The 60,948-nt window shown below is 46.4% G+C and overlaps 1 long non-coding RNA gene across 3 annotated transcripts; it reads left to right on the top strand.

Annotated features, from left to right (window-relative positions):
- The first annotated feature begins 362 nt into the window (after positions 1 to 362).
- Positions 363 to 45,122, top strand: LOC150047145 (uncharacterized). 3 transcript variants are annotated; one of them, XR_016539510.1, is made up of 4 exons: positions 363 to 477; positions 19,926 to 20,102; positions 42,096 to 42,229; positions 45,019 to 45,122. It is a non-coding gene; the product is annotated as an uncharacterized LOC150047145 (long non-coding RNA). The 3 variants fall into 3 exon arrangements; XR_016539509.1 differs by lacking the exon at positions 45,019 to 45,122 and having other exon boundaries at positions 42,096 to 42,266; XR_016539511.1 differs by lacking the exons at positions 42,096 to 42,229; positions 45,019 to 45,122 and adding an exon at positions 27,823 to 27,947.
- Positions 45,123 to 60,948: the final 15,826 nt, after the last annotated feature.

Raw genomic sequence — 60,948 nt, 5'->3', positions numbered from 1 at the left:
AGAAGTTGATGGCAGGGTTCCGGGGAGATGAAGGTGAGCTAGACAGATGTACTTCCTGCCATGGTGTAGCTGGCAGACTGAGGAGAGCAGATAATCACAAACACAGATGCATGACGATTTCTGGATGCGTTTGTGGGATGCCACACAGTACATTAAACCAGGGTGATTTGAGAGAAAGCGACGAGGTCATGAGAGGACAGCCTGGAGAGGTATCTTGGGGCTGCCACCAGGACAACGAGGCAGAGTTAGCCATGTGGAACTCTTGAGTGGATTTCCAGGAAAAAGGTCTCTCCAGGGCAAAGGCCTCATACCCGCCCTGGGAATGGTTGATTCCAGATCCAAAGAGCAGGACAAAAGGTGCTGGGGTTTGGGAACAGGAGTGGAACTCCTGGCAAGAAATGGGATCAGGGAAGACACCGGGCTGCATAAGGATTCTATCAGTTCACTCAAGGACAAGAAGTTACTGGAAAGTTTACAGTAAGTGCATGACCTACGTTGATTTGCGCGATTTTCTTATTTCATTAAAATTGAGACATGAAATACATTCAGTGGGTGTGTAAGTTCACACCCCTTGTGGTGTCTCAACAGAGTTTTATTTGTGTCCACCTGGGTCAGACTAAGGTCAAAAAGTAGGGCATCTTCAACAGACCTAACAGGCCCCAAACACCCATGAGCTGAGCTGAGGAATCCTACGGTGGCTAAGGGCTGAGCTGGTGAACCAATTAGCTGTTGTGGTAGCTATCCACGCTGGGAGGAGGAAGGATGCAGAGAGAAGAAAAATGGTAGCTTTGAGACACTTTCTGTTAATAAAGCCAGTAAATATCACTGATGGTTAGGCCAGGAGGAGTCGAAGCTAGAAATTAAAGAAGCCATCTTCAAGGTTTGGCTTTCAGGCAGCAGGTTGTACATGGCTTGTAAATGTGGAGGGAATATCCCTTGATGGAGCCATTATTTTAAAAATAAGCAGTATGAAAGTCCTCCCCCCCAATGAAAACTAGAACTAGTAGAGGAGCTAGTAATACTATTCCTGGGTATTTAGCAACAGGAAATGTAATCACTGCTCTCATGATGGTTGTAGCCCTGTTCACAAGAACCAACCTCTGGGAACAATCGCGATGCCCATTAGTAGGTGAATGGATTAAGGAGAATGGTAACATGTACACAATGGGAATACTATTGAGCCTTAAGAGGAAATGAAGGCTTGTCATTTAGGACAGTGCAAATGACCCTGGAAGACCTTATGTTAAATGAAAATAAAAAGACAGGCTCAGAAAGATAAATACTACATGGTCTCTCTATTTATGGAATCTAAAGTAGTTAAACTCAGAGATCCACTAGAGGCTGATTTGGAAGAGTGGTGGGGCCAGGTTGTTTAAAGGCAACAAATTTCAACTAGGAGAGAGAACTAAATGAAAAAGCTCTATTACAGAGCTTCATGTCAACAGTTAATAATAAGATATCGGGTTTGAAAATTGGGAAGAGAGAGAATCTCAGTATTTTCATCACATATGCACCCCCCCAACACCACATGTATACCTCTACACACAGATAATACATATGTTAAATAGCTTGCTTTAGCTCTTCCATAATGTATGTAGATATCAAAACATTATATTTCATGCTGTATTTTACATTATCATTTAAAAAGTACAACTTTTGGGGGCCTGTCTATGAAAACTGCTAATAATACAAATCAAACGGTGCAGCAAACTATAAAAAATAGTTTGGTGATCCTTCAAGAACCAAGTGGCTTGTGGGTTAGTGGGGCACCCTGGGTAGAGAAGTAGGGCCCAAGCAATGGGGTGGATGACACAGTGTGGACCTTTGGGGTGGCTCACACTGGGAAGAGTATGGTGCCCTGTCTCTCCCTGGTTCCAGAGAAGAGCTTCTAGGAGATAAGTAACAGGGTGGTGGAAGGACATAAGGAAACAGTCCCTGGCTGGGGAGATGCTGCTTTCCTCTTGGCTATGTGTCTTGAAAACCTGGGTCACTGGAAGGAGAGGTGGTAAGTAGGAGGTGATGTTCAACCCTCACTCGGGATCCATCTGCTCCATAATACAAACAGCAACAGCTGTCAGGGGAGGCAAGGAAAAATGAGAGGGGCTGCCCCACCATGCAGCCTAGGAGAGGGGCCCCTGGACCTGTGAGGTAACCATCTGGTGATGTATGGCCTGAGAAGAGTTGGGTTAATGGTCTTCAGCTGGACCCAGGAGTAAAACCCAGTAATTTCATAATACAGCATGTGATGGATTAAGGCATGTTAATACCAGGAGTATACATTAAGGGAAATGATCTCGCTGGCATACTAAATGGCAAAATAAAAGCACTTTTAGAAACTTCCATGATTAATTGGTCTGCCCTTTCAGTTCTGTACCATGATAAAGTAAAGCTCACTCCTCACAGCTACCTCCTAAGCAATTCCTCTGCTGTGTTGGACCCTCTGAAGACCCCTGGGGAGGTTGTCTGAGGGCCAGAGCTCAGACCTGCAGCCTAGGAGATGCCCTCACGTCATTGTCCTGGGAGTAGGAGTTGCGGTTGTCACAGGTATCTTCTTCATGAGGGTTTGACAGGCCCTTAGTGCATCGATCCAGATAAAAAGGCTGGTGGGTGTCTGATTTGAGTCCACAATCTGAGAATAAAGCTCCGGGTGGGTCAAATGATGGACAATGCTGTGTGTTTCTGATCTCAGCTCATCTGCCTATGAGCTGCTTAATCTTGGGCAAAACATAGAATTTCTTGGAGCCTCAATTTCCTAGTCCATAAGGGTAGGAAGAATCCTCGCTCTTGTTGCTACAAGGAGGTGGTTTGTGTCACAGCCACAGGATTTCCTGTGTGGTAGGCCCTGTCACTTAGTGAATACACAGGAGGGCTCAGAAAGTCTCAGCTCCTTGTACACCGGCTGGATAGAAACCACTTGGCAGCCCTGAGAGTCAACCTCTGTCAGTCTTCCCATTTTATAGGTAGGCAAGACTGAGATACAGAGAGATAAGTGCAGTGCTAATGCCCTCAATAGGTATAGGCAGGCTGACTTTCAAACCTTTGGCTAAGTGTCTCTCTACCCACCTCCCTCCTTCCCCTCCTTCTCGTCCTCCCACCCTCCCTCCCTCCATCTTGCTCTCCTTCCCCCCCTCAGTCCCAGCCCCATTCCCTTTGGAAAGGAAATGGGTGCTTTGGTTCTGTTCAGAGACCACACAGCTCTAGGACGGGAGGTAGGAAGGGCCTCTAAGCCCCACTCAGAACTTGCCTTGTGAGGTGTTGCTTTTGTTCATAGAAAACATTCTGGGGGATGTAGCTCTTCATCCCAGATCCTCGGCAGTTGTAATGGCATAGCTAAGAGTGCTAGACTAAGGCTGGGAGTCCCAGGTCCCAGGACTAGCCCCTCTCTTCTTCACACTGAGACTCAGGCCAGCCACATGGCTTCCTGTCTCCCAATAACTGTCTGTTATTTTTATTATTCCTACCTCCTGTACTACTCAATAATATTTAGAATGTTTTGATATTGTACCGCAATTTTAAATTTCATAGATGTGTTTTAACCCGTGCTTCCATTTTGATAGATTTTATTAAGTGATCTTATAAAATGTACAATCAGTGGGGGGGGGAAGACTGTGGGTGAGACACTGAAAAGACAAAGCAGAGGAGGCTGTGACCTGCAAAGGACAGAAAAGCTGCTGTGCAGAATCACTCATCTCCATGGTCCAGCCTCCCTCCCTCCTTCTCTCTATTTCAAAGAATAAAGGAAGCTCAACCAGGAGCAATGGTGACTGTGGGAATTCGGCTCTGGCCAGTTCTATCTGGCTCTCCATCTCCGATCAGCATCTATAGGTAACTTCCTCTACTGGTGCCAGGTGGCTCATCTGACTTCTCTACCTCTGTCTCCCCTCTGTCTCCCTGGGCCTCCCTGAATCTTTTTTTTGGGGGGGAGGGGTCAGGGGGCTTGAACTCTGCCTGGGCACTGTCTCTGAGCCCTTCAGCTCAAGGCTACCACCCTACCCTTGAGCCAAGCCTCACTTCCCATTTTCTAGAGGTTAATTGGGGAGATAAGGGTCTCAGGTCCTTTTGTACCCAGGCTGATTTTGAACCTTGATCCTCCGATCTCAGCCTCCTGAATAACTAGGATTACAGATGTGAGCCACTGCACCCAGCTCTGCCTGCATCTTACAGACTCATCCATTCCACTTTCCACTAGGGGGACCAGCTAGAGCTCAGCAAGAGAATAGTATGAACTAGCTGAGGACTTGTGGAGCTTATCTTTGAATAGCAGTGAAAAGAAACTAGCCATTCACTTCAGGGCTTTCCAAGAGAACAGACTTCTGTGTCACGGCAAGGGTGGTGAGCTTCTGCACCCACCAGGGCTGGGCAAGCGTCAGAAAATGACACAGATTAGAAGAACCCAGGGAAGGGAGTGGAGCGGTCTGTAGTGCCCTATGGAACCTACCTCCATTTACGAGAGGAGACTTCTGAGCTCCTCCAGCCAGCAGCTGCCACATGGAAATGTGGGCCTCAAGCTCTTATCTTCCGATTTTCCTATAGAGAATGTTGGAATCTGGATTTTTTTTTTCTTGAAATGACCCATTTAAAATAATATTGGCAAGTTGGGCACTGAAAGTTCACTTCTGTAGTCCTAGCTACTCAGGAGGCTGAGATCTGAGGATTGCAGTTCAAAGCCAGTCCAGACAGGAAAGACTCTCACCTCCAATTAATCACTAGAAAACTAGAAGTGGGGCTGTGGTTCAAAGTGGTATGGAATGATAACCTTGAGTGAAAAAGCTCAGGGACAGCACCCCTTCCCCGCCCCACAACCAGGCTCTGAGTTCAAGCCCTAAGACAGAAAAAAAAAACTAACAAATAATTTAAAAATATTTTAAATCCTACAGGTCAAATGTAATCCATTTATTAGCCAGGTGTGGACTGTTAGCAATTGTTGGTGTAGACATGTCTGTCCATATTGCTAGCTGGGTGATCAGATGTTGTATGTGCATTCGATAGAACAAAAGACCTAATATTTAGGGCTCAGAATAGTCCCAGGAGGAAGGCTACTATTGAAGGTGTCCCATCAATAAACGAGATCTGAGACATAGGCAGAGGTAGAGGTTGTGTTATAGTTTGAGTATTCTTACTTTTGCAAAGCTTCTAGATGATTGATAAATGGAGTAGGGATTGAAAAAAAAACTGAAAGAAGCCTATCTTTCATTCAGCTATAATGTACACCCATCAATGATTCAGTGAAGGAATGAATGAGTCGGTGAAGGAATGGATGAGGGCAGGCAGGTGTGCTGTAGGATGATCTTTGTATTTTCTGAGAGACCATACTCTCCTAAAAACAAATTTGTTCCCTTTTGATCTCAAGTCTGTGGGGTGGAGAAAAAAAACTAAAGCCACCATCCAAATGTACTTCCCTAAAAAAATATGGAAGATGGGCAGATTGTACAATCAGACAAAGATAGCTTTTGAAGTGTATGAAGTTTTGGTCTAAAATTACATTTAATTATTGTTACATTTGAGACTTTGGAGGAAATGACAGTACAGAAGTGTGACTTTCAAATTAGCATTTGCAAGTGTGTGTGAGGTAGGTGAGCATTTTAACAAACCTGGGGTTTTGAGCCTAAAATTATATGACATTTATTTGCAGCCACAAAATTAGGTTGATCAGGTATTGTTTAAACTCATCTTCTTAGAGGGAATGGCTCTTACATTTATCTCCACCACACATGGATTTGCCACCCTCCTCTATTTTTATTTTTACAAAAAGTACCAAAAAGTCTCCTAGGCTTGACCTATTGCCAGTGTTGAGACCCAACCAAAAAAATGCAAAATATAAAGCAAGAATCATTCCACCTCATTATAAGACAACATCGGCGGTACTTTCTCAGCTGCTTAATCCATTTCTTATAGTTTTTCTTGTCACATCCTCTAGCTTTATAGCTTACTAACTTGCAAGTTATAGTTGTAATTTATGGACAGAATTGAGTAGTAGCAAATCAAGGAATATTTCCATTGATTACCCTAAATTGTCTAATCTCCTGTATGTTTTTAGAACTTGATTGGGTGGTATTTACTGATTGCCTTCATCTAATTTAAAAATCAATCAATAGCAACAATGAGTGCTGGGGGATAAATTGAGTCGAACGAGCCTAACTGCAGCAAATATCCATCAGTGGTGTTGCACCATCACATGTGGGGGCGGTTTTAATACATAAGTGCAAACTGCCTGGAGCCAGGCATGAGGGGCAGATGCTCCGAGAATTCCCCACTGGCATCTCATGCCTCTCACATTGTCTATTTAGGGTGATCACCGCCAGCTCAAGCAAACATATTTCACTACAATAAAGCTGTAGCAATGCAGATAAAAAACAGGTTCTGATTGCTCTTCAAGGCTCGCTAGTCCATCTTCTTCCCCCACGCCCTCGGAGGATATTAATGGGAATTAACATAACTTCCAGCCTTTGCTTGTTAACTGTCTACACTATCCCAGAGAGAAGCATGCACACGCTCATGCATGAATCCTTCCTTTTGATGTCAGGCACATCTGGTTTTATTTTCATCCGATGCTTTCTGCATGTTGCTATGGGTCCGTGTTGGATCTGTTTTACCAGGAGAACTTGCATGTACTCTGGGTGGGTGCTGGCTCTATGGCAAAGGTGAAGATCTGAAGCTCTGCTGAATTCACCAGCAGGCTCAGACTCAGTGGCCTGAGGAAAGGGAAAGCTGAGTCTTTGGGCTGTGCATTCCAGCCCTGTCCTAAACACAGGACACCATGGAGAACACAAAGGAAAAGAAGTCCAAGGTCTATGGATGCTTGTGTCTGTATGTGATGGTGAAACCAGCACATAATTTATAATAAGACCAAGCAGGACAAAATGGGGCAGCAGCGAACAGCTGAGTTCTGCCTGTGAACAATAAGGAGACAAAGAAAGTGAATTTCTATGTGGGGACTGAAGAATTGAAAATCTCATACCGTATTAGGATTTATTCTGGACTGTCTATAGAGTTGATGGGACACTAGTTTAAAAACAAAACAAAACAACAAAACTGAACTTAAGCTCTGTGCCATGAGCCAAGCTTGTAAACCTACTTGGGGGTAGAGGGGGAAGATCAAGGGGATTGCAGTTCAAAGCCAGCCTAGGCAAAATACTTGAGGCTCTACCCAACTTGGTTGGATTTGGTGGTACATGCCTCATGCCTGTTTTCCCGGCATCGGGGAAGCTGGGAATAGTTGGGTGCAATGGTGTCTATTTCCACAATGGATATGTAGGAGCCCTGAAACCCAGGCTGGCTGATAAAGGGAGAATCTACCTTGAAAACAGCCAATCTAAAAAGATGTGTGTCACGAGAGGAAGCGCACCTGCCTGGAAAACACAAAGGCTTTGGGTTCGATCACAGTCCTCAGTACAAAAAAGAAATTCAAGCTCCCCAGTAAAAGCAGATGAAGTAAAATCTTCACACGTGTTATTTACAATGCTATGCACATTGGTTGAGCTCCAACCCCTTCTGGAGCCTGGAGCTAGTCGCTGTTCCTCTAGGTGGTTGATATGCTCATCTTTTTCTTTATCTTGGTGAGTACCGTGGCTGGCTCTGAACACTGGAGAAGCTTTATGTTACAATAAATTTAGAGACATAACAATGAGAATTGAGAAAGATTCTAACTTGCCCATCCCGTAACTGAGAAATGGCACATAAATGCAAAGCCCAAACTATGGGTAACACCCTCTCCCCACTACACACATACACACACACACACACACACACACACACACGCACGCACGCACACACGCACACATACACACACATTTCTGGGCTGCAAACCTCAGCAAGGTGATGGAACATTGCAACCTTCTATCCTACTATGCTCAGTCTGTCTTTTGGAATGAATCACGGAGCATTTCCCTGCTACAAGGCTCAGACTGGTGGGCTCAGAGATAAAGTGACCAGCCTTTTTGAGGGATGCTGAGTGATGAGTTGAGGGCCTGCAGTTCACGCTTTCCTTCATTTTCTCCTGTTCTGTATGTTCCTTTAGCTGAAGTTGTTCTTTTCCAACGATGACATTCTAACAAGACACAGAATGAAACCAACATTTACTAGCCTCCATTGCAGGTTAAGTATGGCTAGCTAAGTTTAGCGCAGGAGACAAAGATGAAATTTCTGCCTTTGGTAGGTCATATAAGGATAAACATGTAAATGGTAGCTTCTTTTTTTTTTTATAATTGTCAAAAACTGGGAACAAATAAGAGTTTCTTTCTTTCTGTTTTTCTCTCTCCCCTTTCTTTTTCTCTCTTTCTCTCTGTGCTAATCCTAGGGCCTGCACTCAGGGCCTGCCTAAGCATTGTCCCTGAACTTGTTTTTTGCTCAAGGCTAGCACTCTACCACTAGATCCACAGTGCCACTTCTATTTTTTTTTCCTGAGTAGTTTATTGGGGATAAGAGTTTCATGGACCTGGCTTCAAATTATGATCCTTAAATCTCAGTCTCCTGAGTATTATAGACATAAACCAGGAGCTCCAGCCAAGATATATATATATATATATATATATATATATATATATATATATTTGCCAGATCTAGGGCTTGAAGTCAGGGCCTGGGAATGGTCCTTGGGCTTTCTCAAGGCTAGGGCTCTAGCCTTTTCCGTGTATGTGGCACTGAGGAATCGAACCTAGGACTTTGTTTATGCTAAGCAAGCACTCTACCACTAGGCCATGCCCCTAGCCCCAAGATATTCTTGATAGGATGAGAATGAGTTCTTCTCTGTAATCTTCCTCTTCTCTTCGCATACTCTCAGTCTAATCATAAGAAAAACAGATAGATTCCAGTTGAAGGACATTTCCCCAAATCTACGTAGTACTTTTCAGGATGACCAAAGCCATCTAAACAAAAGAGAAGTCTGAGAAACTTTCCCCAGCCATGTGGAGCCTGAGGAGACATAACATCTGGCATCTGATGAGATTCTGAAATAGAAAAAGGGTTGGTTTGATTCCTCAGTACCACATATATAGAAAAATCCAGAAGTGGTGCTGTGGGTCAAGTGGTAGAGTGCTAGCCTTGAGAAAGCCTAAGGACAGTACTCAGGTCCTGAATTCAAACCCTAGGACTGGAAAAAAAAAAGAAAGAAAGAAAGAAAGAAAGAAAAAAGAAAAAGAAAAGGAGATTATTTAGTTAATAATCACTTATTAGTGTTGGTTCATCAATTCTGAGGAATATATTATACTAGCCTAGAACTTTAATAATAAGAGAAGTTACAGATCTTCTGACATCTACAGCATTTTTTTTTTTTGAGATAAGGTCTCATTAGGTAGCTCCTGCTAAAACTGTGCTATTTTTGTCTCTGTCTCCCTAGTGCTGGGACATCTGAAAACAATGTTAAAACAAAGGATTTATTGAGAAGAAAATGAGTTGGCATGCAGCTCTTGTCCCAAGCTCTTGTCAGCTTCCTAGATGGCTGTGTCCATCAGCTGGCACCTTGAAATATGAAGTGAAGCAGCCCCTCTCCAACTCTGAGGATGGGGGAGCAGTGCGTGGGCAGGCGATGGATTCTGAGACCTCATGGAATAGCGCAGTGTCATCAGGTTCACTTGGCTAACTGCCTAGCTTTTATGGAAAAGAGGGATCTTAAGTCTTGTTATTCTTTTCCTTAAGTCTTTGTTTCTCACAGCCAAAGCCAGTCCTTGGGGTGCATTTCTTCTGGGTGAGACTCAGGCTGCTCTACAGAGGTAGGTCTTTCTGGCCATGGGGCCATTGCACAAGAAGCACCATGTGTGTCCTCCACCACTCTCTGACATTGGTGTCATGGTTATTCAATTTTGTGGGACTCCATAAACCACAATAACCTACTCAACATCGGAGAGCTGATGTCTTAGCTTGGGAAACCTAGGCCTTAGGCGAGTGACAGGCCTAGCATCTTAGAGCTGGGGCCGAAATCCTTATCTCCCTATCATTGTATTCATCAGCCTTCCACTATAATCTAGTTTCCCACTCTGGTTCCACTTAGCCCTAGGGGCTTCACATCCTTGAATATGTCGGTTGGTTGGTACTCCAGACTCACCCACCAAGGGAGAGAGGTTGCATTTGTCTGCATCAATAGATGTACTGAATTTATTTTAGTTTTTATCTTTGTACTGCTAAGAACCACACTCAGGGTCTCACACATGCTAAGCAAGCCCTCCTACCACCGAGTTACGCCCTCAGCCCTGCTGAGATTTCATGTTTCTTGAAGATAAAAATAATAATGATGTGTAAGTAACAATGTGCTTAGCTCTTGCACTTGCTATCTCAAGTGGATGCTAACTGTAACTAAGAAGCATCTGCTATGCCACCAGCTCTGGGCTAGGCCCTGAGCTGTGTTACTTCACTAAATTCTCACCACGAACAGGTAAGGACTGCATTGTCCCATGTCCCAGCTGGAGAAATTAGAGTTCAAGTAGATGAAGGGAGTTTCTAGAAGCAGTGCCCAGAATTGCTTGTCTTCATCACTAAATTGTCCATTCAAGAACTTTTGTCCATAGCAAAAGTAGACTTCTCCAGACTTGACCTGTAAACCAAAAGAGCAGGAGTCCAATGGTCCCTTATGAGTTTCTGTAGCCTTGGGAAGTTTCACTGATCAGGGAGGGACCAGAGGCCCAAGAAGCCAGCTCCTGGAGGAAACCTGAACCCACCCACCAGCAGCCTCAGCTCACCTGGGAAACTGCCCTGGGTATGCTTTCCTGCTCTGTTACAGTAGCATGACCCTCATATGCAGGCACTGTAGGACGGAGGCTTATCCATTACCAGGATATCTGTCTGTCATCGGGGGGCGTGCCCATCCCATACACAAACTCACCCCCAAGATGTCAGGGTGGGAATCGCTTTAAAAAAAAAAATTGAAAGAAGGCTATTACCATCATGAGCCCACCTGCGAGAGCAGTGAGGATGATGGAAGAGATTCTCCGCATCTGGCCTCCTCCGAGGCGGATCATTAGTTAAAAGCAGAGTGGGGGTGGGGAAGAGGTGCAGGGTGGCAGGCCAGGTCCAGACCACAGCACTTGCTTTGGAGAAAGAGCTGGAGACAAATGATTCGAGTCTGAATTCCATATACACCGGAGATTGCTTATCGATCCACATCAGAATATGCGGGCTGGCCCGGGGGACCGGCCGAGTATTTTCCCAGGGACTTAATAACGTGGCAGCTGAGCTGTCTTGTCCAATTCACTGAAGCCAGGCCTCTAATCAGGACTGAGTTTCTTATTTTGAGTATTCTTGCACTTGTGTGCGCTGCCTCCCTTCCACTCTGCTGGGCCTTGGCAGTGATTGAAATGACAGCCCATGGATGGGGAGGCTAATCAAATTGTTTATTATCGACCTAAATCAATATGTATAGATTGTCGAAACATCACTGTCACACCGCCAAAAAGTCATACTAATAATTCCCTGCCTGCAGATGTAATCCAGCCGCGATTTTTCCCAAGTAGAATTGCATCTGATTTTAGGAGAGTGGAAATGGTTACATGTAGGGGGTGAGGGGGGCTACAGGGGAAGACATGGGTGGGACCCCGCTCTGGGGAGCATGTTTACACGACTCAGCAGCTCCGTGTTAGGTACAAATGATGAACTGTCGTGTTGGGCTGCTTAAATATGAGTCCTCAGCTAGAGGGAGTGAAAAAAAATCCCAGCAGGGAAGCTAGAGGAGACCCTCTAGGGAGATGCTTCCTGTGTCAGTGGGGAAGGGTGAGGCATGGATGTCTCAACACTGGGGGAGCACAGGCCAGAGGGGGAGGCTGACGGTGGTAAGGCACAGGCCCAAGCTCTGTGCTACCAAAGGGAGATGCTACAGAAAACTGTGTCTACACAAGGACACACTCCCATTTCCCTCTAGACAAGGCCTTCCACACACAGCCCTTCGGGACATTCAATATCCAATCCTAGTTGTACTCCTCTGGGGAGATGCAGTGGGGAAGGTGCAGATCTGGACAGGTGCGTGGTTACAGGTTCAAGGCCCACCCATGCCTCTGGGAGTGGCCACTCCTCCCCTGGGAATTGGCTCCTTTGTGACTTTACAACACATCAAGGGCACGAGGGAGCCTGTTTTCCTGGGTCCACCAGCTCCCAGAACAACTTGTCTCATGTTCATAGCTTCATGCACTGTGAAGGTGCTAAGATCTGCATTGGATGTTAAACTATGGCTGGTGATTGGATATGCCATTTTCCCTATATAGAAGGGGAAGAATTATTTCCTCAGGCTTCTAGGAGAAGGAACAGAGATGAGATGAAACATGAGTGTTTACAAGCCAGAAACTGCATGACCATTATTATGAGCATCTTAGATGCCTGGCTTCTGCCTTCTGAGGGAGCGGAGGGTACCATGGCTTTCCTGTTAGCAATCACTGGCCCCTGTGGCGTTCCTATTGCATGGTATTCAGCTTAGCCTGAACCATGAGATGTCACAGCACAGAGAAACACACTCATCCCAGTGTCAAATCCAGCAGTGTTTCGGTGCCTGGCTCTATTCTCCTTGCATTTGGACACGTGATCTGAAGTCTGTCTTTGCCTCTAGAGTCTTGGAGAGTGCTCCCATTGGAAAATAGGAGCCTGGAGGAGATTTTTGCTGAGGAGAGTGCAGCCACTGCACTCTGCAGTATGGGGATAATGTCCCAGAGGCCACCTGCAGCTGAGGTAGAGGGGCCATGAATTCCAGCCAGTACGCTCTGTGGGTGGGCTAGGCTGTGCCATATGAAAGTGAGTGCCAGGCATCTTCTGTCTGGGTAGAGCCTTCTTGTACCAGCAGAGGTGCCTCATCTATTGGGTAGATCTCAGAGTCACTGTAGGTTTCCTATAACCTCAGTCTTGGCATAGCCTCTTCACTATTGTTTTTTATGGTGCTGGAGATAAAACTCAGAGCGTTGTATGTACTGAGCCACACTCCTAGTCTCTTTCCTTGTCTGAAGAAGCAACCTGCTTTTGCTTTACCCATGCCTGGCTCAAAATGATGTTTTTTGTTTTTTTTTTTTACTGAGAATCCACTATTCAGAATCGTGTGTGTGTGTGTGTGTGTGTGTGTGTGTGTGTGTGTGTGTGTGTGTGTGATGAGCATGGAAACCAGTTTTCTAATGCCTCACATTTCCCCTGTGCAACCCAAAGAAGCAGAAGAGCAATTTCAAGCTGGAGAAAGTTCAAGTTCACTTTGCAATTCCCCAGCTGCCTTTCAGGTTCAAGTGGGTTCCAAACTTGGCAAACACATTGCCCCTGTCCCTAGAGGGAAAAAAATACCCACCAGCAAAAATACATTACATCGTGCATTATATTTCTGTGACGGAAATAACTCATTCTCCTGACACACTATAATAAGAGCAAATTATGGTACACAATGAATCTGTTCTCATTAAAGTCTGTGTGGAGAAAAGCAAAGAATACAAAATGTATACAATTGTTTAAAGGAAAAAATGCCATGTAATATAAAAGATACTCTAATCACTATTTCTAATTACAAAGAAGAGAAAATCACTAAAAAAATTTTTTTACAGCATCTAATTACCAAAAAAAATTGAGAGAGCCACAGAATAACTCTGTATAAAATTAATAATGAAAGAAGATTTTAAATGACTGTAGTGTCTCAAAATTGCTCTTCTTCTAGTTGAAGAATGTAGAGGATGCAGTTGGCAGAGCAGGATTTTGGCTTGCAAGGGCTCTTTGACTAGGTTAGTGGTGAGTCCCAGTTTGTGCCGGGTGTCTTGTTAAGTCTGTTGGCACACATGGCTTCATTTCATCCCCCAGAAACTCCATTTGTAAGGCATGGCCCCTCTTCCCCTTCCTTGAGGAAACTCAGGCTGGAGAGACTTTGTGACTTGTCACCTTGGGTAACCATCCATGCCTTGTGGTCAGTCCAGAAGAATGGAGCATTTGCCTATTGTCCTTTGACCAGTTGAAAACAAAACTTTTTATAGACATTCAACTGTCATCAGCTAGGAAGGCTGAGTGAAGACTGGAATCTGGAACCTTGGCTTGCAAGTCTGGAGCTTCTGGAGTATAGAGGTGGTCACTGAAACCGTGTCTACATCTTTTGGAACCACGTGATGATTCCTAATATTTCTTGAATGAGCCTCACTCTACTGAGCCAAGGCATTATGAAATGTCCCAGGTGGTCTTTAGGGAACCGAGCTCCCAGATACAGAATCTCTTGGGCATCTGGATGGGTGGTAGGAGCTGTTGTAGGAAAAAGCTCGAGACTGGAAGCAATGAACTGGGTTTTGGGGTGTTTCAGTTTGAAAGTCAGCTCGGTAGACAGTGCCTGCACTTGGATGCTTGTAAGGCATCCCAAAGTTATTCCAAGTAGGACTGTGGAGACCCTGTGCTACACCCAACTGAAAAACTGTCCTTTCTTCCTTGGTTACTGTCTCAGTCAACAGCCACATAATTCTAACAGCTACTTGGGCCTAAACACCACTGAGTCATGCTAACAGTTATTTCTTGCCCTCCACGTGGATAGTTATCCATTAACACATCCTATCAGCTCCTCCTTCACACAGCATTCAGAATCCAGCCACCTCCCGCCACCTCTATTAGTCCAAGCTTTGGCTAAGGCACCACCTGTCCACAGTGACAGCCCCCTTTATGGTTTGCTGGCTTCCATCTTGAAAGGGGACTGATGTTTTTGCCCTAAGGCAGATGATGTCATGACCCTGCTTAAGCCCTTCCCTTGCTTCCAGTGCCACTTATACAATGGGTTAACTTGTGTCTTTCCAAAAGACCCATGGAAGCTCAGGATGTGACCTTATGTGGACTTAGGGTCCATTATCACAGATGTTGTCATTAGAGTTGACCCCTAATGCAATACGAATGCTGTCCCTACAACCTACCCACATGGGAACATCATACAGCCACGAAGGCAGGGGCTGGAATAACTTCTGTGGAGGCCCAGGCTTGACAGCACCACCAAGAAGAGCTGGGAAGGCAGCTGCCCAGAGCTTCCTGGACAGTGTGGCCTGGCTGGCACCTCCTCTTCCCGTCTCCAGAGCTGCGAGGAAGCGCATCAATGTTTTAAGCCACCTGGTGTGTGGCCCTTCGTGAGCAACCCAAGGACACCCCATTGTACGTCCTCCTATAACTCACAGTCCTCTCGGGTGCTGGCCCTTGCCTGTTATCTGACCATTGCTGCGCTCTGCCATTCTCACCCCACTTTCTAGCTTACCCGTGGTTCTTGTGCTATCTGGGACAGGTATTCTCAGCTCTCTTCAGGACCCTTCTGCTCCACTCTAAGTCTTGCCAGAGGCCACTCCTACTCACCCAGTCTAAGCAGTCACAATCTGTCAACTGTGCCATTTCATTTTATTCGTTTTCTATAACAATAGACATTTCAGAGCCATTATCATTGTCTGCAATTGCATTTTAAAAGCATTATGCAAAAATGGTCGTACTCAACATGTAAGCTCCTAACTGGGCTCCGATGATGAGCTAGCTCCTCAGAAGGCTGAGATAGGATCATGATGTGAAGCCAACCTGGACAGAAAAGTCCACGAGGCTCTTATCTCCAATAAACTACCAAAGAGCCAGAAGTGGAGCTGTGGTTCAAGTGGTAGAGCCTTGATCAAAAGAAGCTCAGAGTTCCAGTCCCAGGACTGGACACACACACACACACACACACACACACACACACACACACACACACACACACACACACACACACACACACACATGCTCCTGAGGACACAGGTCTTTGCTTGCTTATGTGCCTATGTAGCAGTGACCCACAAATTCTGGGAACTTTAAATCCTCCTGTCCCATTTAACCCCCCAGTTTCATTCAATTCTCATATCTCTATGCAAATAAAACCCAACAGTCATAGTTACTGTCAGATGGTGTTCTGAACACTTTAAATTCATTGAATCTCTCACAAAACCATGCCCCATTTCCTCTGGGCAAGCTGAGGTCCAGAGAAGTTAGAGAACATCTGGGCGGATCCAGCTAAGCTGTGAAGACATGTTCTTCCTCTAGCCTGAAGTTCCTCTGGGATCAAGAGGGGCTCTTGGCTCACTGGATCCCAGCAGCCTGGTGGTATTACCACATTCCGCATTCCTCCACAGAAAATAAAATAACATTTCCACATGCACTGGCCCTGTAAGAATCCCCTAGAAGGGATTTCATGGAAGACTGGATTTTTCTAAAAAGAATTTTGATGGCAGAGGTGGGCATTGGAGATGGAGTTGACTACCCTTATGGCTGAATGCCCATCTATGACCATATTACACAGGACAGAGGGAGTCTTGACTCTCAATCCTCTGTTAAATAATTCCCATCTCCCACTATCCTGTCCTGTCTCCAGGCTGCTGCTCCTTGACTTTTATTAGGGCAGAACAGCTCATCGCATCAAGCCCCCCTCTGTCACCACAAGGAGAACAGGGGTCAAATGACAACTCAACTCCTAACCAATACGTGTGTGGGGGGGGGGGCATTGTATTGGAGCGTGGGTATCTTGTTTGTGCTACAAAACTATTAAGGCAACATGCACAACTATTAAGACTACCTTGATTCTTACTTTGCCATATGCTTGAGTCCACCTTGCTTTGTGCGGGCTTCTCCTGTCTTTTGCATTGAAAGAAGAACTGGGGTCCTGGTACAGCTATATTACCCCCTAACTCCCAACCAATGTTAAGAACGAATTTGATTCCCCTATTGATTTAGTAATGGTTACAGCTGAAAACTAACCCCTCTGGCAACCCTCACCCAACTCCCAAAGACCCTTGAATCTCTTGAAAGCCCACTGACTCAACCCACCTACTGCTTCTTCCACCCCGCCCTGCCCTGCGTGATGACCTGGCCTCTCCTCACCAGCTCACGCACTTCTGCAAAGTGATCCTGCCACTTCCTCACTGCTTGGTGACAAAATATTGTTTTACAGTGATACGTATCTCGTAAGACAATATTTGGAAAGTTATTATCTCCATGTCGCTCGCTGGTCGAGGACATGGAATGATGTCACCCAAAGCCAGATCTACTCTGCTTGCAGCCAGCCCTAGGGGCAGCTGGGGACAAGACATATAAGGTATCGTGGGCTTGATCATCCAGTGGTTTGTCACAGATCGTTCCCCACATGGCTGATAAGGTATATTCAGAATCCCAAAGTGGAAGCCATGACACTGAGCAGTGGCAGAAACAGGGAGGGGACTGAGGGATGGGGAGAAAGTGAGTATAGAAGCTGGGGTAACAAGACTCTGGTAATGAATAGCTTCCCTTCAGAAAGCTGTTAATGTTGACACTGCCTGCTGCTGGTTGGAGATGATGATTATTTTAATGAGTGACTCATACCCAACAAATTCTGTAGAGTCTGAGGCTAGCCAAGGCCCAGCCATGGAAGTCTCAAGATCTTTCTCTATCATCTCCCAAGCAAGAGCCAAATGCCATTATTTGTCACTTGCCTCTGGGATCTGTGTGTCAGCGGCATTCCACAGTGGGGGACAGGTTCAGGAGACCCCAAGATGCCAGCAGGCTCTTATGAGTGGGCAGAGGCTGAGTCCCAGCTCCTCCACCTTAGCTCCCATAAGGGTTGTCACAGGAGAGCCTGTCTGGCAGGACTGTCTCAGAGAGGATGGCTAAGGGCTGTATGTTTGCTTACCATGGACAGAGGACACAGCCTGTGACCAGTCAACCCTACAAACTTGAGACCCTGGGGAAGCTGCCAAGGTTAAATTGACCTGGGTCAGCTCTTGGGAAGATGAAGAACTACTTGAAAACACAGGGCCACTGGGCAAGGGTCAGCTAGGTGCCCACTTGTGCACACAGAGACTCATGGGTCTTGTGGGGGTGGGTCAAACTGGCTGAGTGGGGGCAGGAGTTGCAGCATGTGATTTGCTTCCGTACCCTCTGTGCCAGGACAGGGCTGCAAGGTAGGCGTGTGCTCCGTGCTGCTCTGGCTGGGCCATAGAGACATCCTCACGTTCTCCTTTCCCATTTCACAGTGACAACATTTTAGACTCAGGTGACCAAAGATTTTCCCTGAAAGTGGAGGCTGGAAATGGAATTTCATCACTGAACTGGAATAATGCTAGACACATTGTCCTTGGAGAAAAGTAAGAAATCGTCCCTTAGTCGTTCCTTGTGCCTTTGGGGTGGGGGGAGGGGCATAGTCCAGCTTCATGGCAAAGGTTAATGAACAGCAATTCTCTACGTCCTGGTTCTCAAGGCCCTGGAGGCTGTGCCACTACAATGTTCTCCACAGGACCCAAGAACGTCAACAAGGGGCCTCCTAAGAGGGTGTGGGTACTTCCCTGGCGGGTTCTCCCAGTCCCAGAGAAAATGAAAAACAAAACAAAATAACATTGGATTGGGGAGCTGGACCTCATGTCTACCATACTGGGTTAGGGAGAAGGGAGCTGAATGGACTATGTATAAAATACTAGAGAAGATCTGGGCACTGGTGCTTTCTACCTTCATCCTAGCTACTCAGAAAGTTGTGCCCTGGAGGAGCAAGGTTCAAAGCCATCCCAAGCAGAAAAGTGTGAAACTCCATGTCCAATTAACCCCAGAAAAATGCTTGCCTGGAGGTGTGGTTCAAGTGGTAGGGTACCAGCTGTGAGGGAAAAATTGAGTGTAGGGCCTTGAATGCAAACTCTGATACTATTACACACACACACACACACACACACACACACACACACACACACACACACACGCTTATTCATTACTAGGGAATAGAAATCCAGAAGCAATGCAAGCTTTTGATAGACTTTAATGTCCAAACATAATGAACACAGAGAGCATATATGTATATTCCATGAGTCCATGGTTAATGCTAATTCTTAGTGTTGCATGCTGGGAGTTCTCCCTTGAGCACAGAGGAAGGGGCTGATAGGTAGCAGACAGCAGGAGGCCAGAGCAGAGCCATTCAGTGCTTTCCCCTAGTAAGAAACAAGACTGATTTCTATTAGCAGTGTTACAAAGTTACCTATTCCAAAGTGGGAAGGGGGGGAGAGGGAAGGAATCTGAAACTATATTCATTTGAACAAATGTCTATAAAGAGAAATGACAATTTGATAATACAGTCGATTTATGGACACAATGACAATGGTGAAACACACAGTGGAAGTTTGGGGCCTATTCTTGTTCATCATGATATATAGAATGGGCCAGGAAGAGGGAAAATGTTATTCAAGCCATGTCGAACAAAACAGAATTGACTCCTTCAAGTGGTTTCTTGGGCAGTGAAGTCTGTCTGGTGCCCAAGAAGCTATCCTTTTGCATCAAAGACTGAAGAATCTATTAGTCTCCAGAAGCTTCTCTACAAGTTAAGGACCATGACTTCTCGGGGCTGAAGTTTCCTCCTTCCAGCTTTATCCCTGCTCTTTTTCTGTATTAGGTAGTTTCTGCAGGAGGAAAAAAAAAAGAACATTATTTTGTGTGTTGTTGCATGGGTCTCTAGAAACCCGCTCCTGAACTGTATCATAACTCTCACTAACAACCCGCTTTCGTGGTTCACAGATCTTTTATAAGCCTATTTTAGGCATTTGATTATTGCCTGACTAATAATAGGGACTCGTTTTGTCAAAGAACAGACAGGAGGATGTGGTGTAAATTGTAGCGTATAATTGCTCAGTGACTGCCATTGAAAATTCCTAGTTACTGGAGTAAGAGCGTGTCTCTCTTAGGTGTGAGTAGCTATTTTTTTTTCTTCATGTAATAATTAGGCTGTGAGAACGCAAGCAGAGAAACCCACCCAGAGAGCAAAATTAAAAAAAAAAAAAGAGGAAAAGAAAAATATCCTGAATCACCTGTTGAGGTCCTTTACACTGCCTGGAGGAAGACATTCAGGGAGAATGTGGAAGGCCCCAGGCACCAGTTGAGTGTTTGGTGTCTGAAGCAGGTGAGGGGTGGCTGGCAACTGAGGAATCACACACCAGTCTGGTGTGATAAGCTTGGGGATCAGAGAACTTTAGTTTCTAAACTGCTTACTCCCATGACACCCACAGGTAGAACACTCTGAAATGGGCCCATCTGGAGCAAGTCACTGGACTTTCTACTTGGGATGACCCAGCAGTAACAACTTACACAAAAACCCAGCAATGATGTGCCCTAGTGGCTCTCGCCTGTAATCTCAGCTTCTCAGGAGGCTGAGATCTGAGGATCATGGTTCAAAGCCAGTTCAGGTAAGAAAGCCCTTGAGACTCTTATTTCCAATTAAACCACCAGAAAACCACAGTGTCGTGACTTCAAATTGTAGAGTGCTAGCCTTGATCATAAAAGCTGAGGCACAGTGCCCAGGCCCTGGGTTCAAGCCTTGTGTTCCTCCTCCACCCCCCCCCCCAAAAAAAAAGCCTAGTAGGCAGTGTCTTCACTGCTCTGCATCTCATCTAGTATTTTGCCATGTCAAATATTCAGATGCCTGGAGTGGGATTGGGGTAGAGAGGTAGGGTCTGGGTTGCCGTGTTGGCTCCTTGTCTAGGTTTATGCTTATGCCACATGTAGGTCTTTGGAATTGCTTAGAATCTACTCAGGAACAATATTTTCTTCTCCTCCCTGCCTGGTTAGGGATCCTGAAGTTCTGAACATTTGGAATTTTTTTTTTCTGGCTTGTGTGTAGCTACTCCCGTGGCTGGAAACCATTCTTCTTGGTTGTTTCATTTGAGAGATGAGAAAACCTCTCCATTTAATTTTTGTTTCTCTTTTTCTCATGAGCATCAAAACAGAGGGAAGCCCCTTAAATAGGGCCCCTTGTGGTCTACATTTTCACGATATTATCAATTAATTTAACTTACCGGGTAGGAACTACCATGGTATCAAGCCAGCCATGTGTTAATCCTGTTCTTAAGTGATCTTCAGTCAATTTGGGATGGGTGGAGCAAAGCAGATAAATCACAGAAACCAAAATGTTTGAGGCCAGGGAGGCCAGGGAGGCTAAGGCCTATACTGTGGTTCCTGAGATCCTGGTAGGTGCCAGGGCAGAGGCTGCCAGGCAGTGAGGCTGAGAGCAGAAGATCCCAGTGGGAGCACTTTCCTCCTCCTCCCATCGGCTGCTCCCATCCTCTCTGTTTCCCTTTGCAGAGGTGGATGACATAGATGTGGGTTTCTGTGTCCAATGAGGTGCTTCAGGGCAAACTAGGCCAGGGACACAGCCCTGCTTGTCCCATGCCCCTAGGCCACTCAGAGGCCATGGGGCCTCCCCCAGCTAGGCTGACTGACTTCACGAGGGCTGGAGGTGGCCACCAGTGAGTGGAATGCCAGAGGTGTGCCCATGCATGAAAAGACGTGTCATCCACTCTGCAGCCCGCCTCCTGCTCTATACTCTCTAGGAGTCTGATCTGCAGTGTGTTCCTGGGTAGGGAGTATGGTGAAACACTTCCTAGCTCCTCCATCCTGCTGGGTCTAAGGCACTGCGGCCTGGTGCCCACATAGAAGGCAGAACACCATTCGTAAGGCACAGTTTCAGAGCAGGTGCCAGGAGAGAGGGCTGGGCTATATCAGCCACCAGGTTGTAAGCAGTTAAAAGTTAGAGCCTCAGAGTCAGGGACCTAGACGTGAGTCTTTAGTGGTCCCAGTGGCTCTAGGACCTTGGGCAAATCATGGATCTGCTCTGGCTTCACTTTGCTGTTCTATATGGGGAAGTAAGGAGGGACCAACTTTGCAGATGTTGTTAGTGTGCATAAAGTGCTTAACACAATGCACTAACACAGCTAGTACATTTTTTTTGCCAGACCTGGGACTTGCACTCAGGGCCTGCGCACTGTCTTTGGGCTTTCTCAAGACTAGAGCCCTACCATTTGAGCCAGAGCATCACTTCTGGCTTTTACTATATATGTGGTACCGAGGAACTGAACCCCGGTCTGTATGTATGCTAGGCAAACACTCTACCACTAGGCCAAACTTCCGGCCCCACAGTTAGCTCTTTATAAACTCAGTCTGCTACTGTTAAAACTCATTTAGCAAAACAAGTTTGAAAGAGTGATTTAGGAATACTTACAAACTTGCCACCATCACACTTGGGACTCGGTGGATAGCTTTGACAAAGGCCAAGAGTATGTTCTAAGAAAACAGAAGTAAACATGAGAAGTGCATTATCTGCATGGATACTTATCCTAGCATCCTTTGTGGTAAGGAAAAGCTAGAATTATCAAAATGTAAAATAATAGGAAATGACTGTCATTAGAAAGTGTCTCCAGTTGGGTAAGAGAGAATGCTTGATGGGAGTACATTATATACATGTGTAGAAATGTCACAAACCCTCACTGTCTTGTACAACTAATGTATGCTAAACTAGATAGATAGATAGATAGATAGATAGATAGATAGATAGATAGATAGTTATTATCAGTCCTGGGGCTTGAACTCTGAGCCTAGGCACTGTCCCTGAGTTCTTAAGCTCAAGGCTAGTGCTCTACCACTTGAGCCACAGTGCCACTTCTGGTTTTCTTGTGGTTAATTAGAGATAAGAATCTAATGGACTTTCATGCCCAGGCTGGCTTTAAACTGTGATTCTCAGTTTTCAGCCTCCTGAGTAGCTAGGATTGCAGGTGTGAGCCACTGGCACCTGGCTAGCTATTATTATTAATAAATACAAATTTTAAAAGGGTACCTCTCATTCACCGAGGGCCTTCTATGCTACAGACATGAAACGCATATAATCTTACCCAACATCTTTGTAAGTTATTTTCTTGATTTACAAGATCCAAAAATGAAGGGCAGAGGAGGAAAGGCCCAGTAGGAAGTCCAGGATGAGTTTGCCAGGATCTAATCACAAGGCATGGGTGAGACATCGTAGTAGTGATAAGGATAGGAGGAGCTAGAAAGAAGCCCAGGTGCCTGCCAGTGGTCATTAAAACCAAGAATAAGATACATGGGCGCCATTTCATCAGAACTGAATGTTGGGAGGAAGAAGCCAAATGTTGACATCTACTTTGTGTTTGTTCTCTGTGATGGTTTAGGTATTACGTTTGCCCTTCATGTATTATTAAGTTAGCCACTAATGTGAAGAAATGGCTGGACCTTCAAGATATTAGACCTAGAAAAAAAGGTCATTAGGTCAATGAGGTAGATGCCGAAGTCTCTGGACACGAGTGGCTCTGCCTTCCCCTCTCACAGTGTAGATTGTTTTTCCTCTCCAATTTTATCTTGCCGTAATGCCATCTGCATGGCATATTCAGACAAGACCCCCTCCCCTAAAACCAAATCACAGATAAGTCCAATCTTGAATTTTTAGTCAATGAAGCTGTGGATGAACCAACTGCTTTCCTTTACAAAGTAACCAATCTCAGATATTTTGTTATAGCTATGGAAGACTGACTAATGAATGCATCCTTCCATAAACCGCTGATTTACACGATCTGATTTCAAGCAAAAGATGGATCTGGGCCGTTCCACTTCCCATATATAATTGTCCCAGTGTTTCCCCAGGACTAAGAGAGAGGAGAGGAAAGAAAGTCTACATAGCCCAATAGGATAGACCCTATTTGTGGGAGAGGCCATCTTTTGGGAGTTGTCATCATGGTGAGATCCAGCTCTCAGCAGAGACACAGCAGGAAAAATTGGAGTGGGGCAGGGGAGAAATACCAAGCTTCCCTCCCTGCAACCTCCACATTCTCATCTCCCTCTGGTGCCTCCCTTGCAACAGCCAAACCTAAGCAGAGGCCAGAAGGCAGGAGAGTTTGATAATGGAGCCCAGCAGTGTCAACATCAGAAACAATCACCTAATGCCTAGCCAACCTGTTCCAGCAGGACAGAGGGTGGAGTAGACAATGGCAGGGGAGGAGGTGCGGAGAGCGGGCATCAAGCATCGGATGACACCAGAGTTACATTTCTAGGGAATAAAATCACCAGATAATGTTGAAAGATTAAACCCAAACCTGAGAGCTTTGTGTTAACTTATGTCAAATCGTATCATCTTGTCTCTCTCTTTCCATTCAACGAATCTAGAGACTGTGTGAACCAAGTCTGCTGGCTGGGGACAGATGGTTTATGTGGCCTCTGCCATCAAATGTGCTTGGTATTGTTGGGGGGGGGGAGAGGGAGAGAGACAGAGAGAGAGAGAGAGAGAGAGAGAGAGAGAGAGAGAGAGAGAGAGAGAGAGAGAGAGAGAGAGAGAGAGAGAGAGAGAGAGAAGAGAGAGAGAGAGAGGGGGGGTAGATAAAATAAAGCAGTGCAACAGATATTCTCAGTAGGAAGTGTGAGTGAACATTAAGAATGAGGGAAAGGAGCAGTTCATTCTATTTTGCCATATGCTGCCCTCCACCATGTTTTCTTATAACACGAGACCTTCACGGTGTGCCAAAAAGGTGAAGATATCTTGCTCTTGGGCTTGTCAACCTCTAGAGCCATGAGTCCTGTAAGCCTCTGTACTTCATGAATGAACACCCATGGCTAGAACGGATGAGTTGGTTAGAGGGAAATGAGGAGGATGTGGTGGCTGGAGATTTGTGGTCTACTTTTTAATTGTCATGGGCCCTGAGCAAAGCCCTTCTTCTCTCTGAACTTGAGTGTTGTCATGTATAAAATGAGGCGAAGATTTCCCACCAAGTTTCTTCAAAGGTCAGGTGGGGATAAGTAAAGAGGCAAATGTGTAGTGTGGGAATGTTCCCTCACACCCCATCATTTTCAGAGGATGAGACACCCTGCTCTGTCTAGGAATTCACATGGACCACGGAGACCACCGTCACTCTCCTTCAACTCTGATGGCCTTTCTTCTAGCAGAACTATAAAAAACATACAAGGGTCAAAAGACCTAGAAAACAGAGTGAAAAGAACGGTGTAGTGAGTATTCCAGACCGTGAGACTCAAGTGGCATCCAGCCTGCTAGAAGCCACCAGAACTGGGGTCTGTCCATAGCCTGAAAGATGAGAGATTCTTGATCCTGGGCTCCTGAGGTCAGATTCCTGAAGCCCTATAATTCCCGGATCCTAATCAAAAGTCTTGTCTGCAGAAAGCAGGTACCTGAGTTAGGCACAACTTCCTTCTAAGCCAATAACTCTGCTGGAAACTTTATTTGGGATGGATAGCTTGCATCTGCCTCCCTCCCTCAACATCTTTGTAGGTTCTCACTGAAGCCTGGAGTGAAGACAGGGCTAGAAGGTACAGTATCCTACTTTATCACGGTGCTTGCCGACATAATCATTGCTCCTTTGAAGATGTCAAAATGAAAACAGTGTCACTGAGGGGCTCCATACGGAGGACTGACCCCCACTCTGCCTGGCAAAGACACTTTCTGCTTTTCTGACTTGGCCATAAATAACCTGGCCACCTCTAATTTGGCCTCCAATACCCTGACCAGCCGTGATTTATTCACAGACCAAAACAGGCATCTCTAATTTGCTAACCAGTCGCTGCAATTCTGGCCTCGCCAACCAATAATTCTGCCATCTCTAATTTGCCAATAAATAATTCTGCAGCTTCAAATTTACTAACCAATAATGTGACCAATTTGCTGACCAATGGTTGTGTCAAGGCATAATGGTGCCCCTAGCAGATGGTAATTTGCTAAGCAATATTCGGACCTTTCCCCTTTCAGCAATAAAGAACCTTCCTGATCTTTGAATTCTAAATTCATTACTTTGTTCAGAAGGATGCTCTAGGCTGCTGTGTTTACAGGATTTCTCCCTAAAGTTGATGCTCACTTTCTCTCCCGCCCCCCCCTCTCTCTCTCACAAACACACACACACACACACACACACACACACACACACACACACTGCTTCTTTATCCAGTACCTTGGAATGTCATACATGTCTCATGTGCTTATTTGCCATGTATTATTATATTATGACCCAGCAAGAGAAAGTGACTTACTCTAAGTCACATGGCAAGACAGAAATGGGACAGGAACACGTGTCTCTGGGATTCCATGCCAGTAGCTGAATTCTATTACCTGGAAGGGTGATTTCCTTTCTCTGGGTATTTGTTGACTGGCTGGGCTAGCTGCCACCAGACCTTGGTCTACCCTGTGCCAAGATCTCCTGATGCTGAAGAGAGGAAGGACACTGGCTTTGCTCACCTTACTAGCTGGGGGGTCTGAGAGCTGAACAGGAAGGAGGATGGACTATGCCACAAAAGAGATCTTGGCTCAGTTTCAGCCCCCGAAAATGCAGACTTGAAGCAAAAACCAAGAATCGAGTCCTACCTCCTTTGATGAACTCTCCATCAGGATTCTCAGAAACAGTAAGAAGGAAAGTTTCACAAAGTAAAGCAGGGCCCTTCCTTATAGAAGGTCTTGCAGACCAAGGTGAGATGGCTTCACAGGAATGCAGGAAAAGCCAGAGTACGCAAAAGGTATGGGTACACAAAAGGGTGGGGGCATGGAGGAAAGCCCCACAGAGAGTGCCTACTTCACCTCCCAAGGTCAAACCATTACGTGAGGCTAACATGACATAGAGGTGAAGCCCATCCTTCACTGCGCTGCTCCTACCACTTCAACTGGAAGTGTCTCTAGCTCATTTGTATGCTTCGGTCTATCTTCAGAAGCGAAGCTAATGAAAACCAATAGTATTTACCAAAAATGAGGGAGGGTTTCTGGGGACTTAATCAAGTTGGTGTCGTCCAACCAGTGTGAGATGATGCCATCCACAGAAGATGGCCGGCTATTTCATTTAACCAAGGTTCTTCTTCAGGACACACATTCCCCTGTGATCTGACACCCCCAGATCAGGGGTCAGGGGTATCAGGGAAGGGAAAAGCAACCCTGGGACAAAGAAGCAGGAGATGATAACTCATGGCAGATGCTGGGATGGCATAGGTTCAAGGCCAGCCTAAAATACCCTGGCTGTCAAGGACTGTCTTGTGATCACATCCTATTCCCTGGGGTTAGAAATCTGCTCTTCTCCATTCTCCCTCTCCTCTTCAAAGGCCATAGCTGGAGAAAACAGACTACTTTCCCCAGCCAGGCTCTGGGTAGACTCAAGGGAGGTGTCCTTAGGGCAGAAGATTCTAGTGCATTCTAGAAAGGATGACAGGGTAAATCATATTCGTTACTTGTATCCAATTCCTGTCCTCACCCCAGGTGGACTTTGACAACTGAACAGCTGACTTGGATTTTGTCCTAGTCTAGTGATAGATCTCAGCTCAGGTGTCACCTGGCATGGGCAGAGTGGGTTGGGTGCCCACTCTGTTTCTCTTCATGGTAGCATTTATTGCTCTTCGAAGCTTCCATTGGCTCATTAACTCCTTCCTCAATGCAACCTGAGCTCTCAGGGCCAGCATCTGTAACCTGTTCATGGCCACAACTATTGGGGCATTTCTAGATCCAGTATGTCTCGGTCAGAACTCAGCCAATATTGGGCCTTTTGGTGGATGGTGAGTGATTTCTGCCTGACTTGAAATAAGGGATTTGTCTCCAGCAAGGGAAGATTCACCTCCAAAGTAGAGCCCAAGACAAAGACTTCAACGTTTATTAATGAAGTGACCTGGGCCAGACTGGAGGCAGGGAGCAAGAAAGAGACAAAGGCCAGTGCGACAGTCCCCTGAACCCTCCTGACCAGTCTGGAGACAGTCACAGCAGAACTGCCACCAGAGCAAGGAATGGGGGCAGCAAGGACTTGCCATGCCAAGAGCGGGCATCAATTTACAGATTGTGTGCATGCGCACTGAGCTTCCTATATAACTGTGTCAGCAGAGTTTGGACAGGAAGTGAGACCAACAAGGCATGGAACCAGGTGAGGTGCTGTAAAGCGGCACCTGTGCCAGCAATTACAGCCTGCATAGCAACAGAAAGAATGGAAGGTGAGGACCTGATGCTCAGATCCTCCCCTTTCTAACAAAGGGACTGGAGGGTCATCCTTGGTCTCCCGAAGGCAGGTGAGAACACCCATTGGTAGCTTCCCATAGGTCCTTGCTACAGCTGTCAGATGTGTTTCTGTATGCTCACCAGTCTGTGTGGCCACACTGCAGGAGGGACCACACAGCCAACCATCTCAACACAGTCCTATGGGTTCCATCATTCTAACCACCTATACTCAGCCCGATGGTGGCATCAATCACAGGCTAAATGAGTGGCTCTGACAGTGTGCCCCAGACCAGCCCCCGAGAACAGAGAGAAGCACAAACTCTTGGCCTCTGGTAAGGAACGTGAGCATGGCGAGTCTTTTGAGTGGGTGGTACATACTGCAGAGGGAGAGTCTGTGGCTGGGTGAACTGTACCCAGCAGGTACCTACTCCCCTTATCCCCTTTGCTGGAGGTATTAATGTCAACGCTTCTTTGGGCTCCTTACCTCCTTCCTGTACCAGAAGTTCTACAGGGCAGGTGTCTATTCAGAAGCATTGCGGGGGGTGAGGGGGAGGTGGCTCTCCACTGGAAGCCATTTTGAAACAACTGAAGCCAGAGCACTGGTAAGAGGGTGACCTCTGGGTCACCTCTAAAGAGCCTGGCCATTCTTTCCTACCCACCCACATCCCTGAGCAGTGGATGATTCAATACAAGGAGAGTAACCACAGGGCTGGGAAGAATGCTACGTCCCATTCTATTATATGGAAGGTGCGTCTTGTATTTATGTAAAAGACATAGTGAGTGTCTCATTTGATCTCTCCCCAAAGCTTATGGCAGTAGTCGTGAGGAAGCTGGCTGGATGTGGTGGTGTATGCCTATAATCCCAGCTGCTCTGGAGGTAGATAGGAGGATTGTGGTTCGAGGCCAGCCTGGGAAAAGTTTGTAATACCTTATTTCAAAACAAGCTAGAGGGCCGGGAGTTTGGCCTAGTGGTTAAAGTGCTTGCCTAGCATGCATGAAGACCTGGGTTCGATTCCTCGGTACCACATACATAGAAAAAAGCCAGAAGTGGTGCTGAGGCTCAAGTGGTAGAGCTCTAGCCTTGAGAAAGTCCAAGGACAGTGCTCAGGCCCTGAGCTCAAGCCCAGGACTGGCAAAAAAAAAAAAAACAAAACCAAAAACAAGCTAGATATGGCAGTTCACACCTGTAGTCCAAGTTATTTTGGGAGGCAAATGTAGGACCATTATTATCCAATGGCCTCCCAGGGGAAATGATGAGACCATATCAAAATCACCCACAGCAACAAGGCCTAGGGGAAGGGCTGAAATTGTAGGGTGCTTTCTTCACGAACATAAGACTTAGGGTTTGAATCCCAGTACTGTGAAAAGAAAGGAGAGCGAGAGAGACGAGAGAGAGAGAGGGAAGAGAAGAAAAGGAGGCAGGGAAATAAGCCAGCCAAAGCACAGTACCTAGCAGCGGCAGGGAAGGCCTTCAAGTTTGGTTAGTTGTAGGGGCCACGGCCAAGGGCAGAATGTTTTGGAATCAATTCCAAGGAGGCAAGCAGGGATCACAAAGGCAGAGGCCCACAGGACAGCCTGGGTAATGCCCAGTAGGCTGGACCCACACCGTAGGGAGCAGTGGGGACTGCAGTAAGACATGGAGCAAGGACTAGTATAAAGGAGTGGACCTAAGACAGCTCACTAGATGTCACTTGTGTAAGAAACTCCATCCTCTGGATGTAGAAACAGGGCAATTCTGGGATTGGGGGGGGGTAGCCTTTGTATCAGTATCCTGAATTATTACTTGTGTGTTTGGGACTTATTAATAGTTTACACCCTCAACTATATGATGTAAAGTCCCCTGGACAGAGTTCATTTCTCTTTTGTTCATAGATGTGTCCCAAGCACAGAGAAAAGAGCACATAGTAGGTGCAAAGCAGGCGTTGTGTGAATGAATGGCAAGCTCTCCTCTAATTACTTAGCAGGCTCAGAAGAAACACATCCCAGCAACCCTTCAGCAGCTCTGTCTTTCCTTTTTACCAGCTCAGACTGGCAACAAGGGGAAACAGAAGCTCCTGGTACCCCCTAAACCATAGACTGGGGAGGGGGAGCACAGTAAATCTGTCATTGCTTAAAGAGGAGAGAGAAAGACAGACGGATGAGTAGAGTCTAGAAAAGAGAGAATAAAAAATTGTCCCATGCCAACGACGGTCAAAATGCGTTATTAGGATGTCCAGGAAATTATGGCTTATGTCCATTAGTCCTTTCAGGGTTAATATTGATGCAGATATTATTTCTATCCACGGCCCCATTTATTTGAAATATTATGACGGGGAGTAGCTGTGGCTGTGAATCAAATCGATTGATGGAGTAGTTAGCTGTGCCACCGGGCAGCCTGCCCGCCCCCTCCCCCTGCCGAGAGCAGGAAATATCTCAAGGAGATGGTTCCTTAAAGTGAGCACTTTATCATCATTTGTCTGCAGCCCCTGCTAGGACCGCCTTGCCCGGCTTCCCGTTGGGCGCAAGGAACTGTCATAACTCAATCAGGCGGTTAATGCCCATCAGGTACCACCAGCCCCAGCCGCTGGCCAAGCAGCCTGCTGACAGCTGGGTGTCGCCTGCCTCAGCCCCGCTGCTGGCCACATGCAGGGCAGAAGTATTTTTGGAGGTAGAAACATGGAGATCGGTTTCTGTGTGTCCTTTCCCATTCTCTCAACCCCACAGGTCATCTTCTAAGCATTTGGGCAGGCTGTATTTCCTGCCTGAAATCCCTTCGCCCTGTCTCTGTTTGCAAACAGGCTATGCACTGTCAGAACAGGACTTGGGACCTGGTATAGGGAATGGGCCACCTTTGCTCTGTTCCTTCACCCCCACTGCTCCCTAAGAGCTCACCAGCTTAACAGTAGTATGTTTCCTGAGCCCTTCAATGGCTCAGAAAGTCCGTGCCTTGTGTTTCCAGCTAGTCAACTTCCTGGGAAGGACATGGTTGGAACAGGGGCTCTGTTTATGGCAAACTGGTGTGGGCAGTGAGGGCTGGAAGGGGAGGGGGTCAGACCCTCAGGCCCCAGTCTGCGTATCTCCTCATCACTCTACATCTGCACACATCATTGCTTTTCCCACTGCTCTAACAGCCCCACACATAAGGTTGGGGTACCCCTTAGCCCATACCCTTGCTTTACATTACTTCATAACTCTTATCACATATATTTTTGCCAGTTCTGGAGCTTGAACTCATGGCCTAGGCACTATCCTTGAGTTTTCTTAAGGCTCGCACCCCACCCTTGAGTCACAACACCGCTTCTGGCTTTTTCTGTGTATGTGGTTCGATGCACAGGAATTGAACACAGGGCTTCGTGCATGCTAGGCAAGCATTCTACCACTAGGCCACACTCCACACACCCAGTAGGCCCTTACCACACATTCTTCAATATGTTTTTGATTCCTTACATAACTCATGATGTCACCCAACCCATAACTGACTGCTGCTGGAAGCTTCTCCAGTGTCATTGATAGCTGAGTCTCCTCCCAGTTTTCAGATGGGGAAACTGAGGATGAGTAGCTCTAGGAACCACTGAAAGTAACCCAATCCAAAGTAGAGATAATGTTCTGAGCCAGGATCTGATCCCCTAAAAACTGAGGAGGCTTAGAGAGGATGGTGATTTTGTTTATGTGTTAGTTTGGCCATGGTACCTAGTGGTCCAAAGCTAGTCTAGATATTATTACGAAGGAATTTTTGACAGATGTAACTAATCTTTGAGGCAGTAGAATTTGAGTGAAAGTTTATCCTGTGGAATATGGGTGGGCCTCATCCAATCAGTTGAAGACCTCAAGACAAGAAAATCCTGCCTGCAGATGCTGTTACCTTGAAGGTGCAGTGCCACCTCTCCCCTGGGCCTCTAAACTTCAGCCTTCTCTGCAAACTTCTAGCCTGCTAGCACTGCAATGTCATGAACCAGTTCCTTAAAATCTTTCCCTGTTCCCTTCCCTTCCCTCCCCTCTCCGCCTTTCCCCTGCCCTCCCCTCCCCTCTTCCTTTCCTCATCCCTCCCTTCCTCCTCTCCTCCCCTCCCCTTCCCTTCCCTTGCCTTCTCTCTTGTTTCCTTCTTGCCTCTCCCTCTCTCCCCACCCTAGTGATTTTCCTCTGAAGAACTATAATACAGAGACCTTCAAGTCCAATTCTTTATTTAATAGAGAGAGAAACCAGAGCACAGAAAGGACAAGACGCTTACCCAATATTACACAGAAGCTGAAGGATTGAGCCTGAAATGAATTAGAAAAATCCTAGCCACTCTCTTGCTCTCTACTGAGGACCTGGAGCCCCCTTCATCCCTCTCTCCCACCTCCGAGTCAGGTGGAGGGCAGAGATCACAGGTGTTCTGAAGAAAAATCACCTCCTTGCCAAAGGTGGGTAGGTAGGTGGGGACTTGGAAATCAAAAATTCAGTGTGAAAATACAGAAATCTAGCAGTGGAGCCAATTTTCCATCACACTTAGCTACTCCATTTGATGTGATAGTTTGCTAATAAAACATGAGCATTACAGTAACATAATATTTTAAGTATCCATTAACTAATACGTAAATATAATGGAACCTTATGGAAATATACTTAAGTTGTCACCAACACCCCTAATGCAATATGCATGACCTCCAAGGCTATTTATAGCTCTTGGGTTTTCTCCTTGCCTGTGACTTCATTGGCTGTCACAGGGGATCTTGTTTTCTCCTGGCCCCCGTTGTGATGCATTCATCCCCTGGGGCCCTATCTGCTGGGCTGTCTGGTCTGGCCTGGCCTGGCCTGACCTTACCCACACCTATTTGCTCCATAGTGCTATGGACACTTGTGTGGACCAGGCTGAGTACTGGGCACTGAGACAGCAAGGCCACCGGGGCAGCCAGCTGGTGTGGGCTCATAGTCAGGCACACGTCATATGGATAACACTTGCCAAATACTGGTGCAGGGTATGTGGGAGGTAAACCCGGAGGCCTCTTGGAAAAAGTGGCACTTGAGTTGAGAGCGGAGGTGGAAGTACTGGCTGTGCAAGGCAGAGCAAAGGAAGGGAATGGAGGGATCATTTTCAGACCAAACACGAATGCACAGATTGTGAGAGTGAGGGGAAGACCACACATGACATGGGGGCAGTAAACAGAGGGGAGGTCTGCAAAAGGCCAGAAGGGTGTCCCTAAGGAGAGCCGGGGCAGGTGACAAGGCAACAAGGGGTTCCTTTTTACTGTCAATTGCATCCTCAACTTGGAAGGAGGAAATGGGTCTCAGGAATGGCATCCACCAGTTCCATCTGTGGGCATGGTTTCTGGGAACTCCCAGCCCTGAGTGGGCCTCTATGACCGGGTCCTGAGCCTGAAGCTGGCATGGAACTGTGAGCTTCTCCAGTTCAGGCCTTTGAGGGAGACCTGTGCCTGCTTGGGCAGCCACTGTCCCAGCAGCAGTGGGTGTTGGTATTAATATCTAACAAATCTTCACCATAGAGAAAGTGTGGGGATCAAGGCTGGACATGACCCAGGTACCTCAGGGGAGGGACATCCTCTGTCCATCCTGCAGGCTAGCCTTTTCCAGCTCACTTAGGCGACAGTTCCCGGGCTAGAAACCCAAGGCATAGGTGGTTCTCTGAGAAGGTTCACCTTCTCAAGGTGGCAAGATGAGAAGCAGGGAAGGGGGGGGGACAAACACACACAGCCCCCCCCTACTCCCCAGATGTCCATCCCCCTGTAATTACAGAAATACATTGCTTCTTAGCAGTGCCCTGCTGAGCACTGTCCTGCCAAGATGTGGCAGGGCTGGGGAAAGAGGGAATGCTTTGTCCCCACTGTCACTGGTGGAGAGTGCCGAGGGGGGCAGGGAGCTGAGACCCTGGAGCCTCCAGTCTGCCACACCCAGAAGACCTAGGCTGGGGTTTTGAGATTAAAACAAAATGAAACCATCCAGACTAACGGATAGGACTTGGTCAGGACAAGAAAAAGTGGTAGTGCCCCAGAACACCAACAAGGCCACCTACAGCATATGAAAAGCAGTACAACCAGTGGATTCCTGGACCTGGTGGACTGCTTGAAGGAGATAGTAGAGAAATAACTGATATTCCCTTCCTTCCTTCCTTCTTTCTTTCCTTCCTTCCTTCCTTCCTTCCTTCCCTCTTTCTTTCCTTTCTCTCATTCCTTTCTCCCTTCCTTCTTCCCTCCCTCTCTCCTTCTTTGCTTGAATTCAGAGGCTCAATTCTTGATTGGCTTGCTTATTCAAGGCTGGTGCTATACCATTTGAGTCCCCTTATCTAGTCTCGCATTTTGCTGGTTAATCAGAGATTTGCAGATTTGTCTGCCCAGGCTGCTTTTAAGCCAAAAACCCTCTGGATCTCAACTTCCTAAGTAGCGAGAAAAGGGAGTAATGGTAATACCCACATTCATTGGGTCAACGAGGACCAAATAAGCTACAACCAGTGGAAGGCTGGATATGTACTGTATTATATCTGATCCAGCCTCTATTAGTTGTAGGACACACCCTGTGTCTTGGGAAATAGGACTAGAGCAGATCTTAGCAGAAATGGTCACTTTTTCTGAGGAAGTGAGCCAGTGTTCAGTGGTGTCTATCTATCTGCAAGGTCTAGACAGTGGCTTGGATTAGAAAATCCATGGCAGGGTTGTAAACAGGGCAGAGGCAGAAGAAGCAGACACAACTGAGTGATGCAGATTTAGTGCCAGGTTAAGTCGAGTCTATGGTTGCACATGGGTGACCCTTGGATGTAGGACAACCAAAATGAGGACAATAAGAGGAAGAGCTGGCTTAGGAATGAGAGGAAGAGTTTATGATGGTGTCAGGTTCACTTGGGAGAGAGGAGGAGACCACCAGAGCTAGACCAATGTAAGTCTATGGGAGTGGGGAACCTTTGTTTCCCTCTGCTCAGGACCATTTGGGTACTTCCACCATTCACGGGCTATCACAAATCATCAATACAGGCCGTGGACAAGAATTATAGAGAACTATATATGGCTGTCACGTGTGGACTGGAGACTCCTGCCCACCCTTCCTCCATCCTGAGCCAAGGAACGTGTGGATTTCAGTGACACGATCTCCAATCCCACCTCCACCAGAAGAGAGTGGAAGCTCAACTAGCTGAGGAGAGCAACACATCAAGAGCCTTTCAGAACCCTGGGTGTATTGACATCTTTGAAGGTTCTCTTAAGAAAGAGGATCAGAAGAGACCGATACAAACGGAAGACATTAAAAGGCCTTTATCCTACCCCAAGACCCAAGGAAACACTTCAGTGGAAGGTTATGAACAGTCACTCAACCCAAGACCCACCCCTTCTATTTGCTTGGAGACCAGATGCCCTTTCCCCAACTGGATCCAATTGTCCAATGCTGTTCTCTGGTCACACCATGAAGACAGGATGTGATGTCAGCAGTGTGTTCTTCATAGATCTACCAGTGCCTACAATGGATGTGGTCTGAAGTAGACATATAAAATGGGGGAGACTCAGGGCTTCCCTGAGAGGTGAAGGCTGGTACCCTCTTTCCACCAAACTCCTCCAAAGAAGTTCCCAAACCATCCATCTTCTCTCAAGTTTCCATGGTATTCTAGTGGCTAAGGATGGAAGTGGCTTTCTGAGGGGGTCACCACACAGTCAGTGTCAGAAATAGCTTGGACCTGGGAGCAAGTGTGAGTAGGACAGCTCCATTCCTGGCAGTGCCCAGGGGAAGCAAAGGGTAATCACAAGCAAGGAGTAAGAAGGCCCTCCCCGTGACACAGACCGCTGACCCCTGGAAAGCAGCTCTGGAATGGCGGCCAGAGGACAACATGCATTTGATGGCTAGCCCAGCGCCAGCCCAGAAGCCCGCCAAGTGCCAGGTTGGCCCCTGCCCCTCCCTTGGCAGTGGTGGCGCCTCTGGGACCTTTTGGCGGACTGATCTCCTTGCAGACGAAGGTCCGAGAGAGAGAAGGGGAAGGCAGGGAGACGTTGCTGTGGTTTTGCGGCCAGGAAGAGAACATACTTCGGATATTTAGGGGATGGACAGGGAATCACTCCACTTCCCCGCAGTGTCTGGCTGCCAGCGCTCAGCCACTGGAACATGCCATTTGAGAAATGTCTTAATTTTCTCTCGAGCATTGGCCAGGTTCCTGCTACACTCGTGGAGAGCGGGAAGAGAGGGCAGGAGAGGGAAGGTAAGGGTCATACACTGGGGCAGAGGATTGGTGGACTGGCTGCAAAGAGCTTTCTATGTAAAGAAAACACCATGGGACCCTGCCAAGTCCACCCGCTGGCTGGCTTGCTCTTGCCCCGGTGACCCCAGACCCCACAAGAAACCCCACCTCACCTTGCCCCATGAGCCAACTCATGAACCAATAACCCAACATAGAGAGTGGGTTCCATCCATCTAGCCTTGGGTGGGATACCAGCGTGGGAGACAGGAGAAAGCTGGCACCACCTCTGCCAACAGTGAACCAGTTTGTATTTTTATAGACCGTGGCTTAAAGACCTCAGACTCTGTGAGTGGCTCCCTCCCATGCTTATTTTTAATTTCCAAACAACTTGATTTACTGCCTGAAAGCCTCTGAGTGTATCCACTGACACAAGATCTCAGAAATATCAGAGCCAGAGAAGAACATACCAGAGCTGCCTTTGTCCAATGGCCTCATTGTCTGAGCCTGGAGGCGGTACCTGTTGATATTTAGACATCCTGAAATAACACATAGACTAATATTAGGATGGATTTCTATGGCAAAAGGGGGGTTGGCAGTGGGACAATAAAAAAACAGACTTTAGAATCAGGAGGACTTTTGTTCAGTCCCTTCTCTTGTCTCTTGAACAGCAGAACAGCAAGTGATTCCTTGGAAAGGTACCTCTCCACACCTCAGCCTTTCTGTCTCTGAACCTGGAAAAACGGAGTGCCTACCACTGAATAAGAACAGCTGATAGAAGGAGTCACCCACAGTATCTGGCAAGAACAGGTGTTCCACAGAGAGATCTTCTCTCAAGGAGGCTGGTGAGAGTGTGTATTGGCTTCTCTCTGCGTATAATCACCCATTGCAGAGAATTCAAGAACTGGGCATTTGGAAGAAGAAGGCCAAGTACCATAAGACTTTGTGGAGCGAGACACAGCTTTATGAAGATAGGCCTGGGTGAAGATGGTCCCTTCCTGCCGAGAGAGGACCTCAAGACCCTCACTGAGAGTGTTATGTCAGTGTGCCCATCTTGCCCCAGTACTTGAGACGTCACCCGATCAGGGTAGATTCGGTGGTGGACTGCTTTGCCCAGGCATCGGAAAATAGAGCCCTGGCTCACAGTGTGGAACAGGAGATTTACCTGAAAGATACCCCAGTTTGGCCCGATAGAGATCAGCTGGCATTTCTCAGGGCTGAAAGAGTGGCAACCGAATCCTTTGCCCCGCCTGACCCAGCCCCTGTACCAGTGCCATAGATCGATTTCTATTTTTTCCTCTCTTCTATAAACACTGGCTCTGGAGCAGGGCTGCCCGGATGGCTCGGCACAGGCCCGCCCCAATCCCTGATCGTCTATGGCAGATAATGCAGGCTTGAATTCGCATCTATCCCAATTTTCATTCACACTGAGCTTTCCTGGCACTCGAGTAATGAATAAAGAGAGAGGGGAAAAGGAGAAGGGCTGGCCGGGGGAAGGGAAATGGGGAAGAGGCATCTGTATGAACCATCCCCAGCTCAGATTCTGGACCAACAGCTGCTTTGTGTTTAGAATTTGGGGCTTGACTGGGTTTCAAGGCAAACCACAGCACCACAGCGGACCTTTCTTCTTCCTGCCAACAAGCGTCCACAAATGCCCAATTTAGAAGCTGGCAATTGCACTCATTTAGGATTTCTGGAGGAACTCAGGTAATCCAAACTCTCAGGTCAGAAAGGGTAACGAACTCATTTCACTAGTGCAGTTTTCTTATTTCGTGGCTTCTGCTGGTGCTCAGTTGTCCTTGGTGTTTCTTCACCCCCAAAACACCCCAGCCCATCGTGGGCTCTGTTTTCGTGTCATCCCCCTCTCCCAGGATTTCTGAGAGCACAGCAGGGGTCCCAAAGACTGAGAACCATCTGTCACAAGTCTCCTGGCTCTTGCCCACTTGTCCAAAGAAGAGGACTTGGTGTGCATAATTTCAGACTTACCTAAAATTCTCTTTTATGGAAAAAAAGAGGGATGAAGAAAGAACAGAGGCAGGAGATGGAAAGAGAAAAAGGAGAGAGGCCATGCAAAGACTCCCCGCCACATGCACCTATGTCACCAGTGACTATGCAGAAGTGACTGAAAGGGTGAAAGAGAGGCACCTTATGGTGACAGCTAAGTGACATACATAATGAGCATTGCACAAGAAGGGCTAAGGTGGACAAAGTTGGCCTGGGAGACAGAATTTAGGAGCAAAATAAGATATACAAGGTTACTGAGGCTTCAGATAGAGCCATCTGCTTCCTACACCAATACTCCTGCTTATAAGCTGTGTGACTTTAGGCTGGTTATTTAACCTTTCTGTGCCTCACTCCCCTTGTCCATACAATGGAAATGCTCAACATCTGGGGATGGTAGGGCACACCTGTAATCCCATCACTGGGAAAGGCTGACACAGGGGAATCTTGGGTTCCCTGCTAGCCTGGGCTATACAGTGAGATCCCACCTCAAAACGATAACAAATGGGTAATGTCTCTCCTAATGCGACTACGGGGATTAAAAGAGCTAACTGGGTGGATTGCTTAGAGTCATGCTTGCCACAGGATAAATTCTCAGTAAGTTAGCTACCTTTAAGTTGAGCCTCATGTGTGGGTGGGTAGAGAGAAAGAGAAGGGGATTCCAGGCTGGTAGTAGATGGGGAGCAAAACTGTGTGAGTGGGAGGGCAAAGACTGGTTAGGAAGAGGTGGCCAGGTTAGAGCAAGGTGCTAGCACTAGAGCATGGTGGGAAATTAAGGGCAGCAGGAAGCTAGGGTCAGACGAAATGGGCTGTGGATGCCAATAGTCCGGGCATAGGATTTTCCTATGGGAAACTGGATAAATACAAATAGTGGACCTGTGACAGTGAGTAAAGGAAGGAGGACTAAGGCTAGAAAGGCCCTGCTTCGAATCAGAGGCAACTTGAAAGGACTTAGATTTCAGATGGCAAACTTGGTGCCACAACCATATTGTCCTGTGTTTATGGAAGGCATCAATAATCAATCTCATCCATCTTTTCCTCTGAGGTCAAACATATCCTAGGAAATGTTCTCCACCGTGTATTGGAGGTCATTCACACCAGTGGGTCAGAGCTGGGACAGGAGAAGAACCCTATTTGTCTCCCCTGGGCAGGACGGAGCTGGATTGGGGAAGAGAAGAACAAGACAAACGTAAGCACTACAAAAGAAAATGAAGAAAGGGCAGTGAGCATGGGCATGGCCTCATGGCAGAAAGGAAGAAGAGGAATTTGCTGGCAGTGACTCAGAGTCCTGGGGGTGGACACGATGTGCACTCTGGGAAACAGGAAGGACAAGGTGTGGTGGAGTACAGGGGACAGCTATTTGGGTGAGGCCAGGTGGCTTTGGGATGTGGGGAGTGAGGATATATTCAGGACATCACAGGTACTGATCTGGAGCGCCGTCTGAGATTGGAGTTGGGGACAGGGATACAAAAGCCAGCCTCAGGAAGGTGGCAGCTGACACTGTCAGTGCAGGTGATCTGAAGTAGAGAGAAAAATGAGGGTAGAGGGACAAAAAGCTGACACTGAGTCTGAGCAAACACTCAGGGTTAAATAGTGAATATTAAAAATCAGGCCAGACACTATGCCAATCATGTCTGTAATCCTAGCTACTCAGGAGGCTTTGATTTAAGGATCGTGATTCAAACCTAGCCTAGGCAGGGAAATCCATGAAACTCTTATTTCCAATTAACCGGCAAAAGCCAAAAGTGGAGCTGTGGCTCAAATGGAAGAGTGCCATTCTTGAGTAAAAAAGATAACATTCTGACTCTGAGTTAAAGTTTCTGACTCTGAGTTAAAGCCCCAGTGTACACACACATACACACACACACACACACACACACGTGCACTAAAGAATAATGATGATAATAAAGTAAAATAAAAACTAGGCTATTAGAGAAGGGGTGTGGTCAGTCTTCAGTCACATTGGAAGCCCTGGGGGTTCCAGGACTGGAATTGTATCTCAGGGCACTCATGGCCTAAGCTGCCAAAATCCCCGCCCCCTCCCATCCACCATATGAAATTAATGAAAACACTTGCAGTCCACATTGAACATAATTTTATACAACCATATACAAATTGAGTTGGCTTACGCCTGAGCAATTGACGTAATGTTATGGCTTTGTAGACATTTAAACCTATATTAATTTCAGTTCTATGGGTTCCTTTTTGTATTTTAGAGCCAAAAGTATTTTTTTTTTCAGTTCTCAGATATTTTCACAAGGCCTGGAGAAGCATATTACAAAGCTTAGATCTTTTCCTACAGTGCCAAATGTTTTAGACAGCTTCGCCTGGGTTTGGGTGGCCAGGATTGGGGAGGAGGGTGGATGGAGAGGGCAGGGGTCCAGCAAGGTCCATCCTCCAATGAAGGAGTTTCGCACTCCATCAGATGTCCTCAAGGGTGAGGACATAGAACATCCGAGTTTGGAACAATGAAGATGGTATGAGCCCCCGGATGCTGACCTGCCCAGAGAGCCAGTGCCAGATGTTGGCGCTATAGTTTCTGGACATAGAAGCAGCTGGGGAGCAGGCACAAAGGCAGGGGTCCTCAGAAGCCTGTGTCCTAATCAGCAGGACAGAAATATGACAGTGTTTTTCAGGACACTGCTCCAGCTGTGTGCAGACAGATAGATACACAGGACATATAAGTCATATCTTGGACATTCAACTGGTGGGTGGGGTGAGGGGGCTCTCACATGGGTATCCAGGCTTCTTGACTCCCCAGATTTTCTCCTCTGAAAGTCAGATTTCTTCACCAGGTGTGGGTATGGAGTCCTCTCAGCCCTGGCGGCGGAGTTGAGGGCGTGGGGAGTTCCACTAGCTGTGGACCTGCAGTCCAGTTAATCCTCCTGCAGTTGAATGCCTCTGCCCAGTCTGAGGGGCTCTCCCGCTTTGCCCAGCCCTTCCCCTCCCCCAAATCCCTAGGGAACAGGCCTTCAGAGCCAAGTTGCAAAGTCTAAGTACTTTTTAAGCAGGGCGATTTAGTGCAATTATTCGAAAGTAAACAATCTGCTGTGTCAATTAAACATTATTTAGCATGCATTTCTTCTGATGCATTGTACAAGCAGCTCTGAAGTTCTCCCGTGGCAGAGCTCAGCCTGGAACCAGCTCTAGGTCATATGAAGAGCCAGCTCCTCACTATTTTAAGTTCCCTCCCCACTCCCTTTTCTGCCCCCCTCTGGCAATGGGCTATAGGGACAGGAGTAATTCCTGACCTGGTCTGTCACCCCATTTCTTCACTTTTCTTTCCAGTTCTTTCTTACACCCTCCTAAACCACAGGGGAGGATTCTGGGAGAGACTAGGTAGAGGATTCGTTCCTCATCTCCCTCCAGTGCTTTTTCTTTTATTATGTTCTAGGTGAAATGACTCCCAGAATAAAGTGCTCAAAGCATTCTTTCCGTTCTTTCCTTTTTCCATCCATGTGTATTTCGTAGAAAAGGAGGTCACGTGTTTCCCATTAATTTGCTCAGAACTCCTCAATATAGTATACCTAAAAAATATTTGCTGTCCCAAGACCCATGCCACCCATTTTCTAGAAACCTCCACTGCTGTCTTCAAGCCATTCCTACTTATCTCAAGTAGCAGAGCAAGCTGAACCAAGCAGAATCTTGCTCCTGAGCTGCTTTCCTAGGAACGGTTCTGGATGGCTTTCAAACCAGCCATTTCTCCTATTGTACCCCTTAGGAATATAGCTAACTCTAAAACCAAAATGGTGCATCTTAGTTCAGTAAGCTCTCAAACTAGACTCAGTTCAAGTAGCAGAGCAACTTGAACTTACCAGGTTCTTGTTCCTATACTGCTTTCATAAGAGCAGTTCCATACTGCATTCCAATTAGCCATTTCTTTGCTTGTGTGCAAACAAAACCAACCACACCACTCCCTCCAACTGGTATATACCACCAACAGGGTTTGGCTTCTAGTCTAGGTCTGTGGGGATTCCAGGGGGGTCAGACTTGGACTTCCCTGGGGCAAAGGTGGTATCCCAAATAACAGGCTGGTGGTTGTGGCCTCTGAGTGTCCCCTGCCCTGGATCCTTGGCTCACACTCAGCTCTGCTCCTGTGAGCTGAAGTCGTGTGGAAATTCTTCCTGTGCATGCCTGGGCCATCTAGAAGCTCTGGGCATTAGGAACTCAAACTTCCTCCATGGCATCTTTAGAAACTGACCCAGCTTCATAAAAGACCTGATGTTGCTGGCAGATGCTTTAGTGATAATCACTAGTCATTTGCATTTGTAAAGGGCATTGTAGTTCATAAAGCCATTTTTGCCTCCACAGCCATGTCTCATCTTTCAATACGTCTTCAAGATATAATCAACTGAGGACCAACCCACTTGCGCTTTGCAGATGAGAAAACTGAGACTCTGAAGAAGAGCACCCCAAATGGAGTTGCCTTTGGTTACCAGTTAAAGGTTTCCATCACTATACCAAATCCATCTTTCTCTAATTATTTACTGGTTGACTTCTCTGTCTATGAAGAAAAAAAAAAACTCCTGGCAATCACTCCTAGAAAGTGATCATTTCAACAATATTATCTTTGTATCAACATGAAAATCATTTGCAGGTTATTTATTTAGTTATTCTTTTTTATTTTCCTGAGCCTTTTCCTGAGCTCTTCAGCTCAAGGCTACTGCCCTACCCCTTGAGCCACAGCACCACTTCCCATTTTCTGGTGATTAATTGGAGATAAGAATTTCACAGACTTTAGTGCCCGGGCTGGCTTTGAACCACGATCCTCAGACCTCAGCCTGAGTAGCTAGGATTACAGGCGTGAGCTACTGCACCCTTTTTAATATTGTGGTTTCTGAACACACCTTAACTGGGGCTGACCACATGGCAGGTGCATGGTGGTCACTGGAGTCCAGTGGCCCTCATCACAGATCAGAGTTGCGCATGCTCTGAATCCATGTTTCTAGTTAGCCACTATAATAGCCCTGTAAGAAATCTGTTAATTCCCAAGTCCCAGATGATAGACCTCTGGAAGGAAAAATAAACCACCAAAGGTCCCCTGGCTCCTGAAAAACAAAAATGACATTTTTGTCCTGGGGCTTGAACTGAAGGCCTGAGTTTTTGTTGTTGGTTTTTTGTGGTGGTTCTTTTTGGGTTTTTTTTGTTTGTTTGTTTTTGGCTCAAGGCTAGTGGTATTCTATCACATAACGTGAGCCCCAGCTTTCACTTCTGGCTTCTTGTTGGTTACTTAGAGATGAGTGTCACAGACCTCCCTGCCTGGGCTGGCTTTGAACTGTGATCCTCATACCTGAGCCCCCTGAACAGCTAGGATTATAGGCATGAGACATCAGCACCTGGCAAAGCTGGCATTCTAATTTGAACCTGGATGGCTAATTCTCCATGGAAGGAGCATCAGCAGAACACTGTCCTTTTCATCTTGCCACACCTTTTCCAACCACATCTTAAATACTGTCACCCTGAACAATTCTCCTAGAACCAGATGTTGAGCATATGCTGAGTGAGTACAACCAGGCAGGCTTCCTGGAGGGGGTGTTCCTGGAGAATGCCATCTATTTCACTGCAAGTGCACCCTATGCTTAGGAAATGCCTTCCCATCACCCACTCCTTTGTGATAAAGATGACCACTTACCAGATGTAAACCAGACCCAGGAAAGGTCATTGGGAAAACATGTGTGATAAGGAGAATGTCTACCATTTACAGAGTGCCATTTACTGTATTGAAGTGACTGTGACACCATTTGAATGTAAGACAGAACACTGTGTCATAGGCGGCTGAGGAAGAAAAAGTGCCAACTAATTGGAAGGTGGCATTGATTGCAGGTGTCCGAAGTGCTGGGTGTGAACAAACAGGCATTTTAGAATCAATGAAGGGCAGAGTGGAGCAGAGACAATGGGAAGACACTTTGCATGCTTTTCCTTGACTTTGTTCCTTTGTAGCCTGCCTAGTGCCATTTTAGACATGAACGCGACTTGGACCTTTAACTACGTGATCTAAGATTATTACGTTCCTACCACTGTTACTAAGAGGAGCTGAGGGGGAAAGAGTCCTCAGACTCAAAATACAGCTTCCTCTCCTCGGTCAAGATCATTATAGTTCAGCTGCACACGAGTGGCTCTGCCTGTAATTCTAGCTACTCAGGATACTGGGGTCTGAGGATCACGGTTCGAAAGTCTGTGAGACTCATCTCCAGTTAATCACCAGAAAAAAAAAAATAAGCACTAGCTTTTAGCACAAAAGCTCAGGGACAGCAGCCAAGACTGACCGGAAAAAAAAAAAAAAAGTTCATATAGTTCCCAAACATGTTTCAGCCAGTACAGGCTATGTTTCATGACAATAACAAACAGCCCCGAGTTTCAAACACCTAAGTCCACACACATTCCTACTTATGTCTGCTACACTGAGTTCTAGTCACCCAGACCCTCCAGATAATCAATGCTGCCACCATCAAACTGCCAGCCACAACTCCAGAAGGAAAAAAGCCTTAGAAGATCCTTTATCCATAAGTAAATACTTACCCAGGAAAAATGATGTATGTCACTTCCTCTCACAGCTCATTGGCTAGAAGCACAGGTCATGTGGTCCCTGCTCACCCACCATAGGGATCGAGGACATACAACTGTACCTAAGGGCAGGGAGTCACAAATACTAGTTACTCAAAAGCTACTAGTAGAATTATCAGAATTAATGGAAAAGTGAACTGAATAGACTTTCCAAGACAGGTTATTACAGATGGTCAGTAAAGAAATACATGAAAAAAATGTTCACCATCTTTAACCACCAGAGAAATGAATATCAAAATGTCACCAAGAGTCTCATATCCCAGCCACAAAAGTGCTCATCAAGAAAACAAGAACAAAGATATTAGGAAAAGTATGGGGAGGAAAAGGGATCCCTCACACATCATTAGTGGTAGTGAAATTAGTGCAGCCACGATGGAAATGTTTAGTTTCTTGAGAGTCTTCTTGAATATGCACATGAGGATATATAAATAAATGATCACACAAGAGACACCTGCCCAATTATGCCCAATGAATGATTTACAATGGCCAAGGTTTGCACTCAGCCTACATTTTCATTAATGAAAGAATGGATAAAAAGCGTAGTATATGTATACAGTGAATTTCTATTTGGCCAAAAAGAAGGAAGTTATATTGTTTGCAAAAAAAATGGATGGAACAGCAAATCAACTAGACATAGAAAGATAAATGTTACGTTTTTTTTCTCTCACAGGCAGGATCTAGAACACAGAAATGACATGGAAGCGACAGAGGGATCATTATGGAACAGGAAGAAGGAGAGGAGAGGAAAAAAGGGCAGAAAGAGGGTAATGGGAATCAAAGACGATTAAAACACATTCCATACATGTGTGAAATGTCATACCCAATGTCATGTCCAATGTCATGTCCAATATTTTATACACAGAATATACATGAATATAAGGAAGAATTTCTCAGAAGTTCCTTGTCCGGTCTAGGAGAGCAAGCCAGGCTTCCTGAAGTTATCTAAGGTCTTATATCAGTGATAACTTCCGGTCCATCAACCTCCCAGAGTACACATGGGCAGGGGAAGAGGAGAAGACAGATTGTGATGCTGCAGCCGCCTTGCTCATCAGCTCTGAGCCTCCGTGAGTCTCAGCCTGTACTGGAGCAGGGGGGCAGAGATGGCCTTTGTTTTCCCAGGGTTTCCTCTCCTTCAAATGCTGGTTCCCCCCGGCCTCTGCCTATCAGAAATTGATAAGACGGTGGAAAAAGTGAGCCCATGGCTGCAGACGGAAGAGAAGCCTGGCAGGGGGGAGGGGGCCATGGGGACTTTCCCTACCACCACAGGAAAGCCTGGTTTGTGTCTCACTATGTCCCCCTCAAATCAAAGGACTTCTTCCCATTTTCCACAAACTGGTGAATGAACTTAGACCAAGCTTCTATGGCAAACAATTTCTGAGGTACTTGACTACCAACTCCTGGCTCTAGGTTAGAACAGAGAGGGAGGCGGGCTTGGTGGAGAGGTCACTTCTTTTCTTTATATGAACTTCAGCTTGGCTTGAATTTCTGGTCCTTCCTGACTAGCGCTAAGCTCCTGAGATGGTGAGGAGGGTAGCTTTACCCTGGGCCACTCAGGAATATGTCTTTCATCTGGAACTGGGTCAGTCCATTGGTGAATGGTGGTCATGGATTTTTTTGGAGAACTCTTAACATATGGGAGAAAGGCCTGGGACTTTATCTGCAAACAAATTAAAAGCCCAAGAGCTAGGGGCATGACTCAAGTGGTAGAGCACTCACCAAACAAATGCAGCGTCTTGAGTTCAAACCCTTGTGGTGATGGAGAGCAAAAGAGAGCCAGAGCCAGAGAGATGGGGAGAGAGGAAGAGAGAAACAGAGATGGGGGGGGGGAGAGAGAGGTTTGAAAATGGTGTGATTGTAGCCTATAAAGGTGGAGAGAGGGTTGGCCTGAAGCCAATTCTTGCTGTAGGAGTTCTTTTCCCACCCTTCCCCAGCAAGATGGACGGCTGCCATGTGGCCTTTGAGCTTTAGCAACTCAAGGTTAGCAACCCTGTCACTACCTCGGAGCCACACCAGGCTCAGAAAATATTTGCTTTGGCCCTTCAGAGTCTACACTGATTCCAGCGTAGAAACACAATGGGACCATGTTTATGGTGTGGCCTGAGGGGGGTCACGGGTGTCCCACGGGGGACTTGGAGAAGACATCTGGGATGCCTGTGGTTCCCAAGCATCAGCCTAGAGTGGGCTCTGGGGCAGGGCTTCTGCCTCCCTGCCTCCCTGATGGGATAGCCGCTGTTGAGTAACCGCGTCCCTACTCAGTCTCAGGCTAGGTTCTCTCTTCCTGCAGTCCACTGATCTGCACCGCCCACCATGCAGCCTCTCCTCTCTGGCCCTGCATTCTGTTCCTGGACTGGGCTATGGCTGCTTCACCCCTTCTCCTGCCCCCTTATCTGGGGGGTTTCTGTTCACCCTGCATCCCTTGGCAGAGGCCCACAGAGAAGCCTTGGCCCACCAGTGTAATACTCTCTCTTCTTTTCTCCTGGATGCCTTCAGCAGGTGTTCACATCTGCCCTGTGAGACAGAAATCCTTTCTGCACACCGCAGTGCTCTCTCTGCAGGTTCTGAAGCAATGTTTAGCACATGGAAGGAAGCCCATAAAATGACTGCATTAATAAGCTACAAAAATCTATGGGCTATTCCTCCCCATCTGACATATAGCTCCAGAGTAAGAATTATTCTTCCTTTTCTTCCTTCTCTTCTTCCTCCTCTTCCTCCTCCTTCTTCTTCCTTCTCCTTGCCTTTTTCCTCTGCCTCCTCCACCACCACATTCTCCTCCTCCTCTTTTCTTCCTCCTCCTCTTCGCCTTCTTCTCTGTAGAAAGTATATACAAGGTTCTCCTCCCTACTTCCTCACCAGCTTAAGTTTGGGCACCTGCTCATTCCTATCACAGGGCACCCAGAGCCAGTCCTGTAGGCAAGTGACCTAGATTCAAATACTGACCATTTTACACCCTTGGCTTATCATCTTGAGATGATTATTAGACGTTTCCGGTTCTCCTTTTCTTCATACATAAAGCATCGAGGTCCTTCCATGGAGGGTTGGGGAGAACTAAATGAGATGAATATGACAGTTTTGAGCATATGATAATAATTTCATAAATGATAGCTCAGAGAATAATCGGATCCCTACTTCCCCTGGCCTCGCCTGTCCCTCCAGCCAGAGTCCATGTCTGGTCCCCATTCCAAGGGACACAACGTAGATTCTTGTTCAGGTCATCCTGAGGGTCGTCAGCCAACTAGACTTGTACTGGACTCATTCCTGTGCTGAGTCTGATCTCAGGCTCAGAGATGCAGAGCGGCTGGGGAGGGGAGGAGGGAGGGAGCCCCCGGCCCAGGGATGGAAGGGCTGAGGGAAGCACGAGGAGCAGCTGAACACCTGTGTTTTCTCATGCCGTGTATCTTCCCAATATGGGGGGTAAAGGCTCCTCTGAGCATTCTCCACGGAGCAATGGCTTTACCTCTGATCTATTCACGAGTTGCACAGCACCTATATAAACAGCACTAGGTCTGGCGAGAAGGAGAGGTTATTTGAGATCGGATAGGGAAGGGAGGAAAACAAGATGAGGGGCTGGGGTGGGGGGAGGGAAATGGGGACCAACACATGAGAAAAGGTATCAATGTTTGTGAAGTAATGCACCTTCTATCTGGTGAATATAATGTAACCCTTTTATTAATTACAATAAAAAATATATGGAAAAAAGGGATATCTCCCTCCCTCCCTTTCTGTCTCTGTACCATCTCTCTCTCTCTCTCTCTCTCTCTCTCTCTCTCTCTCTCTCTCTCTCTCTCTCTCTCTCTCTCTTGTTTCTCTCTGTTTCTCTCTCTGCCTCTCTCTGTTTCTGTTTCTGTCTCTGTCTCTGTCTCTCTCTCTCTCTCTCTCTCTCTCTCTCTCTCTCTCTCTCTCTCTCTCTCTCTCTCTCTCTCTCTCTCTCTCTCTCTCTCTCGCTGAATGCCAGGGATCAAACCCAGGGCCTTACAAGCTCTCTAGCTCTTGAGCTATGCTTCCAGCTCCTTTCGTCCTCTTGATGAAGCAGCTGTACCTAAAATTAGTCTGCACTCTTCTAGTTCTAGACGATTCCCTGGGAGTTACCAAGATGCTTTTCAAATAGGCCCTGGAAAGCACAGCTAGTCACAACCTTCCAACATACCTCTCTGGGGAACAGGCCAAGACCTCCATGCTGAGCCCCCAGGCCCTTCCTAGAGAGGCCACCATCAGTATCCTCCTTCAGGAAAGCCAGTATCTCCCCCTGGACCATGCCAACAACACCTAGCATCACTGGAGACAGCACTGGCCATATCCCCACATCCCTCCCTGTGCACGAGGGCTGACTTCTGTAGCTCCCAGGAATATCTCCAGAGGCAACACTTGCCAATTAAATGAATGTTTTAAATAGCCCTGGTCATTACATATCAACACTTGTGGGAAGGCTGGGGTCGGGGGTGGTGAGGATGAAGGGAAAGACTGTCACACGAGTGATTTTCATGAAGGAAGAGACTTGTGTGGGTGACCTTCATATGACAAGAAGATGCAAGTTAACAATAAGCAGCAATGTCACAAAATAGCAGCATGATCCTCTGAAAGATACAGGTTCCTGGGTTCCACTGTTAGCCTCTGACAAGGGAAGGCGAGATGGCTTTTCCCCGGCCCTCCTCCTTCCAGACAAAGGCTTTCTCGGGCTGAGTTTTCTCCCTGAAGGTCCCTGGGCACTTGTATCATCAGTAACACTTCACAGAGCTTTCAGTCCTAACAAATAATTAGCTCAAATTGAACCAGGGATTTCTTACATGTATGTCATAGGTCTGATATGAATAATGAGGCAGGAGGTTAACATTGGGTCAGAGACAGCTCCCCATCTTCCATCTTATTTATTCAGCGAAATGAGAAATTGATCACATTATTGTGGGTAGGGGGAGCCTGATTCATCGCAATCAGCTTAGAATTGGCAGTTTTGACTGTAGGCAATTTGGGGACATTACTTATGCCTGAGTAGGCTAGGGAAGGTCATTTGTAGCTTGTTAACACCTTTCCGACCTCCTCTCCAGCCAGATCTTAGTGATCCACCTTTTTGCCCTGTACTCAGGCCAAATAAAAGTCAGCGAGAGAGGAAGAGGTTGTGTAATATAAAATTAAAAGCATAATGAGAATTATTCTAAAGAAGACTGGAAATATATGTATATCAGAGTACAGTTTGCTCCAGCCATCTACCCATTGTCTACCCACCCATCAATGAATCATCTACCTATTCATCCACTCATTTATTCTATCATCTACCCATTCACACGTTCATCCACCCATCCATTCATCCACCCACCCATAAATCTACTCATCTACCATCTATCTCTTCATCTACCCACCCATCCAACCTTCCTTCCCTTCTTAGTTCCATGCGATTCATTCATAAATAAGCACATTTCACACACTGTTTCCTTGGGCAGGATCTGCCATAGTATCAGGATCTATGGCTGCACAGACCAAAGAAACTCACAAGCAACCTCAGCATAACTGGATGAGACTTACAAAGCTCGTCTGAGGGGAGAGACATTTCTATGCTCCAGCAGTTTCCCATCCAAATGATCTTTAATAAGTGTGCGATGAGGAGATGAGCAACTCTAGACGAGTTGCTGGTGTCATTCTACCACCTTGCACTAAGCACTCGCTGTCTGGGCTTCAGGTAGACAGCAGAGGTAAATGATTGTCCTGGTCTGTTTTATTCCATGGAAGCACAGTCCCAGAAGCGGTGTGATTTGTCCTGAATACATGTGGAGTTTACTTACCTGGGAAGTCAAGGCGTGAAGGGTTGACGTGAGGTGGGGGCCCCCATGTTAAGCTGTCCTGTGATAGAAGATGGGGAAAGACCGGGAGAAGGAGAGGGCAGTGACGGGAGCTCCATGCCCTTTCCTATTTGACATTAATCCATTTGTGGGACCTAAGTACCCTTTGTTAGACTCTACCTCCAGACATTATCACACTGGGGACTGAATGTATGACAAGGCAAGGGGGATATATTCAAGCCCTAGCAAGAATGTTAGGCCTCTGGCTTGAAGAGTCAGGCAGTGGAGTGGTGGCATAGAGGACTTTAACAAGGGACTCCAGAACAAGATTCTGAGCCTCAGTCTCCTCACCTGTGAAGGGGGCACTACAGTAACATGTGCCTTGGGTGATTCCATATCAACACTTAGAACAACTTAGTAAGTTATATCAACACTTAAAAATAATGCCCAGCATGTGTTGTGCGCGCTCTATGCAGAACAGCTGTCATCATCACCATCCTATCATGGTTGTGACCAGGATGGCTAGAAGACATTGTTTCCTTTCCCAGAGGCCCTTCTCTCCCAAAGCGCCCAAGAGAGGGAGGTGTTTGAAATGCAGTGCATTGGTTATCAATTGTGGCCCAACTAACTCTCCCAGACTCTAGCTACCACTCACTAACCCCCATGTTTCTGTGGGCTGACCGGGCTCCTCTGGGAGGCTCTTCAGCTCATCTCACTTAGGATCTTTTATGTAATCACTACTAGATGGTATCTGGGGCTACCTGAAGACTCATCTGGGATCCAAGAACATCCAGGTCCTCTCTATGACCCCATGCCATCTCAGAGAAAAGTGATCTTGGGGGCTCCAGCCCTGCAATGAGATATGACAGACTACTGCCTGCCACCAGCAGCTCTGCATCATTGTGCCAGCCTGCCAGGGTGGCTTCCTGAAAGCTGGGGAATGGCCTTGTTACCTGCTTTGATCCTCACGGTCATTCAATCACATCTGTTCCTCTAGTGCAGGCACAACCAGAAGGACAGATGCAGCTGGGCCAGCATTTGCCTTTGCATCAAGCTCCTTTAACAACCTTTGCCCTCTACCTGAAGACTCAGAGCCTCTATTCCTCCCCCCACTCCTGCCCGAGGATTGTCCTTCCTTGCTAAATTCCACCCATCTCCTCACCAGATCCAATGCTGCCATAAGTAACAGATTCACAGACCCACAAACAAATGCTAGGCCTTGGTCAGGCAATTGACAGTGGCGTGGACTCAAAGAGGCAGAGGCAGGGAGGGGGGCATGGTTGAGACTGTTGGTGGTCTCTGCTTTTAACCTGTGGGGACACACACACACACACACACACACACACACACACACACACACACACACGTCATCCTCATCCTTTTCCCAACCTTTTATTTTATTTTTTTTCTTCTGCCCTTAGAATAAACAAAACTCTTTCATTCTGGGGCCTGGAAGATTCTATAATGAGTTGAGCCTCTTAACAGTCTATTTTAATAAAACTCAGCTCTCTGGCTGTATGGAGACCATAAAACATGCAGGTCCCAGCAATAATACGTTTAGTAGCCCTGCTTGATAAAGTGGAAATGTTTGCATGTTTCAAATTATGAGCAATTTAAAGTAGGAAGCTAGCAAGCCAGCTCTTGGGTTATGAAGCTTGACATTGTTAAGCCTTAAGAGAACACATACTTCAAAGTCTCCTGATTTGAAATACGTCCTGCAAGCCACTCTGCAAAAGGCAGCTGGAGAAGCCTGCTGCCGGGAGGGAAAAGCCAATGCACGATGCTGTCTGGCAGACAGAGTGCCAACTCTTCAGCGAATATGCAGGATCTTTGTTCAGGAAGATGTCGCCCAAAGGAGAGGGCTGTCTATCTCAGCCTGCCCCTCTGTGATACACTCTGTCCCAAGATGCTTGGGAATTTGGCTAGTGTTAGGGCAATGATTTAGCATCTCCAAGAGTTAAAACAAGTGCTAGCACTACAGGAAGATCTGAACTGCTGCCAATACTTGAGTCCTAGCAGAGGGTTTAAACCGACTTCATCTGAATCCTCTGCTCCTGGTTATTTTATAGAAGACTGTGTGTGTCGGTTTTTCACTTGAATGAGTGGATTTTGCCCAGCTCAGTCTGTTTCAGCCTGACTGGGTTTCTTTCTGCCCCTCAAACTCATTAGGCTGGGTTACTTCTGAAGATACACTCCACCTGGAGTGTCTCTGTGTTTGCCTCTTTGTCACTCAGTGTTGACTTAATCTTGACTTCCTGAGGGGGCCCTTTCTTCATCACCCCAGGACTCCCGGCTTGTTCTCCCTTGGGGTGTTTGTCATTACCTCATGGTTATTTTGTTTAGTTACTTGTTTACTGTCCTTCTCTCCCAATAGAATTTTGGCTCCGAGTACTATTCTCCCAGCACGAGAACACATAGTATATGCTTGAATACTACTATTTATTGGTCCCCGTAGTAGGTGCTCAATAAATATATGTGAGTGGATGCATGGGTACATGGATAGATGAGTGCATGGGTAGATGGGTGAATGGATAGGGGTTGGATAGATGGAAGTAAAGGAAAGTAAATGAAGGAGTGGATGAACAGATGGTTAAGTGGGCAGATAGAATGTTGCATGGATGAATGAATAACTAAAGTGGGTAGGTGAATAGACAATATGGATGGGTGGGTGGATGGAGATACACACACACACACATATGAATGAATGGATAGATATAAGGAGGAATGGGATGGATTGATAGATAGCAGGTAACAGACAAATTGGAGAGGGGAAGCTCATTGGAAAAGTTGAACAGACCATTTTTGATAGCAGCAGTATGCCTGCCTGTAACAGCAGGAGGCTCATGAACTCATGGGGTCACTTTCGGGAAGAGGAGTTGCTAGCAATAAAAACAACCCATTGCCTGTTTCAACATCATATTTCCTTCCACTCATTTTCCCATGGTTTAAGTTGGGAGATACAATTTCTATGTCTTAAAAAAAAGAAGCCCCATAATTGCACCCGCCCTGGATCCTCCATCCCCAGGCAGTACACCCAGTCACACAGGAACAAAGACCCACCTGTTCTTGCCTAGACAGCAGAGCCAGGTCTAGCCACTGTGTGGTATGCAGCCTGCCCAGCTGGCTGAGCTCTCCAGCTGATAAGAGGGGGCTCCGTCTCATTGCTGGTAAGGAGCGTGCAAATTAGAGTGAGGAGACCTCCCTATGACTTGCTCTATTGCTGCGCCTCAGGCCAGATAGCCCCATCTTCCATAGGGTTTCCTCTTACCCTCACCAAACCCAGGGTACATTCTAATCAGTCAGGAGTATCCATGCCCCTCCCGCCCCGCCCTTTTCTCTAAGTATCACTTGACAGCTAGGCTTGACCAGCCAAAATCAAAGATGCCTCTACCAATGGGCCTTGAAGGAGGTCAGACAACACAGAATATAAGAAGCATAACAGACTGGGTCAGATCATGCCACAGACCTCTGATTGCCATGGGCTTTAATGAATAGCCTCATGGGGTCCGTGCATCTTATCCAACAAAGCCTTGGATTCAGAATAGAACTTCTCAGCAGCACTCCACTCATTTCTGGGGATCTCAGACACAGGCACAATATGTACAGCCTATCCCTGGACTTGCATGTCACGGCAGCTCTGAAATAGCCTTCACAGACGCAATGGTACCTCATCAACCTCCTTCACAGAAAGGCTGGGTTGCATTGGGTTGAAGTGGCATTGTTGGTTATGGACTATTCCTAATGTGTGGTTCAGCGAAAAAGCGTGATAAGTGCAGAGAAGCTTAACCCCCCCCCAAAATATGCTATTGGGTGATGAGTAAGTCCAAGTCAGCAGGGCCGATGTGACGTTTATCATGTGAGGGACAGCACCTTCATCTGCTTGTGACAAATATTGGTGTGTGAATGCTGTGCCCAGGGAAACTCAGGAAAGAGATCTGCTTTTGTGTTTGCCCCCTCAAAATCAGAGTGTACGTGATCTCTGCTCTGGGAACTGGGAATCCAGAGAGGCCAAAAAGATCTTGAAGTAGGAGGGTGAGGGCTGTTGCTATGGCCCGGGTAGATAAACCGTACTCTTCAGAAGGAAGAAGCAAGATGACATAAAACCTGCAGCTAGGAGACAGGCTGCTTTGAACCTGCCACTTGTGAGGGCATAGCTTGGTCTCTACCTGAACCAAGGTAAGAATGGGAGCTGTGGGAGGGAAAGTCATACCCAGCCATTAGTATGGAGCAACACTCCTGTCTGCAGCCCTGAGGTTCTAGCCCATCTGAAAAGCAATGGCAGTCTCCTTGCCGCTGCCCCCACGCCCCGCTCAGCGCAGCTTGGGGGCTTGTGTTCATTGGGTTGGGCCACCCAACCCAACTGGGATATCAGACCCAGGGACCTTCGAGAAGTGTATGGAATTAGAACATTATTAGATTTGCTATGTGTCCTCTATAAAGGATTGGCCTTTATAAAAATCAGGGAAGCCCAAAGAAGAGAATTTTTTTTTTGCAGTTTCCTTCGTGCCCAAACATAAGGTCTTCTTGGACATAAATGCATAAATGAACATTCATTAGGGCATGTCTTTACTGTGACACTGGAAGCCATTGGGGCAGCTGCAGGTGCATGGTCTCATGTGAATGACACAGGTCCCTTGGCTCAACAAGGCTGCCCCTGTACCCGCCATCTTCTTTTAAAATGTTTTTATTGCTGCCATCTCTCCCTTTCTCTTTTCCTAGGCTCTCCGGCCATTCTCACTGATTTCCTCATGACAACCCTTCTTCTGATCCTCCATCTTCAGCAGTTTTGATGGTGTACATTCTGAAAGTAGTCTAGGAGGAGGTAGAACTATCTCATTCATTGAGTACCAATTGAGAACACAGGATAACATAAAGCACAATGCCCTTCTCAGACCGTCTGCCTCAAGGAGATTAGCAATAGACACACAGCTTGCAGGCCGGGAGTTTGGCCTACTGGTAGAGTGCTTACCTAGCATGCACAAAGACCCGGGTTCAACACACAGGTTGCAGTCATTTGGGAAAAGACCAGCAGTAATTGGATGGCAGAATGGGTATGTTGCTGTGATGAAATCTCATTACAAAGAAAGCACTTGGCTGAGTGATGGACATAAAACAGGAAGTGCTACCTGTAAGAGATGCCTCCTATAATTCCTACACTGAGACAAGAAGGTTTGCACCTAAAATGAGGAGCTGAGGAACAGAAATGAGAGCCAGGTTGAAACTGCTTTAGGAAGCATGATACAGAGGCACAGGGAGAGGGAACAACGCCTTCCTTTAGACCTTACAAACAGGCTGCAGTTGTCATACAGTGAGATGTCCAGGGAGAGTTAAGCTTTGGGTCATCTTGAAGACAGTCATGGGAATCATTTACCTGGAAAAGATGGTGATTGTATCTGACTGTGTCTGGGCTATGATAAGGCTGGGGTAACAGGAGTTCAGGTATGGTGGTGGTGGAGGTAGCTATCAATGCATTGCTAGTTGAAGGCGATCTGTTTCTTTACCCCTTGAATTTGGGCTGTTCTGTCCTCTGGACTCTTAGAATGTAGAGGGAATCCCTTTAGACTTCAAAGTGCAGAATACAATGGTGGCTGAACTATGAGAAACCCAATCCAAATAGAGAAACTATTTCCTCAGCCATATGGAGTAAGCCAAGGGGCTCTGGTCAACATCCCAAATCAGCATCCACTGCCAACACGTGAGTGAAGCATCTTGATTGTCCTAACAGCACTGTAGCCCACAGGATTTCAGGTACAGTTAGAAGAACCACCCAGTGGAGTGCAGTCACCGCTCCCCAGGATTCTGGGTAATTGAGCCATTACACAAAGCTCAGGGAGAGCATGAGGCCCTGAATTCAAGCTCGGAGGCATGCACACACATTCATTTCAATACATGCTAATGTGTTTTCCTTTTCCCCGTAGTAGAAAATACGTATCATGTAGGACTCTGAATATAAAGAGCAGATCAATCATGATGATAGCTTTTCTTAAATTAAATTAATGAGTATATTGGGCAATGACCCCTACTGGAAAACCTGTGTGTTGCAACCAAGCTCTATAATAATTGAAAATACATTGTTTTAAGGCAGAGAAGCTGGCAAACTTTTTTTTCTGTAAAGGACCAAATTTTTAATATTTTAGTGTTTGTGACAGAAACTATGTGGCTCACAAACTCTGCTGTGGTCAGATAAAGCAAGTTGTAAACAATATGTAAGTAAATGATAGTGCCTTTCTTCTAATAGCACTTCATTAACAAAAATCAAGTGGTAAGCAGGAGTTAACCTTTGTGCTCCATTTGATTGACTTCTGCTTAAAGGTAGAAGTTCTGCTGAGATACCCTATAAGCTAGAAAGTTTCTCAGAAAGCAAAAAGAAGGAGCTATGGAGGTGCTTTCATAGCAGTCAAAACTCCTGCGGGAGTATTCCAGTGACTTTTGGTATATAGCATGCCACAGTCTTGGCTCCATATGAGTTTTCAGTTCCAATTTATGCTGTTTTTGAAGTGTGTTTTATGCATATAATGAATCCATCGACACAGACAATGATCAAGCTGATGACACTGTCACTGAGGCACAAAGTGGGGGCTGTATGTCCTTAGCAAGGCTCCAGTAGGACAGGGGGAATTGCGTTGCATGAGAAAATCTGCTTGGGGAATTCTACACATCCCCTATTTCCTCGTGGAGATTTCTGATGAACATTGGGATATTAAAAGGCTGAGAATTCCTGTAGTTACCCCCAAACCTGTTAATCTTGATTAACTCTGAGTTTTACAAACTCACTTGACCACAAAAACTTAATAGCTCATAGGTTAAAAGGCAGAGTCTGGATCCAATAAATAAGAATACTATTACTTATCTCATGGGGCTGGCATGAAGAATGCCTGTGGAAACCTGTGTGGTGTTGAGCACAGGCCTGCACCCCAATTCCCATGTGTTGGGGTAGCTGTTAAACCAGAAACCTACTCAAGAAATATTGGTGAAAAAAAAATAAAGTTCGTAATAAACTTACTTAGATTAATTTTCCAAGAAGCTACTTAACAGCATTCCCAATCTCCTAGTATAACAAATACCATAATTCTATTTTTCAGAAACTTTTTGTTCTTGAATGCAGAGTTGCATGGGTGTGGCCTGCATTAGAGTCCAGGGGACAAGGGCCTGTCCATTTCCTAGGAGACAGCAGGGACCTGAGAAGTCTCACCCAGGCAGGGCAGCTGGCAATTTGAGCCCTGCTAACACCATAGATGGAAGTGGGCAGCCTGAGTAGGGGCTGTATATGCTGGTGGTCTCACCTTCTCCCAGGCAGGACCCTTTCAAGTCCCCTCCCTCAAAAGCCAGGGGCCCTGGATATTGACCCATTCCTTTAAGCCCTTGGATACTTCAAAGAAAGAAGATTACGAGGCAGATTCAGAACCGGTACCCCGGGGAGAGCCGTTTGTCCAAAAGTTGATATGATTGATGTGAATAGAAGCTTGGAGGAGCGCGTAATTTCTTTAATAAAAGTCAGGCGATCCCGGCCAGGACTCTAGAGCATTCTCCAGGGCCAGCAGGCCTCCCATGTTCCACACAAATGTTTGATCAGCAATGCGTCTTCTCCAGGGCAGCTCAGACTCTCTCAGACGATCTCATCTGAAAGGCTGCAACTCCCTGCTTGTCTCCAGAGTTTTTCCTTCTTAAATTCTTTGTTTCCTTCAGAATTCATTATAAACGACATAATTACATCTCCTTTTCTTCTCTGATTGAGTGCATTTCTTACAAATGGTGATTTACCACTTGGCGGTGGGCAGAGGCTGTGATGCCACAGGCACCCTCATTCTTTTCTCTCAGTTCCCATCCCAGCTCCCAGTTCCCATTGCTGGCCCTCCACAGGCTCCTCTTTGTCCCTCACCAACCTGTATCTACTTGGGGACATGGGTGGAGCCCCACAAATCCATGAGGATGGGAAGGTGTGTGAGACAGCCTGAGGTGGGCTTTCAGAGCACAGTGAAGTCTTTGCAGAGGCCAGGATGAGACCGGATGTGTCACCCATGGCTGCTGCCAGGAAATATGAAGGGAGGTACCTTATCCCCAAGCCCGGACCTTCCATCTACCCAGGATTACTGTAAAGCCTTGCTGAGAATAAACATTTGATTAGCCTGTTGTGTCCCTGCGGTAATGACACAGAAATGAAAATTTGCTGGAGAGTGAATTATCAACTGTGACCAAAGGAATTTCAAATTACAGGAAGACACTAGAGAATTTCCTTGTTCATTCATTTATTCATTCACTCATTTTAGTAATATTTCTTGTGGTTCTTCTTGAGCAAGGTACTACTCTGACAAAATTACAGGGGTTGCTAATAATGACAAATATGTGGAATGCATGGCATATGGCATTATCTCATTTAGTCCCATTGGATTGGAATTAACCTTTGTTGTTGTTGTTGTTGCTGTTGTCATCATTATTACTTGACAGAGGAAGGAAATAAAAAAAATTCTTGAGATGGAGTGATTGCTCAAGATCTGTACAGTGAGTGAACAGTAGATGTTAGCTTTCAGCCCTGGCAAGCTGGTAACAAGGTCACGAAATTCCTCTAAAGTGCCACTTAAGACAAGCAAAGTCCTGTCCTTGTGGGGTTTGACTCTAGTAAGAGAGAGAAATAATGGAAATTAAAGGCCTATTGAGATATGGAAATAAACAAGATAATTCCAAATAGCAGTAAGCGCTCTGGGAAACACAAGAGGCAAGGGGAAGCTGTGTGAAAGGTTCTCTGACCCTGACTGGGGTGTGTGTGCCAACAAGAGTTCCTCTTGGCAGCACCTTGAGAGCCAACAGAGTCCACCCACTGCTTTGCCTCTCTTCAAACCCATAAGATGGTCCCGCCACACAGAGAGCTGAATAAAGTTACCTTTGTCTTTCAGCAAGTAATCCTGCAGGGGACACCCAGATACAGCAATAAACAAGTTTCCCCAAACTGGAAAACACTAAACCAGTCCCCTGGGAGAAACTGCTTCCCTCCCCTTCAGCAGAGGTCATTTGCTACCACATTTGCTGATGTTTGACCATTTGGTGGCCACAAAATGGGGGAGGGGAGAAAGGGCTATGCCTGATGAGAAGCACTGACCCACGAACAGGACAGTCTTGTACTGAAGCATTACCCAGTGCCAACTGGTCATAGTGGAAAACCCCACCCTAAATAGATGGTTCATGCTTATCATTCTTTTCTGCTCAGAAAGATGAAATTTGGAGGATCATGGTTCAAAGCCAGCCCAGACAAGAAATAACTGGAATAACCTCCAAAGTGACCACCAAAAAAAAAAAAAAAAAAAAAAAAAAAGCTTCTCTGAAAGCCAGCTGGACAAACAGGCAGATCAGGCATGAGCTTTGAGTTCAAATCCTGAGACAAGTCCCCAAACTTCCTATCTAGAACATATAAACTGCTAGACACTGGTAGTTCATACTATAATCCTAGCTACTTAGGAGGCTGAGATCTGAGCATCATGATTTGAAGCCAGTCCAGGCAGGAAAGTCTACGAGACTTTTTTTTTTTTTTTGCCATTCCTAGACCTTGAACTCAGGGTCTGAGCACTATCACTTGAGCTACAGCACCATTTCTGCCTTTTTTCTATATATGTGGTACTGAGGAATCAAACCCAGGTCTTTGTGCATGCTAGGCAAGCACTTTACCACTAGGCCAAACTCCCAGCCCCCTACAAGACTTTAATCTGCAATTAACCACCAGAAAACTAGGAGTGGCGCTGTAGCTCAAAGTGGTAGAGTGTGAGTTTTGAGTGAAAAATCTCAGGGACAGTGCTTAGGCATTGAGTTCAAGCCCCATGACTGACAAAACAAGGAAGCAAGCAAACAAATGAGCAACATAAAGCCAGGTGCTGGTGGCTTATATGTGTGATTACAGGAGAGACTGAAATCTGAGGATGTGACGTCGGCCTAAGCAGACAAATCTAAGGACTCTTATCTCCAAGTAACTAGCAAAAAGATGGTAGTAGGGGTTTGAGTGGTAGAGTAATAGACTTGAATGAACTCAAAATAAACCGGATGGGAGTGCAAGTCCCTGAGTTCAAGTTCCAGTACAGGCACCTAAGAAAGAAAAATAAGATCAGACAGCCTCCCCCATCAGGATGATGTTACCGATGCATCTGAGAAGGAAGACTCACTTAGAAACATGTGGCAAAACAGACAAAGCCTCCATCCCTACTTGCGTAAAATTGATAATACAAAACATCTCTCCATTAGGGTCTTCCTTAATTGGCATGCTATTCTCTTTCATCCCTGCTAAAAAGAAGAAAAGTCCTGTTTCCAGCTTAGGCTGCTGTTTCATGTGCTGGGCTCACTTGTGAGCAAAGCCAAGTTTCATTAAAAATTATTGGTCTCATAACTTTTGGTTTTTTTTTTCTTTAAAAAGTCCCAGATGGAACCAATATCATGATCAGATTAGAACTGCACAAAGCCATTGGGCACTATGACCCACTCTATTCCTGATGGGATTTTAGGTAGAGATGGAATTCTTTCCCCTTAAACAGGAAGTGACTATCTCAGCAAATATGCCCACCCTTTCAAGACTGAAGAAATGGTAATTCATGTATGTGGTCCATACTCAGAAATCTTCCCTTTCCTCTCTCTGGGGCCTCTACACCTTCTGAGGTGCTATCGTGCCAGGCTCTTGACTGATAGAAAAAAAAATACTCTGCGAGAATCAGAACATATGCAAAAGTGTAAAATATGATCACAGCCCTTGCATGAGTATTTTAACAACCCCAATCTTACAATAGGTTGTATGTCATCGGAAGAAACACTGCATTATCTGGGCAAACAGCACAGATGTTGCCTAATAAACGTTTCAG

This window comes from Megascapheus bottae, chromosome 24 (genome assembly GCF_031878675.1).
Source record: "Megascapheus bottae isolate mThoBot1 chromosome 24, mThoBot2.hap1, whole genome shotgun sequence".
Lineage (NCBI taxonomy): Eukaryota > Metazoa > Chordata > Mammalia > Rodentia > Geomyidae > Megascapheus > Megascapheus bottae.
This window is presented reverse-complemented; position numbering and strand designations above follow the sequence as displayed.